Source organism: Syzygium oleosum, unplaced genomic scaffold (assembly GCF_021117445.2).
Source record: "Syzygium oleosum isolate NSW1041296 unplaced genomic scaffold, Sole_v2.1 Sole_v2.26, whole genome shotgun sequence".
Lineage (NCBI taxonomy): Eukaryota > Viridiplantae > Streptophyta > Magnoliopsida > Myrtales > Myrtaceae > Syzygium > Syzygium oleosum.
Genome location: NW_026607510.1, coordinates 2938848 through 3008756, shown reverse-complemented (window position 1 = coordinate 3008756; position 69909 = coordinate 2938848). Strand labels below are relative to the sequence as shown.

The following is a 69909-nucleotide window of genomic DNA, read 5'->3' as shown; positions in this document are numbered from 1 at the left end:
TCAGGTCCTGCAGGCAGTGAACTTTTTTCATATAATTTCTCCCTCATCCTTTGGCATGTTCTAATTGCTACTGAACTTTGAGAGGAACATCACATGTCAGTAAATGTCCAGGTGCATGTCAGTGATATTGAAAATTCTGAAGAAGCATCATTCTTTGAATCATTGGAGAAAGCAACCGCCACGCAGCATTTGACGATCTCCATTGCAAGGGTAATCTCTCTCTCTCTCTCTCTCTCTCTCTCTCTCTCTCTCTCTCTCTCTCTCTCTCTCTCTCTCTCTCCCCAAGATCAAGTGCAGGATGATAATCTTCATTACATCTCTGAGGAGGACTCTCTGTGGCAGAAACTTGGTGTCAAAGCCCCGCCAGTGAGGATGGATAGCCAGGTCAAATACGGGGCTCTTTCCAGAGGTGATGGAGCAATATACATGCGCTTGCATCACAAAAAGTACACTGAGAAAATTTGGGATCATGCTGCTGGGTGCATCATTGTTACTGGTACAAAAGTTTTCTCTCTCTAGTTCTACTTTTTTATTCTTTTTAGAATGATTAGGAAGATTTGAAGTTATCAGAAGGCACGAAAATGCATATTTAATGATATCTCTCACTCTCGGCCCCCGCCCAGCGGCTTCTCTCTCTACTTTTTTATTTAAGATACTTTCGAAACTGTAGTTTGAGTAGCTCTTGTTTAAGGATAGTAGCTACTCTGTAAATCACCATAGATATACCTTACGACTCTACCACTTTTTTTCGCTCGATTAGACCTTCGACGGATCATAATGCGGTTTTAGCAATAATAGCCGGTTGCTTTTCTGCATGCTCACTGACGAAAGTACTAGGGAGCTTTTGTTTTGTCCCTTTGAGAATAGGAGGAGTTTTATGTCTTGGTTCTTGCGTCGAATGAGACCGTCTTTTATGAATAGCAGAGGCCGGAGGAGTGGTAACGGATGCAGCAGGACAACCTCTAGATTTCTCCAAAGGAAGATACCTTGACTTGGACTCCGGGATTATAGCTTCCAATGAGAAGTTGATGCCATCACTCTTGAAGGCGGTAAGAGAATCCTTGGAGGAGAATCCTTCCTCATCGTGATGCTTCTACACTTCCCTTTTATCCCTAAGGCATTCGTGCAACATGTGCAATGCGGCGGGAAGGATGTGGTTTTTACTTTTTTCTGTCAACAACAAAATTTAGCTTTATTTCAAGGGAGCAGCTGAAAGTGTAACAAGAAAATTTGAGATGAAGCAATCATTCATCAAACATCCTAGTTTGATATCCTCTACAAGTTATGATTATGAATGAATTCATTCCGTGTGCTGAAACTGAGAATGGAAGTAACAGTAAAAGTTGCTCTGAAATTTACTTCAGCTGTGAATAGTTCACCTCTTTGATCTTCAGCTTTATTGCACAAGTGAAGGGTGCAAATCTTTCCTGTCCTTGTGGACAAATTACTTCAGAAGAGTTGTTTGACCTTTCATGCTTCCTAGCAGAAACATCACCGTGGATCATGAACTTTGTCGAATGCAAAAATGCTAATTTCAATAGATTTATATCATAATCAAGAAAACAAAATAATGGAACCTACACTACGACTAGACTTGTTAAACGGGTGGGTCGGGTCGGGTTTGGGTCGGGTCATAAATGGTCCGACCCAAATTGACCCATTAACCCGTTTATGACCCATTTATTCATAGTGTAAATATCTCGACCCATACCCGACCCGACCCGACCCATACCCAACCCATACTCGACCCGACCCATATTGCTAAAACACTTTTATATTTAACCTAATCTAGGAATACTTATTTCTTATGATTTTTTTTTAAAATTATACTGCTAAAACATTTTATGCAATACAAAACTAGTGAAAAAATTTTATAATTTTTTTTAAAATTGAGGTTCTGTTTGTTTTACGAAAAATGCTACATTTCTAAAAAATATTTTCCATAAAGTCATTATCCAAGAAAATAAAAAAAAAATTAATATTTTTTTATTTTTTAAATCGAATTTTTAATTATTTTTTATTTTTCTTTTTTTCTTTTTCCTTTATCTTTGGCCGATCGCCGGCCGCCGTGGCCGGCGACCGACCACAGGCGAGGACGAGCTTGCCGGAGGCCGGCGAAGCTCGTTCTCGCCGGAGGCCGACGAAGCTCGTTCTCGCCGATCTGGCGAGGCTCCAGCCTCGCCGATCTGGCGAGGTGGAGCCTCGCCCGAGGCCGGCGAAGCTCGAGCTCGCTAGCCTCGGGCGAGGTCGAGCTCGCCTGATCTCGGTGAGCTCCAGCCTCGCCGGCCTCGGGCGAGGCTCCACCTCGCCAGATCCGGCGAGGTCGAGCTCGCCTGAGGCCGGCGAGCTCGAGTCTCGCCAGATCGGCGAGGCTGGAGCCTCGCCACAGGTCAGCGAGGCTGGAGCCTCACCGGGATCGGGCGAGCCTCGAGGTCCCCGGAATCGGGCGAGCTCGAGGCTCGCCAGATCGGCGAGGCTCGAGCCTCGCTCGAGGCCGGCGAGCTCGAGCTTCGCCGGCCTCCGGCGAGGTCGTCCCGCCCCGGTGGCCGGTCGCCGTGGTCGACCACCAGCCGGATTAAAAAAAAAAAGAAAAAGAAAGAAGAGAAAAGAAAAAATAAAAAATAAAAGAAAAAGAGAAAAAAATAATTAAATTTTGATTTTTTTAAACATTTTTGTAAAGAGGGAGAGAGTGTGTGGATGAGTCTAGTAGGTGGGTTGGACATGGGTTCTAAACTCAACCCATTTAGACCCATTTATCTTTAAGCTTTAAAATTTAAAACCCATTTAAGATTGACTCTTTAAAATTAAAGTGACCCATATATGACCAATTTATTTTTAAACGGGTCATATATGGGTTTAAGACCCATTTTGACACCTCTAACTACGACCTTCGATCACCTTACTTGAAAAGAACGTAGATCAAGAATAACTACGATTGATTTGCTTTTCACTTAGATGATATTGGAGCCGGAGTGCGCTAAAGAGGAACATGAGGTGAGTGAAAAGCTTGGCCTGACACTACTTGACCGCTAAATTAAGTCAGACTCGGCATTTTTGCCGCGTCTTTTGGCACAGTCGGCATCTATTAGCCAGAAAAGATTAATTTGTCTAGAATCTGACACTAGAGAATACTACGAGGATCATGGTCGTATCGAGTAAAAGTACAAGGACTACAAAGTCTATGGGACTTAGGATACTCAGGTTCCATGTGTCGGGGGTGAAGATCCGATTGTTGGTGTTCCAAGTTCCATGAATGGTGAACCATGTTCAGGTTTCAGAGTCTCCAATCCGAGGGCCGAGAACTCGAGTTTGAGGGCTTGGGGACCTGATCTAGGGTCGCGGTTGGATCCCAACACATACATCCTAGATCATGGTCCGACGCCGCAGGTCTCAACCATTGGACAGAGGATCAGACAGAGTCCTTGAGGGGCTCGGGATCCAAACACCCGAACACGTAATTTTTGGAGATCGGTATCCCGTCACCTCAAACACGAGACCTTGGTGACCGAACCCATTGCCCATACTCAAAGACCTCAGCGCCTAAAACTCAAGACCTGGCATGGACATGGGACCTTGAGCGCTGAACTCCAGCATCTTGAATGAGGACCTTGACAGCCAACCCAGGTCCTCAGTGCCCGTTTTCAAGACCTTGGCGCTCAGACTAGGACTCAGCACCAACACCAGATGCCGAGGGCTAGACGCCAAAGCTCATACCTAAAGCCTCAATGGCCAATTCTAGGACCCGGATGATTTGACCTGAAACCTCGACGATTGTCCCAAGGCCTTGAAAATTAAACCTGCGACCTCAAAGACTGGACTAGGGACTTTGGCGCCTGGACCCAAGACCTAGACCAAGTCCTCTCAATCGAATCCGAGAGTTCCGAGTCGAGACTCAACAATCAAACTCGAGATCCTACTGCCCAATAGAAAGTTGGCGAATGCATATAGAGGACTCGAATAGTCGGACTTAGGCTTGAGAACTCGACGTTTAGAACCGAACCTAACTCCAAGACGGTCGGACTGAGTTTAATAACCTTAGGTATACTAAAATTGATTTGTAATAATGGTTTGCTAAGTAATTGCACATATCTTTTGTATTAGATGTTGTTGACTGGTCCATCTTATGTGGGGTCCAGTTGGTATAAAACAAAAACAAAACAAAAAAGAGAAAAAGTCAAAAGCAAACAAAGAAAAAGGGCTGCTGCTTTGTGCGGTGAGACTGCCCAACAGGAGAGAGAGAAAAGGTGAGTTTTTTACCGAGAGCTCACCGAGAGAACAGGGAAGAGCAGAAAGAAAAGGGGCACATCTTCGCGGTCTTGATTCAAGGGCCAAATGTTATCGAAATTAGTTCAAATTTTAGTATATTATTTGTGAGACCAAGGGCTACGAGTTGATCAGTTTCGTTCGTTGAGAATCTCTTCCGAATTCTTTAATTACGGCTAGAGTTTTCTCCTCAATTTATGTAAATTCACCTTTGTGGTGATGAAAATGATGTTGTATTGTTGATGTTGTGTCTCTAGTGTGTGACTAGAGAAGAACTTTGTGTATCATACTATTCTTGATGATTAGCAGAAGTTTTTGGGGCGGTCCGTGATTTTTCCCTTATTGGGTTTTCACATTAAATTTTGGTATCGTTGTTGCATTTGTCTCCTTATTATTACAAGGTTGAATTGTTGGAATATTGTTGGTTGTTGCTAGGATTAAGTTGATTTTGGTCGGTTTAATTGCGGGGGAAATATTGATCCTGGATTGGGCTTGGTTCTTGATGATTTGTTGCCTCGGTTCTCCCCAACAAAGTGGTATCAAAGCTAACGTTGAGATTCTAGTATTGAATGGAGAAAACTAGTGGCACCATATTTAAGTTAAATGTCTCGAATTACAACATTTGGAAGCCTTGGATGGAAGACATGTTATATTGCAAAGATTTGTTTGATCCCGCTCAGGATGACGAGGCTAAAGGAGATAAGGAAAACAAAGAATGGGAGCGCATGAATCGAAAAAAGGTTGGGTTTATTCGACAATGGATTGACAATAGTGTGTTTCATCGTGTTGCTCAAGAAACGAAAGCGGACACTTTGTGAAAGAAATTGCAAGATCTCTTTGAGAGGAAAACCCCACAAAATAAAGCTTTTCTAGTTAAAAGACTTGTGAATTTGAGATATAAGGAGGAAAGTAGTATGTCGGAACACTTCAGTGAATTTCAAGATGTTGTAAATCAATTGACAAATCTTGAGATTGACTTAGATGATGAATTGCAATCGTGTTTATTGCTTGGTACTCTTCCCGATAGTTGGGACACTTTGGTTGTGGCATTAAACAATTCGGCTCCTTTCAATGTACTTTCTATAAGCATGGTCAAAGAAAGCCTATTCAATGAAGAAACAAGGAGAAAATGCTTGAATTATGCTTCTAAATCGGAGGCTCTTGTCATAGAAAACAGTGCGAGAACTCAATCAAGAAAGTTTCAAAGTAATGATAACAGGGGCAAGTCAAAAGGAAGATCGAAGTCAAGGTCAAGGAGGAGTGTAAAGTGCTACAATTGTGGTAAGATGGGACATTATGCCAAAGAGTGTTGGTTGCCAAGGAGAGATAAATTGGTGATCAAAAGAAAGAAGAGAAACAGGTTACAACAGCAGTTGCATCCGATGATGATATTATGTTTGTATGTGATGATGGTTGTGTGAACCTTAAATGCCAAGAATCTAGCTGGATTGTTGATTCCGGAGCTTCATTTCATTTCACCTCACAGCGTGACTATTTTACTTCCTATCACAGCGGTGATTTTGGTTGTGTTAGGATGGGACACAGTATTGTTTTCAAGGTTATCGGCATGGAAGATGTTCATTTAGAGATTGACGTTAGATGTAGTTTGCTTTTGAAAAATGTGAGACATGTTCCGGATATTCGACTTCACTTGATCTCGACAGGTGCCTTAGATGATGATGGTTATTGCAATACCTTCAGTGATAGCAAATGGAAATTGACTAAGGGTTCCATGATAGTGGCTAAGGATAAGAAGACATGCACTTTCTACAACATACAATCTAAGTTGGTCAAGGAAGATGTGAATGTAGTGGATGACTCCTTAGTTGACCTGTGACATATGAGACTCGGTTATCTCAGCGAGAAAGAGCTTAAAACTCTTGCGAGAAAGAATCACCTACCATTGAAGGAGAAAAATCTGAAGGAATGTACTCATTGCCTTACAGGTAAGCAACATAGATTATCATTTCATAGTTTCTCTCCACATACGAAACCAAATGTACTTGATTTAGTTCACACTGATGTTTGTTGCGTGGATGCTAGAACACTTGGTGGTGCATTGTACTTTGTGACATTTATTGATGATTGCTCTAGAAAAGTGTGGGCTGTTGCTTTGAAATCTAAAGACCAGGTACTTGTGGCTTTCCAACAATTTCATGTCAACGTGGAAAGAGAAGCCGGGAAGAAGTTGAAATGTGTTCGAGCTGACAATGGTGGTGAATATAGAGGCCCATTTGAACATTATTCAAGCTTGAGAAGACTATTCCTTAAACACCATAACAAAATGAAGTGGCGGAGAGAATTAACCAGACAATTAATGATCGGATTTGGTGTATGCTCTCTCATGCGAAGTTGCCCAAGTCATTTTGGGGTGAAGCGATGAGAACAGCAGTGGACTTGATAAATCTTTCTCCATCAGTTTCTCTTAAGGGGGATGTTCCACAAAGAGTTTGGAGTGGAAAAGATGTTTCGTATAATGACATGAAAGTATTCGGTTGCCGGACATTCGTGCATGTTCCAAGAGATGAAAGGTTGAAGCTTGATGACAAATCTAAATAGTGTATCTTCTTGGGTTATGGACATGAAGAGTTTGGCTACAGGTTATGGAATCCAATTGCAAAGAAAGTCATTAGAAGCTGAGATGTGGTATTCTTTGAGCATCAAACCATTGAAAACATTGACAAGCCAAGGAGGCCAAAGAATGTAGCTCAACATTATATTAGTTTCAGTCCAAGTCCTCCTACCGCATTGGGTGGAAATCACGGAGAGGAAGTACGTGGAAATCATGAAGATGGTAAATCCTCACAAAATGTTGATTCTTTAGTTGAGACGGGTGAAACAATTAAGCAAGAACAGCTAGTTGAGTCAGTGGAGCCAGTTGAGCAAGAATAGTTGGTCCTACCTCGGGTTAGAAGATTTAAAAGATAACGTAGACCCTCACAGAAATATCAACCGCATGAGTATGTGTTACTCACTGATGCAGGAGAGCCAAAAACTCATGAAGAGGCTATGTCATGTGATCAGAAGAATGAGTGGTATGTAACCATGCAAGAGGAGCTCAAATCATTACATGAGAATCACACATTTGAATTGGTGAAGTTACCTAAGGGCAAGAGAACACTCACAAATAAGTGGGTGTACAAGTTGAACACGGAAGAAAGTAGTTTGCAACCACGATATAATGCTAGGCTTGTTATGAAGGGTTTTCGTCATAAGAAAGGAATTGACTTTTAAGAGATATTTTCACCAGTTATAAAATGCCTTCTATTCGAGTTATTCTTGGGTTGGCCGCCACCTTGAATTTAGAAATTGAACAACTTGATGTAAAGACAACTTTTCTTCATAGAGACTTAGAGGAAGAAATATATATGGAGCAACCAGAGGGTTTTATAGCCGAAGGTAAGGAGCATCTTGTATGTAGGTTGAGAAAAAGTTTATACGGTCTCAAGCAAGCGCCAAGGCGATGGTACATGAAGTTTGAACCATTTATGGAAGATCACGGGTATGCTAAGACCAACTCCGATTATTGTGTCTTTATGAAAAGATTCTTAGATAATTATTTTCTTATCCTTCTACTCTATGTGTATGATATGTTGATTGTTGGGCATGATGCTAAGAAAATCAAGAGCTTAAAAAATGAGTTGAGTAAAGCTTTTGCAATGAAGGATCTAGGTTCGGCTAAACAAATCCTTAGCATGAAAATTACTCGTGACGGATTGAATAAGAAACTTTGGCTATCTCAAGAGAAGTACATCGACAAGGTGTTGGAGAGATTCAACATGAGTACATGTAAACCGGTAAGTACTCCACTTGCTAGTCATTTCAAGTTGAGTAATGATGAGTGTCTTACAAGTGAGAAAGAGAAGGAAGAGATAATGAAAATTCCTTGTGCATCGGTCGTGGGTAGTTTGATGTATGCTATGATTTGTACAAGACCATATATTGCTCATGCAATTAGTGTTGTGAGTAGGTTTCTCTCAAATCTAGGTAAAGAACATTGTGCTGCTGTGAAGTGGACTTTGAGATATCTTAGAGGTATTTCCAGATTCTGCTTGTGTTATGGAAATGGAAAGCCTAAGTTGAGTGGCTATTCAGATGCGGACTATGCCTGTGATGTTGACTCTCGAAAGTCCACATCGAGTTACATGATGATTTTTGCAGGTGCGGTTTCATGGCAGTCAAGATTGCAAAAATGTGTTACTTTGTCTACGACTGAAGCGGAATATATCACTATTACCGAAAGAGGTAAGAAACTTTTGTGGATGCATAAATTCCTATAAGAGTTGGGCTTGAAGCAAGAGAAGACCGTTCTATATTGTGATAGCATGAGTGCTATCTATCTTAGCAAAAATCCGGTGTTGCATTCAAGATCGAAGCATGTTGATGTGAAGTATCATTGGGTTCGAGAGAAATTAGAAGAGAAGCTCTTCCTACTTGAGAAAGTCCATACCAACGACAATGGATCCGACATGATGACCAAAGCCTTACCCATGGTGAAACTTGACTCGTGTAAAAACAAGGCGAGCATGATGAAACTTTCCACATGAGATGGAGGGGGAGATTTGTTGACTGGGTCCACCTTATGTGGGGCCTAGTTAGTATAAACAAAAACAAAACAAAAAAGAGAAAAAGTCAAAAGCAAACAAAGAAAAGGGGCTTCTGTTTTGTGTGGTGAATGTCCAACGGGAGAGAGTAAAAGTGCGAGTTTTTACCGAGAGCTCACCGAGAGAACAGGGAAGAGAAGAAAGAAAGGGGGCGTATCTTTGCGGTCTTGATTCGAGGGCCAAACGTTGTTGGAATTGGCTCAAATTTTAGTATGTTGCTTGTGAGACTGAGGACTACGAGTTGATTGGTTTCGTTCGTTGAAAATCTTCTCCGAATTCTCTAATCGCGGTTAGGGTTTTCTTCTTCATTTATGTAAATCCACCTTTGTGGTGATAGAAATGATGTTGTATTATTGATGTTGTGCCTCTAGTGTGTGACTAGAGAATAACTTTATGTATCATACTATTCTTGGTGATTAGTGGAAGTTTTTGGGGCGGTCCGTGGTTTTTCCTTCATTGGGTTTCACGTTAAATTTCGGTGTCGTTGTTGCATTTGTCTCCTTATTATTGCAAGGTTGAATTGCTAGAATATTGTTAGTTGTTGTTAGGATTAAGTCGATTTCGATCGGTTTAATTGCAGGGGAGATATTGATCCTGGATCGGGCTTGGTTATAAGTGAATTGTTGCCCCGGTTCTCCCTAGTAGATGTTGGATATGATCTCATCTATTTGAATCCTCACTTCCAAAGATTACCACATCACTTCCTAGACCATTTTTATCAACAGGTTTTATTGTACTTTAACATTACTGTTTTTATAATTGTTCTACCTTTAAACATAGAGGAAGAGCATATTTGGAGCACGAGGGGTCGCAAGCAATTTAGTGCTACCTCATATATGATGTGCAATCTTGTCGAAATAGGAATGCCCATCTGGTCGATTGTTATAGGAAATGTGACTCACTTTCACAGTCATTGAGAATGGGTACCCGAAACTGTCTGCGTATTGAAGTAGTGCTAGTGCGAGGGTCCCAGACCCAATCCATGTAGTAATGCCGATTAAAGGTGAGCAACTGGGCGAGTTTCATATGATGAAAATACCTCATATATATTTTGAAGTTAACAAAACTATCCATGATTTATATTGAACTTGATAAATGCGATAAATGTTTATATTTCAGGTAATATTCACATTGAAAGAATTCTCTCTAACTGAATGACCTACTTGAACAAGTCTAGTGGAATAGAAATTTATATCAAGGCAAGGTTTTATGTGTACAAAACCTACATTGCTAACGTTGCTAAACTCCTTTGGTAAGAAGAGTTGATTATATTCAAAAAGCCAGAAGCAAGTGAATTGCGTGAATATCAGCAAGTCAATTACTTCAATACCATCCAACCAAAAAAAATAACTGCTTGAATACCAGCAAGACTACTCAATGAATATCAACTAAATTACTAAGTGGATATTATCAAGGGTTTTATTTGATTATCAGCAATGCAAACTCTGATATTAGCAAGGAAGACGTCGGATATCAGCAAGGCAAATGCTGAATATAATCATAATATATACTTAAATATCATCAGAGGAATGTGATGACTGAATATTAACAAAATACTTGTTTCACCTGCATCGAGATTTTTATCACGATCTTTAAGATCATTATTTTGAGATATTTTATAACACCCCTTGACAGCTTATGATCTTGTATGGATTACCTCTTAAGAAGAATTTGATTGACTTTCTATCCAGAGATTATCTTTGCGGTACGTTTAATCATGCAAGATTCTTTTTGTAGTTGAAGAACACCACATTTGAAAATCAAGATTTGTTTGTATGGGCAACTAAATCGATAGGATTTCTGATTGTTCCGACTCAACGGCTACCCTAATCTTTTTATCAATCGTCCAACGGCTAGCATGTAGATTGATTCTCATAGAAGATTATCCAACAGGAAATTTTGGATGCTGAGTAATATAAAAGAAGATCAAGGCGTTGAAGAGAAAGATAGACCGTGAGAAAATTATTCCAAAACTTGAGAGAACTTCACAAATTCTAGTTTTCTTCTGTAAGCTTACAATTGTAATCAATTGAAAAGTGTGAGCAATGTGATAGTTAGTGCTTTGGTATGAGATAGAGTCTTATTTGCTTGTGTATAAGTATCACCAACTTCGAGGAGAAGTACTTGAGAATAAGTAGCACTTACTACTGTAATTTCTCATTGATTTTCTAGTAGGCTGTTAGCAGGGGAGAGTGGACGTAGACTTACAATAAGACAAACCACTACACGCTCTGTGTGCAAAGTTTTCTATCTCTCTACTTATACTGATTTACTGCTTGATAGAATAATTGCACTCAATAACTTGGATATTACCATCAAACCAAAAAAAGAAAAAACTTGGATATTACCAAAATCTGATCATATTTACTCTCTGTAGATTTCTAGTAGGCTGTTAATAGGGGAGAGTGGACATAGACTTACAACAAGGCAAACCACTACAAGCTCTGTGTGCAAAGTTTTCTATCTCTCTACTTATACTTATTTACTGCTTGATAGAATAACTGCACTCAATAACTTGGATATTACCATCAAACCGAAAAAAGAAAAAAACTTGGATATTACCAAAATCCTATCATATTTACTCTCTGTTTTATTTATGGCTAATCACATTCATCTTGAATTATTTAATTCCTTAATATTTTGTTAAGATCTCATGAAATCACCTATTCAGCCCCCGTGATATAGTTAGCCTCTATCACAATCTGGGAACTGGCCCAAATAGGCCTTACTCGGTCGATTCAAGGCTGGTCCACAAGGAGACTAGTTCGCTTTTCAATTTCAAAAAATGGAAACCGGCTTTGAATGGTTTAGTTGCCGATTCTATACCCTGAGCCAGCTAATTCTACCTGAAAACCAAGAATCGGGAACTTGCCAGATCGGTCTAGGGTTTTGAAGAGGTTTATCATAAGTAGGTTATTTTACTCTTTCTTTAAAACAAAAAATATCTGTTTTAATCGAATTTGTTTGATATATTATCTTCAAGTAGAAAGAGTTGTATTCATGTTTGATGCTACTGGTTTGGTTTCAAGCCGGTTCCTAGATCATCGAGGTCGGTTTCCGATTCAAAAAATGGGAAACCAAATCAGTTCCAGATTCAAAAAGCTAATAATGGGTATCCGTGGATAGCTATTAGGTTACGTTTAGTAGTCAGGATAAAAATCCGGATATGATAAATTTTATCATATCCCGTGTTTGGTGTCTGCTCAAGATAAGATAAAGTCAGATATAGAAGGGATATAACCCGAATAAAATTATCCCATGAAAGAGGTGGGGTAAAGGTGGATATGATTTCTAATATCCATAACATAAAAGTTATTTTTCTCGAATAACAAACTTGTTAAATTAATAAAATTAAAATAATATTTGTATATAAATAATATTTGAATTTTAATATAAAAAATTCGAAATAACAAAAAAATAACAATAAATTCGTTTTTATTTATATATTCAAATTTCTTTCTATCTTATGATATAAATTATATATATTATACTCATTTAGTATTTATATTTATTACATATTTTAGGGATATTTGTATAGTTTACTATTTAATAAAATTTTATTAGAGAATGATGGAAGGCGAAGAAATAAAAAAGAAAAAAAATTAAAAAAGAGATGGAAAAATAACAAAAAATAAACAAAAATGAAATAGGTGAGAGTGTTGTGAGAAATTTTTATCATCTCCATTTGTGCAATTTTAGGTTCATTTACACTGATATAACGTTCATAACAAATAATGAATATGATAATATGTGAAAATATCCGGTTTTATTACTGCGATTAATCAAACAGTAAATAGGATATAGCAAATCTCTTGGATTTTATATTCTATCATATCCAATCCTATCATGGCTAGAAATCCGGACGACCAAATGCAGCTCCATACTATTGCTATCCATAATGGAAGGGAGCATTCGCCTATTTATATAATAGATCATATAATAGGCTATAAATTGGGAGAATTTTCACCTATTATAAATTTCCGTTGTCATGCGAAAAATGATAATAGATCTCTCCTTTAATTGTAAAAGAAAGAAAAAGGAATAAGATATTCTAGATTTACCACTTCTCTCAAATATTATATTCTAAATTTCGAATCTATCTGCTCAAAAACCGATTGCCGAGGATAAGTCCAAGTCAAGAAGCAGGTGGAAGCACAAACATCTGGACTGCGGCTAGCTACTTCGACGACTGTCGGCGAGCTATTGGAGAGCAGTTGACTGTCGAAGACCCGCATTCGTCAACCCCCCCACATCTCCTCTCTCTCTTCGCTCCGTCACCTCCCGGGCTTTTGTCGTCTCCTCCTCCTCCTCCTCCTCCTCCTCCGCTCCCGCCATGTCGTATGATAAGGAGCTCGCCGCCGCCAAGAAGGCCGCCTCTCTCGCCGCTTCTCTCTGCCAGGTCTCGTCTCTCTCTCGGGTTGGATTTGCTTACGAGTAGGCACTGAACTCATGAAGAGCAGTTGAGGCATTCGTGCTTCTTGATCAACCCTGCTTGTGCTCTCCTTCATTCGAATGAATCCGCGAAATTGTTCTTCTTTTTTCAAAAAATTCATATGGGTATCATTCGTTCTTGTAATGGCTTTCCTGCTGATGAAAAGGGTTACTTTTTTTTTTTTGGGTTTCTGAAGTTCATTGCTATCACTTCTTGTTTCTTATACTATTCGTCATCTTCAGTAACTTCTTGATACTTCTCTTTCGAAATGGTCACGTGAAGTCGGTACGATGTTCTGTTTTCGATAGATACTTTCTAGTATTTACTCGCTGTTCTATATATTGTAGAAAGTGCAAAAAGCATTATCGCAATCAGATGTTCAATGGAAATCAGACAAAACTCCTGTCACAGTGGCAGATTATGGTTGGTCTTCAGTACGATATTTTGTTTGTTCCTTGCTGGTTATTTCGATCAATAAAAGTTGCTCCCTATATATATATATACACACATGTATTTTCTTGAAGGCAAGAACCGAGGTGATAACGGATTTCGATATGGACATGGGTGTTTCTGGAACGAGTATATAAGTCAGGTTGTGCTGTGGAATCACCAGCCCCCGGTAGATTATGTCTATTGTATACATAAAGTACTCCTGTGATTGAGACAACTTGACAGGTAGACCAAGATTTTGGTAACATCGGAATTCTAAACAGTTATGGAAGCGAAATCCTAGTGGGTTGGATTTTGTAACTGGATAACCAGTCAGTCCTTTAACCTGTTCCAAAGACTGGGAGAAGCTTGGTGCATCTGATTTGTCTTTTGGAAAGAGCTCTTTAAGCTAGTACTGTTCTTGTAGTTGGATTCTTTTTTAAAAAAATTTCTGATAATTCTATCTTTGGTTTGATGACCTTGAAGACTATCTATGAGAGAAATAATTCTAGATGCGAAATGTTCCATTACTCTAGTGGAGTCAGGACTGAGGAGAATGCAGGCAATTGTCATGCCAATGTTTCTTATGTTCCATTCTGATCGAGATGGTTTACAAAGTTCTCTTTTTGCACAGTTGCCTTGAGAATCTGTGCACTCCAGCCTTATTTTCATTGCTTAATCTTCTTTGGTCCTCTGTCTATTTTTCATAAAAATTCTGGTTAGAAAGAAGATCATGTCCTTCAGAAGGTGCTGATTGCGTCCTAAAGGTCGGAAGATTTTTTCCTTTTCCTATTTGAAAAATGAAAAAAATCATAGGCCAGTTGTTCATCAGTCATGCATGTTTTGTTATGTCTGAAGAGAGTAAATACCTATCCTCCTTCACCCTTTTGGCCTAAATGGAGTGATTCTTCATTTGCTGGATGACAGGTTCACAAGCTATTGTTAGTTTTGTGCTGGAAAGAGAGCTTTCAGATGAACCAGTCTCTTTAGTGGCTGAGGAGGTTAGTATGCAGTAATTTGATGGTTAGTCGTGGTAATCTATTTTCTGATAACATGGACAATTCATCTTCAGGTTCTCTCACTTTTCTCAGGATTCGGGAGATCTTTGCAAGGATAGTGGAAAAGACACCCTCCAGCGCATAACAAAGCTTGTAAATGAAACTATTGCAATTGATGGTTCATATAGTGCTTGTACTTTATCACCAGAAGATATACTTACGGCAATTGACAGTGGGAAGTCAGAAGGTGGCTCTTTTGGTCGACACTGGGTCTTGGATCCTATTGATGGTACTAAAGGGTGAGCAACCTATTCTGGGAGCGTGGGTTTGTCTTTCATTTACAACTTTCCTCTATCGTTTACTTCTCGAAATTTCAGTATCCGAGAGTAATACAGAGCCTTGGTGGGAAAAACTGTTTTGGCAATTTTTATTTGTTACTTAATGGGATACTCTTTGCATAAGGTAATTAAAGCATGAAGGATATGTTTATCAAAATTTTAAAAAGAGAAGATGCTATAAAATGGCTTAGCCCTTGGAACCTTGTGTCATAAACTCAGAGGCATACTCAAATTTTTTCTTTGATTCTTGGATACAAATCTTCCATTTCTCGATGATTTTGGTAAGAATTGTTGGCACAAGAAGTATATTTTCCATACTGCCAATCAGTATTCACATCATCATTCATTTCTTTAAGATTTTGATGTTACTTTATCTCAATTTTTCTCTTTCACACAGGAATCTACTTCTTAAAATCCTTGTTTCTCCACAGCTGCTAGTAGCAGAGAAATTGAAAATACGCAAATTTTTTCTTTGATTCTTGGATACGAGCCTTCCATTTCTTGATGATTTTGGTAAGAATTGCTGGTACAAGAAGTATTTTCCATTCTGCCAATCAGTATTCACATCATCTTTCCTTTCTTTCAGATTTTGATGTTTCTTTTATCTCGAGTTTCTCATTCACAAAGGGAACAACTTCTTAAAATCCTTGTTTCTCCGCAGCTGCTAGCAGCAGAGAAATTGATAATTTCTTCTTGTTTCAATTACTAATGGCTATTGAATAGTTTCATCCTCCTTTCCTCAACATGTGGAGGCAAATCGAGCATGTATTGATTCTTCTCTGTCTCTATCTGCTGTTGTTTCTACGTGCTGAGGTCTTTTGACTTGATTTTAACTGGTGCATGTGAGACAATGTTTTCTGTATTTACTGAACAAATGCTTTAAAAGAATTAATACTACTTATTGGGGACAAGTTTGGTACGAATCTTTTGCCATACTGCAACATTTTGGCGATGAATGGGCTTTATCAGGACTTTTGCTGACCAGATTCGGCCAATACTCATGGGATATATAACTAATAGTTCTTGGCACTCCAGGAAGTCTCTTTAAAAGATACAAGGGCCATTGCACAATTTTACAATTACCTCCCTTAATTATCATTCGTATCCTTCATCGTTGTGGAGGCCTCATCGTAAGGTCAATTTACTTTTGTGCTCTTTTGTAACTGCTATGATGAAGCTTATCACTGCTTTTTGCCAACTCGTTAAGTATCAACTAGTATGGAAGGATTTATGCAATGAGATTACCTTGCAGGTTTGTGAGGGGGGATCAATATGCAGTAGCATTAGCTTTATTAGATAATGGGAAAGTAGTGTTGGGTGTCCTCGCTTGTCCAAATCTTCCATTAGCATCTATCGCTGGGAATGTGCCATCGGAAAATGCCGTTGGCTGTCTGTTCTATGCAAAAGTTGGTTCAGGGACTTTCATGCAGTCATTGGATGGATCATCACCAGTGAAGGTTGTTATAATTTCTTCTTCACTAATCTCTCTCCACCTTTATCATGCATGATTTCGGATTCCATGGTCGAAAAAGGCCCTGTTCTCAGGTCCTGCAAGGTGACCTTTTCTCATATAATTTCTCTCTCATCCTTTGGCATGTTCTGAGCCGTAACTGCTATTGAACTTCGAGAGGAACATCACATGTTGAGTATAAGTGCAGGTTCATGTCAGTGATATTGGAAATTCGGAAGACGCATCATTCTTTGAACCATTTGAGAAAGCACACTCCTTGCAGGACTTGACAAGCTCCATTGCCAGGGTAATCTCTCTCTCTCTCTCTCTCTCTCTCTCTCTCTCCAAGATCAAGTGCAGCATAATGATCTTCAAGAGATCTCTGAGGAAAACTCTCTGTAGCAGAAACTAGGTGTCAAAGCCCCACCAGTGAGGATAGATAGCCAGGCCAAATACGGGGCTATTTCCAGAGGTGATGGAGCGATATACATGCGCTTCCCTCGCAAAGGGTACCGTGAGAGAATTTGGGATCATGCTGCTGGGAGCATTGTTGTTACTGGTACAAAAATTTCTCTCTCTAGTTATACTTTTTTCTTTTTGGAATGATTAGGCAGCTTTGAAAGTATCAAAAGGCAAGAAAATGCATCTCTCTCTCTCTCTCTCTCTCTAGTTTTTTATTTACGGAACTTGCTAAACTGTGGTTTGGGTAGCTCTACCTTCGGACCCTGTTACTTTATTTAGCTCAATTAGACCTTTGACGGATCATAATGCGGCTTTAGCAGGAATAGCTGGTTGCTTATCTGCATGTTCACTAACGAAAGTACTAGGAAGCTTTTGTCTTGTCCCTTCTAGAACGAGAGGAGTTTTATGTCTTGGTTCTTGCGTCAAATGAGACCCTCTTCTTTGAATCACAGAGGCCGGAGGAGTCGTGATCGATGCAGCCGGACGACCTCTAGATTTCTCCAAAGGACGACTCCTTGACTCGGACACTGGGATTATAGCAACCAATCCAAAGTTGATGCCATCAATCTTGAAGGCTGTAAGAGAATCCTTGGAGGAGAAACCTTCCTCACGGTGATGCTACTGCACTACTCTTTTTGCCCCTATGGCATCGATGCAGCCTGTGCAATGCGGCGCGAAGGATGCGGTCCTTTCTGTCTTTTTGTCAACAATTAAATTTAGCTTTACTTCAAGGGAGCAACTGAAGTGCGATGAGAAAATTCGAGTTAAGGGAGCAACTCAGATTGCATTAAATCAGAACTTAAAAGAAACTCGAAAGTTGTCTGTCGACGGCAGATGCACCAATGTTGCCATTTTCTCTTCGTACAGTGACTTGCTGTTTTTGGTGGTTATGATCGGCAAATTAGGCTTGAACTGAAGTTGCAAAGATGTTTGCCTGTATAGTGGTCAAAACAGGGATGTTTGGGTGAAGCTAAGGGGTTTCTTAGTGGCAAGACAATGATATGCAAACTCTTGCTAAATTCTCGCCTCGTCGTACTTGAACAGGCTTCCGGCATGCGACATTGTACTAGTTACCCCAACCCCGGCATGCGAAGTTCATTGAACAACTCCCATGTTACTTGCACGGTGAAGTCCAAAATTGAATTGGAACACAATTGTTTGTTGTTCTTCTTCATCATTGTGATATTTAGAACGCGGTTAAATCATTATAAGGAGCAAAAATTTAAATGAAATTGAAATTTTTTTTTATAAAAGCAAGACCGTTTAAAAGTGATACATGAGTGATTATTGAGAAATTATGAAAAGTGAGACAGAGAGAGAGTCAAGTTATGTGGTAAAAAAAGGAAAGAAGATGTTGCCTTTTAACACCCCCCAAAAAAAAGAAGCTTGAGTTATAAAATTATATGGAAAAATTTGTTTAGTGTCAATTCTATCTCCAATTATTTGAAAAAAAAAATAGAGATTCTTAGGTTTCGTATGTTTCGCAAAAAAAGAATGATTTAAAATTAATTTTTCAAAAAATAATTACTTGTATCGTTTAAAATAATTAATCGATAAAAAATATTTTTATTATCAACAACAATTTATGTCCAAATATTTTGTGAACTATGAAAATATTTTTCATTCATTCTTTTTTATTAGCAATAGAAACGATTATTTTTAAGAAATTTTTTTCCAAACCATTCATTTTTCTCAAAACAAACGGAACCTTAATACTAAAATAATTTAAAAAAGCAGAAAAAATTATTATTACGATAATTCATTTTAATTAGTCAAAGCAATGTTTTTTTATTTTTATTTTCGCGCGACCGGCGGGGCAGTCTCTAGTAAGTATAACAACCGCCGCCGTCCGGCGGTGTCCGCGCAGCGGTCGTTAACGGTATTAACTGTGGCGGAAGGAAGCGCAACCGCCGCTTCGCTTGGTCGCACGCTCGGACCGGGAAACATTCGCTCCGTCGTTGGTCTCTCTGTCTTGTTCTCTTCCCCTGGCAAGCTTTGCTCGCTCTTCTTTCGTCTCTGTCCTCGGAAACCCAAAAGCGGAAATTGTTGGGGGGAAGTCCTCGTTCTCTGCAGCGCGCACTGATCTCTGTTTCTTTCCCGGGATCTATCAGGTTCTTGTGCCAAATGGGTGTTCTCTTGTCGTCGTGCCGGTGCTTCGGACGCGAGGGCTGCTCGGTTCGAAGGAGGAGGAAGATGCTTTCTTGAGTATGTTGTCGAACTTCTTCCGTGAATACGATTCCCGGGTTTAACCGTGAATTGTCTGTCTGGGAATCGTTCGTTACCAGTAATTGCGGTTGATATCATCTGGGTCAGAATGGTGAGGAGATGGGGTTTTTCTGGCTGAAGAAAATATGATTGTTGCACCACACCACACCTGTTTGACGTAATGTCTATGCAAGGACTGGCTTTAGCTTGGCCCGTTTTCATCGTCCATTCTTTAAAGCTTTAAAATTTACTTTTTTGACCTTCTTTGCCAATTTTCTTTCTTGCCCTTTTTGTCTGTGTGTAGAACCGCTCCTTCAAGAATGTGGCATGGGTGTATAGTCTACAAGAGTGATGGCATTACCCTGCTTGCGGGGTGTTTGCAGGAGAAATCTGCTTAAACTTGTTGACTTGCGGAGTGCAAAGTTTGTTGACGTATGCTCGTCATTGAAAATAGCCGGTAAGCTTTTCATACACAAAGAGTTGCTGCAGTAACACAGGCTTCACAGAACTCAGACAACTTTTCAAACTGTACAAGTGACCTCAATCTGTTCTCCACTTCAGAATGTTGAAACCATTTGGCAAATTATCTGTACAAATCAGTGATGAGCTCTGTCTATATGTAAAACGTGGTTTGTTTGTCAGGTGAAGTGGATTGGTATGATCCTATGAAGAGATATCAGTTAATGGGAATCTTGAGTTGATGGATTTTGAGCATGTTTGGATTGACTTTTACTTTTGACTTTGTGATTAATTTTAAATCTTTCAGCACATGCATTTGACTCTGTTTTCTTTTTCTTTTTGTATATTGAAACTATCATGACCTTTAAATGACTTATGGACAGCATAAACAAACACACCCTCTCTCTGGTTCTTTTACTTGTTTTTTTTCTGGTAAAAGCATATCTACAAGATGCTTAGCAAAATGGGGGAATTCTGTAAGCTGTTGAGTCCCTGTGCTCATGGTTTGTTTCTCTAATTGATCCTTAATGAGGTTTGCCACTCATGCTATCACTCAATTTAGAGAATCATTCTGTTCTGCAGGTACACCAGATCAGAGGAAAATAGCTCATGCAATGTATTCCGCCTTTCCAATTTTAAATAACGTAGCCGATGATGTAGGAAAAGCAACACTGGCTCAAGACTTGGCCTGTCTTATCAATGAATCTTCTATTCTGGAAGAGAGAAAGCCTAGAGGCCGCATGGAGCTCAAAAGATTTCTTGAACTCCGTATAAAGAAGAGGGTTAAGAAGCAATATATGAATGGGAAGTTCCATTTTCTCATGGAAAATGTTGTTGCCCACCCAGAAACTCTTGAAGATGCTTACGGTTGCATAATGCTCAACTCGAATGTTGATGTTTCGATGACTAAACCCAACATGTCTTTTGTATCCACAGCTAAGGAGCTCCATTCAGGGAGTTTTGATGTCAAGGCAAATACTTACTCCATCTCGACAAGGGGTGCAAAGAAAGAAGTTCTCATCCTTCCAAATTTGAAGCTGAAAGTTGTTCAAGAAGCTATCAGGATAGTCCTGGAAGTTGTTTATAGGCCTCATTTTTCCAAGATATCACATGGTTGTCGAAGTGGTAGGAGTCACTCCACAGCACTAAAATATATATGCAAGGAGATTTCAAACCCCGACTGGTGGTTTACATTGCATTTGAACAAGAAAATGGATGCTTCAAATTTCACCCAACTTGTATCGATTATGGAGGAGAAGATTGAAGATCCTTGCTTATGTACCTTCATGCTACGCATGTTTGAGGCACATGTGCTGAATTTGGAGTTTGGGGGCTTCCCAAAAGGTCATGGTCTACCACAAGAAGGTATTTTGTCCCCTATATTGATGAATATTTATCTTGACCAATTTGACTGCGAATTTTTTAAATTATCAATGAAATATGAAGCTCTTAGTTCTGGTTCTGATGCTCATCAAAGTGGATCCCCTTCAACATTGCGTCGTTGGTTTCAAAGACAGATGAAAGCAAGTGAAGTAAAGAACATTATCAATGGGAAATCTGAAGCAAGCGAAGCAAAGAACATTATTAATGCGAAATCGGATATAAGAGTTTATTGTTGTCGCGTTATGGATGAAATATTTTGTGCCGTTTCTGGATCCGAAGACATTGCCATTAATCTAATGCATGAGATTATAAGTTATATGCGGAATACTTTGTACCTGGAAGCTAATAGTCTATCTGGAGTCTTACCATGCGATAGACCTCATGGAATTCGCTTTCTTGGTCTTCTCATTACAAGAAGAGTGGAGGAAAGTCCGGCAGTGAGAGCTGTTCACAAGTTAAAAGATAAGGTCAAGCTATTTGCTTTGCAGAAGGAAACTGCTTGGAATGCTGGGACAATTCGAATTGGACAAAAGTGGTTGGCTCATGGCTTAAAAAAGGTTAAAGAGTCTGAAATCAGGAATTTGGCTGATAAAAGTTCAGTTTTAAGCCAGATATCTTGCTACCGGAAAGCTGGTATGGAAACGGATCACTGGTACAAGCTCTTGTTGAAAATATGGATGCTAAATGTGAATGCCAAATCTGCAGAAAGTGAGGAGATAATTTTATCTAGATATGTTGCTGAACCTTCTCTTCCTACAGAATTGATTGACAGTTTCTGTGAATTCCAAAAGCGTGTGGATGAGTATGTGGCTTCTGAGACAGCTTCCACTCTTGCTCTTTTGCCCAAGTCTTCCGATCCTGTCACTAGTACAGAGATTAATGCACCTGTTCATGTCATAGAAAAGCATCTTTTACGATATGAGGTGACAAACTCAAGGGGATATGCTCGTTCAGCAACCCCACTTATATTACAAGACAGTGACAAAATTATTGATTGGTTTTCAGGCATTGTTCGCCGTTGCCTTAGATGGTTTAGTGAGTGCAACAACTTCAATGAGTTAAAGCTGATAGTTTGTGATCATGCAAGAAAATCTTGCATCCGAACTCTGGCATCCAAATACCGGATGCATGAAGACAAGGTAGAAAAACGATTTGATGCAGATTTAGGAAGAATTCCCTCAACCCAAGAGTTGGATCAAGGGGTGGCAAACGTACCATCAGAGTCTCAGGCCTTTGATAATGATGAGGCCCTAATGTATGGACTTCTACATTCTGGCACCTGTTTGCTATCTCTAGCAAGAATAACCAGCCAGTCACGACCTTGCAACTGTTTTGTTATGGGTTGCTCATCTAGCGCACCAAGTGTCTACACCCTTAATGTGATGGAAAGGCAGAAATTCCCAGGATGGAAGACAGGTTTCTCCAGTTGCATCCACCCCAGCTTGAATAAGAGGCGGTTTGGGTTGTGTGATAAACACTTAAGCGACTTATATCTGGGTCATATCTCTCTTCAAGCTATCGATTTTGGAGCATGGAAAGTGGGTTTTCAACGAATTGACAGGGATAATATTGGAGAAGAATAGCTAAGGGTACCACTGAATGATCAAGGAAGCAGGTATTATGCTTTGTATTACTTAAGGTGTCAGCAAAAACTGATTTTTCTCATCTTGTGAGTGCGAGGATTTTCTTTTGACTATTACATAAATTATAGTCTTTGCTCTCGGATATTCACTAGAGTACACATGTTCAAGACATTGCTAGCACTTGTTAAGTGTAACTACCTGTTGCTTGCCCTACACTCACTACCAAATACTTTCTATTTTCGTCAGCCTTTAATGCGTTGGTTGTCTGAGATCAGGATAGAAATGTGATTGCAGCAAGATTCTTTTTTCGCATGTGTTAGAACCTCCCAAGTATGTAGACCATTTCTGTCCAGAGTGAGGATGATTGCCTTGCGGTAATGCTTGTTAAGTCTCTTCCACCGTTAGATTCTTGTATCATTACAAAATTTAGTGGAGGAAGAAAACAATTATACTCATCCATCCGGGTGTTGTTTCCAGCATGCAAGAGACAGCTACAACATCCTAGATGAACCTGACAAACTTTGGAAGGTGATTGTTCTGCCATATAGATTTTCTTGACACTCAGATTTTGCATATTACTCTGGCATATAGATAGTTGAGATGCAACTATAAAATATAAATGTGGCATTTGTAAGGTACAGTAGTGTATTGTACAACAATTTTTTTATAGAACTTTTTCACTTGATTAAGGCAACACGTCTTGACATTGTAAAAAAAACTTTATGACATGTTACAAAGGCTTTTTTATTTATGGAGTCTCATAAAGTTGTATGGTACAGTGAGTGAACTATAGAAGAATGTGTGAACAATCGGTTTATCCTCAATTTTGTGTCGGAGCATTCTAGTTGCATCTCCATTTCAGCATACTGTGCTTATAATCATGTTTACTATCTCGGTTTTTGTTTGAGACTACATCTCTCCCACTTTTAAAAAGTTATGTTCATATGGGGTACAGAAACACAGAGAAGCTGTAGAGAAGGCGCCTTCAAGCTTTCAATCCTCTCTGCATTTCTCTGTGCCTGTGCACGCACATCTTCTGTCAGAGATTCATCCTTTTCCTGTAATCAGTGACAACCATTTACCACTTGATGACATGACTAGCAAAAGCCCCGAGATACTTCACTAGTTGATGGAGCAATCTACATGCACGGGATATTTTGAGGAAGTATTGGATCGTGCGCTTAACATGTTCTACCCTCGCCATATACTCATCGGCGTCATCACACTCGCACTCTATCTAGATTCTCGAGAACTAAATCAATCTGTTGTTATTCACGAGTCTTTCTGATCGTTTCCAGACAATCACAGACGATTGAGGTGCTGTCACACATGCAGCATGGCAAAAATTGAGGTCCTCTAAAGAAGAAATGACGATTGACAAATGATACAAGGATTGTTGTTTAGCCCTCAGAATCGTTCTTCACTATCGGCGAGGGAATTCATGGAATGGAAAGCTGCATAGTTGAGTCATCTCCTCAATCAGTTAGTTTAACAGTTCTCAGTTTCTCCTCTTTTATATCTTCATCCAAGAGCCCAATTGGTCCTAGTTCTTCAAGATAGCTATTTAGACAATTTATCTCTTTGTAATAGATGGAACACTTCACATAATAGGATCTTCGGCATTTTTCAACCGTTTTATCCTTTTTCACCCACTGATTGTATCCTGATCTCTCTCTCTCTCTCTCTCTCTCAAGACAATAAAATAACTTGAAACTGATGTGGAAAGAGTAGTAAATAAAAGGGAGAGCTTATGGTTTATATCATTCACAAGAAACAGAAGAAATAACGTTCATGATTTGTTACATTCAAACCCATCTAAACAGGAACATCCCCTGGATAATCTTGTGGATATCTGTTGATGGTTTCTCTCAGCAACATCTCCTGCTCTAGTAGATTCGAAGTAGGCACGTCATAAACATCTGTGAAAAGGTCAGAAATCGGTGGCTTCTCAACTCTCTCTGCCACTTGAATTGCATGTAATAGCTGCAGCAGAAGAGTAAAAGTGTAGGATTCTGAAAATTAGTATTTTAAAATGAACAAAGAAAAAACATCCTAGGCTGCTAAACAATTGCTAGAAGAAATATGCAGAATGTGGTGATCAAAAGCCGAGACGAGGCTCTCCTTGGCAACTAATCTTTCTACGACCATTAGTAAGATTCATTATGGGCAGACACTAAGTACCTGCTTTCTAACATTGCTTCTGAGCTCTGACTCGGCCTCCTCACTCCACCAACCATTACTTTCAATCCATTTCCTAAGTCTACTTACAGGATCTCTAGCTGTTCGCCACCATTCAATTTCATTGGCAGGACGATATTTGGTGGAGTCATCTGACGTTGAGTGGTGTCCAGCTCGATATGTCAGGGCCTATCAATGGCAAAGATCAGTGAAACTTCCAATTGGTGCAGGGCTGGAAAAAAAAACGAGTAAAACTTTCTTACTTCGATCAAGATGGGTCTCTGTTCGCCAATTGCCATTTCACGAGCGGCTCGAACGGAACCATACATGGCAAGGGCATCATTACCATCTACCCGGATGCTGCGTACTCCATATGCCGGGCCTCTAACAACAATACCATCACCTGCCAATTCATAAAACTCCATGATTGAAAGTTTATCAAGATAAAGAATGGCCTTGCAAAACAAACAGTGGAAGCCCTATATACTTCGGAACTGGTCTGAGGTCGGCGTACTGATGGCCCATCCATTGTTCCTACAGATGAAGATAACTGGGGCCTCCCGAACTGCTGCAAAATTTATAGCAGCATGGAAATCTCCCTGTCATAGCATAGTCAAGTATTAGGCAGCAAATAACAATGATAAATCGGCTTATTTTTGGTGTTCAGAGGAGGTACAATATGATAATTGGGAAACATTCTCTTTTACAGACTTGTCTCAAATAACAACATCCAAGACAGAATGAACGTCACATATATAGAACAGGACAAGTTTATGCAGTTGTATATTCCTAGCTCTACTACCTCAGCAGGAACACCACAAATGTAAAGATATGTATTTACCTCACTAGAACCACCATCTCCAAAATAAGTGACAACGCAAGCATCCTTTTTATCCATCTTCAAAGAATATGCTGCACCAACTGCATGGGGAATTTGTGTACTGTTGCATCAAATGTAGGTGCCTTTAATCTCCAAGGAATAGGGAAAATTAAGTTCTTCAAAAGTAATCTTATATGCAGAAGCTTGTGTCTTACGCTATTGTCGATGAAACAGTAAAGTAGTTTAGCTTGTTAGACCCATAATGAATAGGCATCTGCCTGCCCTTCCCATAGTCAGCTTTGTTTCCAAAACATTGATTTGCAAATTCTTGTAATGTAAATCCACGCCAGAGGAGAACTCCGGGTTCCCTGTACTGTATCAATCAGAAAAAGCTTCAACATCGCCGTGTCTGTCTTAAGTCTTGAATGCCAGATAAACAAGTGAAAGGCAAGTTTGGCATATTTCAATTGTTACACATCAAAAAGAGAAAAAGATGAGCTAAATCCTTTACTTTTTACTATAAATCATCTCATGATTCAGTTTTATCCCATCAAACATTCTGTACTGATTCTTCCAATCATTTATTGAATGCTTTGGGCCATAGTTGATTCCAATCTTCATAGACTCGCATTACTTTATTACTACTTTCTTAACAATTGTACCATAAAGTGACAAGCCACATCAAACAAATGTAAGAGTTGGACATGCGTGTCTATAGGATATAAGTTATAACCTGGGGGAAGACAAGATCATCAAATGTGAGGGCTGCTGCAGATGCAATGTTAATCGCTTCTTCTCCAATTGAGGTCACATAAAACGAGATTCTTCCTTGCCTTTGTGCTTCAAAGAAGATATTATCCATTGTTTGAAGCGTAACCATCTCGTTATACATTCTCACAGCAACTTGCTCGCTGACCTAGTTCATCAACGTCCGTAAGACTAAAACATACACGATGGAAGGGAACAAAGCAAAGTCTAATCCACTAAGAAATGCTAAAGGCAAGACGATCTATTTGTAACCTGGTGATACCTGTATGAAGCTGCTGTGAGCTAGTGGCTGACCATCTTCATCTAGTACCCTGTAGCAATGTGCCCTTTCCTCAGGAGACTCAGATATGAAACTCATCTTAGGTGTGAATGTAACTTTACCACCAGGAAAGTCCATTGTCTGCCCAAACCAAACATCTGGTAAATTGGCTAATCTACACCAAAATGTTAAGTCCAGATTTTTAATGAGAATTGAAAGCTTTTGCAGTCCTCCAAGAGATAAAGCTTCACAGTAGAGTGGCAATGTTACATTCTAGAAACCGGTGATAAAAAGTGCCCTTTGCCACTTCTATCCACATATCAAATTGGATAGCAGAAAATATCAGTTATGCAGACACATTCAAGATCAAATGGAGTCGCTTTGAGAACTACAGAGGTGGATATCGCACGGGCATAAACACCAAATGCCATGGTGGCTGAATACTAGACAAGAAACCAGATCTACTCACCCGTCATACTACATCCATTGAATAAGACAGACCTACATGAGGTGCATAGTTAAGATCTTTGCATTTCTTGGTTGTGCAAATAACATAAATTAATTAAAAAAGTTTTCTTCTCTACTCAATCATCACCAAGTTGGATCGTGTTCCATCAGAAGCTAAATAAAACCACTTCATGAGGGAATTGGACAGATCCAAGCATCACAATGCACAGTAGTGAAGCTGAAGACAAGGCGGTTTTTCCTGTCTTATATAGTTCACGAAATTGAAGAGGATGGGAGTTTCTCTATTGTACACAGTGATGATTCGGGTGCTACTGCAATGTCATCCTTAGTTTGATGGAACAAAGTCACATGCAAAGTCAAAATACATCTTTTAGACAGTATTGCAAAGTCATACTTGTTTAAATTACAATCCATCTAACATGACGCGGACCATACTTCAATTGTATACCAGAAAGCCTTTATAAAGAAATGAATGTCGATGGATCGTGTCAGTCGTTAAGCCAACAATCACAGACCCGAACAAGTTCATACCCAGAAAGAGTAGAGCCTGATAGAACTTTAGAAACAGAACATTACCCACTTTCGTATTTTTTACGCGTTTCGCGCTTCCTTTTCAAAAGACTACAAGTATGCAAATGATCATCCCTTTCGCTCCATGTTCCCAATATCGATCAGTCTAAACTCAGTCACGAATCACTTCACAAGCCCACCATCCCATAATTTCGAATAGCAGTCCAACGCAGTAGCTAGAACCTCGATACGCAAAGCTTAAGTCTAATCCGTCTCCATAAAGCAATCAACTCTTGAGAAGATTACAAGTTCAACGATAAACAAACTCGGCAGTTGCCCTCGAAACCAAACTCCAAACACAAATGCAGCGAAACCCGAGGCCACAAAGAACTCCACTCCACCAAAGCGACCGTCTCTCAAAAGCACGAAAAGCAACCCAAACAAAGCATGCCCATAAACCGCAGTTATCCAAAAAAAAAAAATTTATACCAGATTGCCGGCGACGCCACCGGCGAACCGGGGGAGCTTCTCGGCCACGGTCGACTCGAAACGGCGAGGGGGCCAACCGGCGCGCGGACCGCCGATCAGCTTCGGCGCGCCGATCAGAGGAGACGGCGAGGGCGTCGAGCGGCTCTGCTTCAGGAGCTCGAACTGGGAGGCGATGCGCTCGAGAGCGGCGCGAGGCCTTCGCCTGCACAGAGCCATGAAAAGCCGAAGCCTGCGGGGACGATCGGAGCGTAGAAAGAGAGAGAGAGAGAGAGAGAGAGAGGAGTGTGATGAAGATGGTGAGATTTTTGTCGTCGGGAGGAAAGGAGACGATCCTTTCCGGCCTTCCCGACCTTTAGAGGTAGGAGATGCAGTACACGTCAGCATTTTCCACGTGTCATGGTGCTTATCCAAATCACTCACTACAAGAAAATATTAGGCGATCCGGGATAGCCAAGTAAGCAAGGTCCCCGACCGCTCATGAGTCCACGTGGCGCTTGTCCGCCGGTCGCAGCTGCTGGGTCCCAAGCTTTGCTTTGATGGATTCGACTGGCTTGGCTGGTATGTGAAGTGGGGCGCTTAGGTTATGTGCTGGAAGTTGACTAGCCGGGCTCTGCCGTACGCTGCTGTTTCGTGGGTGTTGTTTTCTCCTTTGTTGTTGTCTCTCTGGATTTTTCCTTCCAACTTGCAATTATGATTCATTAGTTTCCTCGAACTTCTTGAGGGTTGTAGCTCCTCTTTTCGCGTTAGAACGGAGCATTGAGCTGGCGAAGCTTTTGCTTTAGCCCCTGAGTATTTATGTGATTCATAGATGATGAGTTCATAGGGAATTGTATCCACAGGTTACCAAGAGAAGTTCTACTTCAATCCAGGGGACACTGGCTTTAAGGTGTGTACGAGCAATTGTATTAGTCAATCTTCGATCTTCTCACTTCTTAGCTACGGACCGTAACAGTGAGATTAATCAAAGTTACTCATAAGATTGACTTTGATTCTCTGGCTAAACAGGTGTTTGAGACAAAATTTGCCAAGATTGGAGTTTAGTAAGGAGCTCTATGTGTTATACCTGCAGCTTTTTTGTTCTCTGTGTAACCTGCCTGTTGCAATACTATGTTCAAAATCCATGAGAAACCACCCGGAGCAAATAGCAATTGCCTTCTTGCGACATCTTCTTTTTGAAAAAACAGAGAAAATGTGGGGCTTCTCATGAAGAGAAGGGGAGCGCTGACGGAGAAAATATTCAGTGGTTTACACACGCCACGTCACGTGCCTATGTGGCGTGCGTAAACTCACGTAGACCACTGATAATAGGACATGTGGCTGTGACGTGGAATAAAAAAAATAAAGCTATAATTGGTTTCTCTCTCCTCTGACGCCCTAGGATAGAAGACCCTCTCTCCTCTGTGCCTATAGGAGGAGGCGTGAGCAAGGAAGTGAAGCAATAAATACGTGCATTAATTGATGTGTCTCTCTCCCCCTCTACCTCTCTTTTCTCTTTCACGTTAGTTTGAATTCCATTACTTTTTCACTCTGTTTCACCAGAAAATGCTCCCGCGACGAAATATAATTCACCGAAAGTCATTATTCGGTTCTTAATGTGAGGAGACCGGGTTCCGTGGCGACTCTGGACAGGAAATATCCAGGGAGACAAAGAAAAACGGCGAACTTTTACTCCGAACTTCGAACCGGACTATATGTAGAAACCGTGCCGGAATTTAATCGACGACAAAGCTTGAAAATACAGCCGCACACGTACACAAAGATGTAACGCCGGAATTTAATCAACGACGCAACACTCGGGATAGAGATACACGCCGGAATTTAATCGACGACGCGAATCGAAAAGCTACAGTTAAGGAAAGATAAAGTGCGGTACATGAAAGTAAAGATAATTGAAAGATAACATGTTGTTTGATTTTGTCGGGTGTCCTCTCCGGTAGATGGCCGGTGATATTTATAATGATCGTGTGGTAACTGCTCCTTAGCAGTTTTCAACAGTTGTGCCCATATTCTTTCATTCCGAAAATCTTGTCTTCATGTCCATGTGATACCATGATTCTGCTTTCAAGATAACTGCCTCACGATCTTGTCCACAAGTGATAACTTCCTCATAATCATGGTTCCAAGTAACTGTTGTCTCAAGATATGCATGTATGCTCCTTAGTGGTTTCCAACAGTTACGTTGAATCCACTACCTTGACGGTTTTTTTTTTTTACTCCACTACGTTGGCGGTTGCTTTGACTCCACTATGTTGACGGTTACTTCTTTCTGCATCTCCAACCAGTCATAACCGTCGACTTCCTCTTAATGTCGAAAACTCTACAGTGATTTTCTGAGTAAACTCAAAACATAAAAGTTGTAGATCTAGGAGTTTTCGTTCTTTTGGCTTTGGAATCAGGTCAATACGATCTGTCTCGAAGAAGTTATGACCATTTTCCCGAACTAGCGCATAACTGAAATTTCGTCGAGGTCCTCGACAAGATGAAGTCACGACCGTCGACTTCCTTTAACCTCGATGGCTTCTACAGTGATTTTCTAAGAAAACTCAAAACATAAAAGTTGTAGATCCAAGAGTCTTCGTTCTTTTGGCTTTGGAATCAGGTCAATCTGATCTGTCTCGAAGAAGTTATGAGCATTTTCCCGAATTAGCACAGAACTGAAATTTCGTCGAAGTCCTCGACAAGATGAAGTCACGACCGTCGACTTCCTTTAACCTCGATGGCTTCTACAGTGATTTTCTAAGAAAACTCAAAAACATAAAAGTTGTAGATCCAGGAGTCTTCGTTCTTTTGGCTTTGGAATCAGGTCAATCCGATCTGTCTCGAAGAAGTTATGACCATTTTCCCGAGCTAGCGCAGAACTAAAATTTCCTTGATGAAGTCGTGACCAGTCTTGTCAATAATACCCAAAAATTGGTCATTTTTGGGTGTAAATATATACACATGACACATGTCTCTGACATGTGGTAACTTGATGATATTTGCTTCCACGTTACCTCAAGTCTCCGCCACGTGTCCCTTGATGATCTTTGGCACAAACGGACCATGTCGACAAGTTGGTCATTTTTTGGTGTAAACACACTCTTCTCCTTCCCTTCCCATGACGCTTCTTCTCATCTCATCCTTGTTCTTAGCTTTTCTTCTTCACTTTCGTCGTTAGTGGCTCCGGAAACCACCGGTGAAAAGCGGAAAGCCGGTCGTAGTGGCTGGGTCCCCAGACCCCCTCCACCTCCTCCTCCGCCCTCCCGCCTCTCACCTCCGTTCTCCGCCCTCTAGCCTCCGCCTCCCCCCTCTCGCCTCCGCCTCGTCGCCTCAGCCTCGCGGCCTCCGCCCTCTCACCTTCCGCCTTCGTCCTCCCGCCTCTGCCTCCCCCTTGCGGCCTCCGCCTCGTCGCCTCCCCCTTGCGGCCTCCGGCTCAACCTCGTGTCCTCCGCCCTCCCGAGCCCGTCCTCCCACCTCTGCCTCCGCCAGCCTCGCGGCCTCCGCCTCCGCCCTCCCACCTTCCGCCAGTGTCTTTCATCTATCTCTCAAGAACAAGGATGAAGGCAAACTTGGAGATTTTTTCCTCAAAGAGATTGTGAAGTTCCAAGTTTCGATAACAAATCACTGCCACTTCAGATATACCAGATGAAGTTGAACAGGGGCCTTAGGTAACTCGAGTCAGTCAACCTCACTAACAATTAAACTCAACTTAGTCACGACTTGAAATCTTTTTGGCCAAGACCACATTCGAACATGAACGAGTTTCATTAACATTATCAAGCCCAATTTAAACACCTGACAGGCTCAACATTCCACATGAACTATAATCAAATTCAAGTTTGGATTTCAAATCAGTACTGAAATAAAAGATAAAATTGAAAATGATTTATCTTTAGATATGTGATGTGATTTGTGTGTGTGTTTTTTTTAAATGTGCATGAGGGAATTTTCTGCTACGTCTTTCTAGCTGGAGGGTTTGCCGCCAGTAGCATCCTTGATATCTATGAGTCATCGTGTTTTTTTTTATTTTTATTTTTTAAATGTGTAGATTTGGCAAGTTCACCACGGACATTGCAATAGGCTTTTGCTTCCGAGTATGTGATCGTGCTTCAGAAATGCCAACTTTTGTGAATGCAAAGACCTAGAATTACACTCGATAGACTGGAATTAAGACATGCTTCATTACACTCATTTCAAATTATGATTGAAATATGCACACTTCACAATCTTTTACGGTCACTAACTTACATTTGTACAAATTTTGGACAGATTATTCCGAGTACTTTACTGCTAGCTCGATTTGTTCTCGGGACAAATGGGTATAACTCATCTTCTTAGCATTAAAGTTTGTTTTCACTTTATCTGCCTTCTTTAAATGATCAGAATTTTTCTTTTAAAAATTTGTAGAGGCTGCAGGGGATAATATCATTGTGCATAATGTCGATAAAGATTTTGAATTTAGAATTGGCATGATATTTGCTAACGAGGATGAAGCATATAAGACATACAATGCATATGCAATTTCCAAGGGGTTTGGAGTGAGAAGAGGACAAAAGGCAAACAATAGAAAAGGAATATTGCGAACATGCACATTTCTTTGTAATTGTGAATGACACTCTCCACCAATCCTACCTCATGAACAAAGAGATGTTTATAGGACAGTAAAGAGAACTGGATGTCAAGCTTGCATGAGATTCAAAATTGAAAATGGAGTTTGGATGGTTGACAAGTTTAAGGATGATCATAATCATCCTTTCATTGACAATAATCAGAAACACTTAATAAGATCATACAGGCACATGACAGATACTAATAAAAGCATTTTGACTTCTATGGCTAGAGCTGGTATAAGGGCTACGAAAGCGTACTCCTACCTAAGTAGTGAAGCGAGAGGACAAGAGAATATTGGCTTCACTTTACGTGATTGTCAAAATTTCTTACAATCGAAGAGAACGGATTTGATTAGTGCGGGTGATTGTTAAAGTCTCATTAACCATTTTAATTACTTACAATCAAATGGAAGCAATTTTTCATATACATTTCAACTGGATGAGGAACAAAGATTGACCAATTTTTTTTGGTCTGATGGTGTATCCAAGCTAGACTATGAAAGTTTTGGAGATGTGGTGGTATTTGATACAACTTACCGTACAAATAAGTGCAATATGATATGTGCACCTTTCGTTGGCTTGAATCATCATTGGAAGAATGTTCTCTTTGGTTGTGCATTTTTATTGGATGAAACTATTGCTTCTTTTGTTTGGGCATTTCAATCCTTTTTAGAGGCAATGGGTAATAAAGCACCCAAGACTATTTTCATCGATCAAGATCATGCCATGGCGAATGCCATTAAGACTGTTCTTCCGAATACTAATCATCGTTTATGTGTATGGCACATTGCGAAAAATGCTACGCATCATATTGGGCATCTTCTTAGAAATCCGAGTTTTCGTGATAACTATTGGCATAAGCTTTTGTATCGTTGTGAATCTGAATTTGAAATGGAGAATGTTTGGAAAGCTATGTGTCTAGAATGGAGCTTGGGGGATCACAAGTGGTTAAATAACATGTATCAGCTACGTCATAAATGGTGTCCTGCATTTGGCCGAGATAATTTTTCTGCAGGAATTAGATCCACACAAAAAAGTGAGAGCACAAATAACGTCTTTCAAGATATGGCATGCAAGACCATGACTTTGTCTGAATTTGTCAATCATTATGAGAAGCAAGCAGAAAAAATGCGCAACTCTGAAGTTGTCGATGATTTTGAGTGTGCTCGAGGAGAGCTGCGGATTATGGTTGAAAATAGTGGAATTTTGAAACATGCTGCAAATTTATACACTCATGTCATTTATTGGAAATTCCAGGATGAGTTCTTGCATGCTTTGTCTGTGGGTGTTTGTAGATCGGAAATTGATGGGCCAGTGCACACTTATATCGTGGCAACTGAAAGTAGTGAACGGAGGCATGTTGTTTGTTTTAGTTCAAGTGATTTAACCATTACATGTAGTTGCAAGTTATTTGAAATGCGAGGATGGTTGTGTAGGCATACTTTATGCATCTTGAGACATGTAAATGTTACAAGCATTCCTTCACAATACATTCTAAAGAGGTGGACAAAAGCTGCAAAACAAGGGATTTATTGTGATGTTGGACAAAGCTCTCATGCTGTGGTAAAGTCAAAAACATTACGCTTGAAGAGATTGATGCAATTGGCTTTCAATGTTATGAATATTAGTGCAAACGATGATGTTTCGGAGGAGCTCACAACTACAACCTTGCTGCGTCTTCGCTCCCATATCACAAACAAAATGCAATCTTCAACAGGTAATGATCATATTAATTTCTTGGTGGAAAGTGATGAAGCTGAAGATGTAGAAAACTATGAAATTCAAATACTTGATCCCCTTCGGAGAAGACCAAAAGGTGTACCAAACACTCGGTTGAAGGGCGCTAGTGAAAAGCGAAAGAGAAAACCATCTTCATGCGCAGGAGGCACCTCACACAAGTTATGATGCTTGTTTAATTTGTGATTTCATCAATGAAAGCCATGAAGTTATTATGATACTCTTCCTTTTTTGCAGGATTGACCTTCGGCGATTATTCACTACGATGGGTAGATAGCGAATTTGGTGACTGGTTATCCTCCAGTTCTGATTAAAAGCATTAACAACTCTTTAAAACCTCGGATTAGGTTTTTGATTAATATAATGGGGAGACAACTCGATGAAGCTGCTGATTATCCTGACTTCTTTCCCCATAGTTTGAAAATAGACTAGAGCAACGTTACAAATTTTTTAGCCAAAGCAACATCGGTCGTAGCATGAGCGAGATGCTAGATTTTGATCAAAAGAAGTTCTTATTTAAGTTCGGTTTGATCGGAGGATTCACCTGAGTTAATAGTTACATCTTTTGTTCATTCTTACAAATTTTTGTAGAATAGCTTTAGCTGTTATTCTGTATCCCTGAGCTTGAGGTGAAGTCATCTTGTATGTGGTTCTAGTCAAACAATTTAGATGCCGAGTGAAATGATCCTTTTGGCAAATTCAACCCAAAATTTGTGTTGTTTTCTCCATATGTGAGATGAAATGAATGCTCATTTGAATGCACTGGTACACTTTGAAGCTCACAGATCCACTGGCTAGCCAAGCCAAGTGAATGCGATTGCCAAGTCTATAATTCTAGGGTGCCTAGCATCTCTAATTCTTGTTCTGAATCCATCATGGTCTAGTGTGGATGGACTGGGAGAGTTATAGTTGATGAATGATCATTGCAAATGACTTGATGAATGATCATTGTAGATACTCTGAATCGATGCATATGGTTTCAGGTTTAAGATTGGCGGTCTTGATTCCTGTCAAAACTTGTTTCTTCTTTAGAGTTCATTATGTAGCTTGAACATTACATGTCAGGTGTTATTTTTATGCCACCAATGCTGAGTTCTCCTCCCTTGCAGTCTGCTTATAATGGAAAGGGTGACAGAAGTGATCCATGGACTTGGCCAGAAGTGGAAGGGCCATTAACGGTAAGATATTTCTAGACAAAAAGGCAGTAAGATGGTGAGATGATGAACTTGCACTAGTTGAAAAATCGATTGTGTATGTCTTTTCTAACCGACAGAAGGGGCATGGGCTATAGAGATGTTAAAGTCGTAATGACTTGGTAGTATAAATACTGGCAACTACGAGGCAAGCAGAACTGATGGGGTTATCCTTTCTCAGAAGATGCCTGACGAAAGGTTGACTCAGCTGTGGGCATGTCTACTGTCTTTTGTGGATTTGATCACCTCTTGCAGATTCGAATTTCGATTTTCTTTTATTCCATCAATGATGTTATGACTTCCGCTTGTCTTCTAGGCTGTTTTGTTTGAAGGTTGGATGCTTGGATTCAAACCCTTGCCAGCAGATGCAGTCAAAGCTGTTGATCCACAGGTTGGGACTCAAAGAATCTTGCAGATGTTTGGATGACTTTTTTCGTCATGATGTTGTATGATAACTAGACTAATACCTTCTGAGTCTGTTATACAGCTAGAGACTGTAAACAAGAATCTTGAAGCTTATTATGATGCGTGGGACAAATTTGTCAAGGCATGGATAGTCATCAAGATTGAGGACACTAGTTGTGTCTACCAATGGCGCTTGCAGGCTAGCATCTCACCTTCCCTATGACCACATTATGTTCTATCGAAATGTAGAATCTCATCTGCAAATTCACCGTGTTACTTATTTTCTCTATCATGATTTTAACTATGTACAAACCATTTTGGCGAAATCTTTTCAGACAGAAATTGCCATGAGAGAGGCCGGAAATCCTGGGATGTCTGATGAGGAGGTGCTTTCCTATTTATCAGGCTTTGACATGCTCTGGTTTTAGTCGTACATGCAGCAGCCATCTGATTCTTGAATTGTGAGAGTAAAAGTTTTGCATTTTGTAGGTTAAAGATTTTGTCTCCCGTTACCTCCGAGCGTACGAGGCTTATCTCCCAACACTATACTCTGAAGGACCAAAGGGGTCAGACCCTGAGCATCTCCTCGTTATCAAAATTGATGAAGGGAGAAACCCGTTATAGGTAGCTAGGTGATTGAAACTTCCACTGAGATTCTACTGAGGATTTTCTTTTTTTCTTGATTGTTGGGCCTATTGAAAGGTCAGTTTTGTTTTAATAACATGCCATCTTCTGTTGTTAGTCATTGTAAATTGTATATTCTATATGAAATTTTGACATGTAAATAAACTCTGTCATTCAGCTCCAGATGTATTGGCAGCTTATCAGGAATTGCCTTCAATCGCTTATGTGATCATAAACCTAATTCATGGTGCTCGAAAATTGGAACATCTCGATGAATCTGAAACGTGAGAGAAATAACTCTGGGAGGAATATCAAACAAACACGTTCATGTTATTACAAACATCGAATATCACGCACACTTCAATTTGATAGACCCATTAACATGACCAATTATTGGATAATGAAATCTCCAAATGAATGCACAAAGAAGAAATACGGTCTTTCCAAACATTATTGTCTTTCCATAATGAAGGAACAATTCTTGGTTATTGTAGAAGAATTCGAGCAAGTATATATAAACAACCGCAAATCACTTACTGAGGCTTCACTTATTGCTAGTGTTTGAGGTCTATGAATACCCATCTCCCTAAGATAACATTATTGTCCTGTGAAAAAATAACCCATTTGTTAACAACTGGGGAGTTCACTCATAGTCGTATGATTGACGAACCCGGAGGCTCTCTAAGCCAGAAAAAGTAAACTGATATATGGCGGACCAATTTCGACGATCGCCCTTTGTTGTTGAAAATGAGAAATAAGAACCAACGTCTTAACTTTTGTTAAACTGATCATAGTAAAGTAAAGCAAGTTCTACATAACCATCAAGATTAACTCCTATAATTACCTATATAGTAACATAGAAATCACAATTCCAAGAAAGAAAGATACGATGATTCCATATAATATTATCATTGACATAATAAAGCCTATTTTTCTTCTAATTAACTTCAAATCTTCTTTTATGATTGCCAATTCTTCATTTTCGCTTGATGCCTCTCCAGAATTGACTGCGTCCACATTTTTAGGCGAATAGATCCTGCATTTCTCAATATAATCTTCAACTCATTGCACAAACCCCCGACAATTATTTGTCTGAAAAAAAAAATTAGTGTAAAGTAATATCAAGTATTACAAATGTCACTACATGCACGATATGGTAAATTGATACACTTACATTACAAGTCGAAGCATAATATAACCTTCCTCGATTAATAGGATTTTTTTGCACTTTTTTTGCTTTGCATAATTTCCCTTGAGGACATGGACATATCTTGGATAGAAAATCAACCGACCAATTTGAAGATCCTCGAGATGCCATACTAAAGTAATAATATCATTAATCAAAATTAGATTAGATTTAATCAACAAAAGTAATCCAAGAAAATAAATGTAATAGATAACAAAACCTACAACAATCTTTTTCCACTACATGTTCTATTGGATCATTTTCAAAATCTATCAGCTCCACTAATCGTGTTTTAAAAAAGCTTGCCTTATAGAATTAACCACAATGATAGAATTTTTCCCAGTAAAATTTGACTAACAACAAGAAGCATGGTGTAAAAAGTTGCTTACCTCATTTGAGACCCACGAATCAGAGAAAATATTCTCTTTCTAGTTGTCTTATTTTTTCCTCCAAACTTTCTTGGGAATCATTTTCTCAGTTAGTCACTTTGATCTCCACAAATAATGGGTTATATAACTTAAGAGACTTCTAAAAAAAAAGGGATTATGCAGAAAGATCAGTCAAACCTTAACACCAACAAAAAAAAATTTGACTGATTGGGGAGGTGGAAGCGGGAGGGCGAAGGCAACTTTTCTCCGGCGGAGGCCACGAGGCTGAGGCGGAGGCAGAAGGACGGGGGCGAGAGGGCGGAGGCGGAGGCCGCGAGACTGAGGCGACGAGGCGGAGGCCGCGAGGGGGAGGCAACGAGCGGGAGGGTGGAGAAGGAGGCGGAGGCGGGAGGACGAAGGCGGAAGGTGGGAGGGCGGAGGCGGAGGCCGCGAGGCTGGCGGAGGCGAAGGCGAGAGGACAGGCGCGGGAGGGCGAAGGCCACGTGGTTGAGGAGGAGGCCGCAAGGGGGAGGCGACGAGGCGGAGGCGGGAGGACGAAGGCAGAAGGTGAGAGGGCGGAGGCCGCGAGGCTGAGGCGACGAGGCGGAGGCGAGAGGGGGGAGCCGGAGGCTAGAGGGCGGAGAACGGAGGCGAGAGGCGGGAGGGCGGAGGAGGAGGCGGAGGGGGTCTCGGGACCCGGCCGCTGCGACCGGCCTTCCGCTTTTCACCGGTGGTTTCCGGAGCCATTGACGACGAAAGTGAAGAAGAAAAGCTAAGAACAAGGATGAGATGAGAAGAAGCGTTATAGGAAGGGAAGGAGAAGAGTGAAAAAGTAATGGAATTCAAACTAACGTGAAAGAGAAAAGAGAGGGAGAGGGGGAGAGAGACACAGCAATTAATGCATGCATTTATTGCTTCACTTCCTTGCTCACGACTCCTCCTATAGGCACAGAGGAGAGAGGGTCTTCTATCCTAAGGCATCAGAGGAGAGAGAAACCAAATATAGCTTTATTTTTTTTATTCCACGTCATAGCCACATGTCCTATTATCAGTGGTCCACGTGAGTTTACGCACGCCACGTAGGCACGTGTAAACCACTGAATATTTTCTCCGTCAGCGCTCCCCCTCTCTTCATGAGAAGCTCCACATTTTCTCTGTTTTTTCAAAAATCTCTCCCGCCCAAGAGCAAATCCGCATGTCCGTTAGGCTGCGAATGATAACCATTATGTTTCTCTATTTCTATTTCAGAAATAGATTTGGAATAGAAATTCGTTTGGTAACGCAATTCCATTTTTTATTTCTGAAACAAATTTTTATTCCAGAAATAGATTTGAAACAGAAATCAAAAATTAAAATTTTTTGCTTTTCTATTTCTGGAACAGAAATGAGAAGTTAAAATACTTATCATCCCTCGTCCTCGTTACTAGCCGGTCGCCCACCTGCCGCCCACCCGCCGCCCACCCGCCGCCCACTTGTCAGCCGCCGCCGGTGGCCGCCACCTGCCGCCACCCACCGCCGCTGTCCGCCTCCCATCGTCGGCTGTCGTGGGCCGCCGTCCACCAGTCACCGTCTCCCGCCGCCAACCGCCCTCCTCCCATCGCCGGGCACCGTTTCCCGCCGCCGGCCACCATCCACCGTCTCCCGCAGCCGTCCACTAGTTGCCCTCCTCCCGCCGCTGCCTGCCTCCAACCGCCGGCCACCGTCTCCTGCCACTGGCCACCCTCCTCCCACTGTCGCCGCCCGCCTTCTGCCGTCCGCCTTCTGCCGTCCGCCTTCCGTCACCTGCCACCGTCTCTCGCTACTGGCCTCACTCTTCCCATTGCCACTCGCCTTCAGCAGCCGCCCGCCTCCCACCACCGGTTGCCGCCCGCCATCCATCGGCCACCGCTCCCGCCTCCGGCTACCCTCCTCCTGTCGCCGCCTGCCTCCCGCCACTATGGGCTGCCGCCTGTCGTCCACCGGCCACCGTCTCTCGCCGCCGACCTCCTCCTCCAGCCGCCACCCACCTTCGGCCACCGTCCACCTCCCACTGCTGGCCGTTGCCCACTGGCCACAGTCTCCCGCTGCCGATCGCCCTCCTCTCGCCGCTACCCTCCTGAAGTCGCCGACCGCCTCTAGCCGCCATCCTCCGAACTGGCCTCATCGCTATCCGCCGCCACCTCGCCCCGCTATCCATCGCCCGCCGTTCGCTGCCACTGTCTACCGTCCACTGCCACCGTCCGCTACCCGCCATCCATTCTCCGATCACTCGAGAGAGAGAAATTTTGTACCTTTATCAAACAAATTTCTATTTTTGGAACAGAAATTTTGTGTCGTTATCAAACGTGTTTTTTTACTCAGAAACTCCTCTAGGAATAGAAATAGAAAAATCAATTTCTGGCTTCTGAAATAGAATAATTGTCATTCGCAGCATTAGTCGCAGCTGCTGGGTCCCAAGCTTTGATGGATTCAACTGGCTTGGCTGGTATGTGAAGTGGGGAGCTTAGGTTATGTGCTGGAAGTTGACTGGTCGGGCTCTGCCGTACGCTGTTGTTTTGTGGGTGTTGTTTTCTTCTTTGTTGTCTCTCTGAATTTGTTCTTCCAACTTGCAATTATGATTCATTAGTTTCCTCGAACTTCTTGAGGGTTGTAGCTCCTCTTTTCGCGTTAGAACGGAGCATTGAGCTGGCGAAGCTTTTGCTTTAGCCCCTGAGTATTTATGTGCTTCATAGATGATGAGTTCACAGGGAATTGCATCCACAGGTTACCAAGAGAAGTTCTACTTCAATCCAGGGGACACTGGCTTTAAGGTGTGTACGAGCAATTGTATTAGTCAATCTTCGATCTTCTTACTTCTTAGCTACGGACCGTAACAGTGAGATTAATCAAAGTTACTCATAAGATTGACTTTGATTCTCTGGCTAAACAGGTGTTTGAGACAAAATTTGCCAAGATTGGAGTTTATTAAGGAGCTCTATGTGTTATACCTGCAGCTTTTTTGTTCTCTGTGTAACCTGCCTGTTGCAATACTATGTTCAAAATCCATGAGAAACCACCCGGAGGAAATAGCAATTGCCTTCTTGCAACATCTTCTTTTTTGAGCTTGAACTTGCAGTCTTGGTTCACAAGTATTTCTTGCAACTTGTAACATTTTAGGGCTGATTCCATAAGTCAAAGCTGAAGGGTGAGATATGATAGGTTGATCAACTTTGTTTATCTTTGTCAGCAAGTTGTTGGGACCAGTGGCTTCCTGAGGCAGCTCGAGCAATGGTTTTGCGAGGGGCAGAAATATTGTTATACCCAACAATGCTCTAGAGAACACTGGAAGAGAGTTATGCAAGGGCATGCTGGGGCTAATCTGGTACATTCTCTGCTTGATCGAATTGTGAACTAGTGAATAATGTTGGGACATTTAAGTTGCCTGATTAGTGTTCGACACGCAAACTTGTGGAAGTAAATGGGTGTCATCGTTTTCATGAAAATGCTTATCTGGTCTGAGTGATATTTCTTACGTTTTTTTTTCTTTTAGCCAATGAGCAAGTATTAATTACTTAACCTGGAGCAATTTCTTGTTCTATCATGCATCTGCTCCACTGTATCATAGATGCGAGAAAAATCTGCTGTATTGCGATTTGCTCTCCCTAGTCTTCCTCTTTTGAGGTCACGTAGTTATTTATTGTTCGAGTATCGGTTGGGAAACCCTGATAAGGAATAGTCCATAATTGTCCCATGTCATATAGTACTTCTTGTGTAGGAATCTCACTTGACTTCAACAAACATAGGTACCTCTGGTGGCTTTAAATCGCATAGGGAAAGAAGTAATGCAGACAGAGCGTGGAAAGAGTGAGATCACATTCTATGGCAACTCTTTCATCGCGGGTATTAGGTCGACAATTGCAAGTAATTCTAGAATAGAGATATCCTGCCTGTGAACAATATTTTGAATTAGAATTACGTATTGCACAGGACCAGTGGGAGAAATCGTGGCAAGTGCCAATGAAAAAGAGGAAGCTGTTCTTGTGGCGGAATTTGATCTGGCTAATATAAAACGCAAGAGACATAGCTGGGGAATATTTCTAGATCGACGTCCAGACCTATACAAGGTTCTTCTCACCTTGGATGGAAGCAATCCTCAAACATGATCGCCTGGTGCCCCCTTGATTCCTTGTGATTGAGATAAGCCTTCGGCCGTGGGAAGAAAATAACCGAAAAGAGAAGTACGTTACTTTTACGAGGAGAATTGAATAATTGCAGAGCGCTCTCCTGTATGATTTCCAGTAAAGAAAGGCTTGGCATTCTGCTGTATGTCTTTCTTTTAGAGGCTTCACTTGCTAAAGATACTTTATTTACAGTGAAATTGAACGATCAATTATATTGCCCGCCTTTATGTTTAAAGTCGTATTCGTTTCTGAAAGAAATCTGAAAGTGGATCGCATTCGGGTGCCCTCATGCGATATGAGAGAAATCGATATCAGATGGCGTGTTGCTTAGCCTCTAGCTAGTCCTATGGTGGGAATGACTATTGCTGGCTCATCTCAATTTCTTGATCATACTTGAGTAAATTTTTACAATTTTTCCTACAGAGAACCTTCATTAGGTAGAAAAATGCATGTTTACATATCTGGGGCCGCATTGCTTTAGATTCGAGAGCGAATGCACCATCCCTCTGCGAATTGGATGGAGAGTGCCAGTGACAAGAAGTACCGCATGCTATTATATTCCAATTAACATCAACACGACTGTGCCATAAAATTGGGCACTCATCTCATGGACTCGTCCTGTTTTCTATCCAGGATAGTTGAATGTCGGGAAATGCAAGTCTTTATGTAGGTTGGGAAGAGAGAGAGAGAGAGAGAGAGAGAGAGCAGTGCCACAATAAACGGCAGCTCAAGCAATACAAGGTTCAAACGGCAAGCAAAGACGAATGAATCTCCACTTAGTATGATCACAAGTGGAATGTTGTCGCAACATCAAACAGTTTCAAACAATCCTAAAATCTGGCACAGCGAAACAGAACACAAATCTTTCACAAAACCTCCCCCCGACTCCGATTCATACAAACTTACACTCAATGAGGTCATCTGGAAGCTTGTTCCCTAGAAGTGCAGAGATATTTCATCTCCATGCCTCAATCCACTCCGTATATGGCTTAAGCTGCCAATCACCCTACTCTTCTCTACAGGCATTGTCACCTGGAATGCAGGTTGATGCCTCAATCCACTCCGTATACGGCTTAAGCCGCCAATCCTGACTGTTTTCTGCATTTATCCTGAAAATACCTTCTGCCTGCATGAATAAAACACGTTTAATGACTATACTAAATTTACAAACTAAACCGGCTTGAATTTGACTATTGCCAAAAAGGAACTGAACATATGCGATTCAATCAAAACCCTGGTATATATGCGATTCAATCTCTGCTTTCTAGTGCAAAATAAGTGTGAATCTATCTTGAAAATGATCACCGGTTAAGAGAGAAAATCATGATGAACCTGTAAACCTCCTTGAGAATACAGCTTTCGTTGCATAAGCAGCAGTATTGTCGGCACGCTGTTCCTTCTAGAGTCATAAGATAACTGCATGGATGCCGTTGAAACTCCAAAAACATGTGCACTGGTTCAAGAATATTGGATCAGAGTATATACAGGTTTCAAAAGGAATCCTTGTAGTTACAATAGGTGACCATTCTCACAGAAGAGATAGACAACCAAAAACCATTCAGAAAACATTAACTGACTTTGAAGCCTCAACAAAAGCAGAGCATATCATATAATCTGATGTGAGCAGAGTAACCAGGCACAGAATGTCAGTCAAGAATGTCACAAGAAAACACAGGAAAACATAAGCACCTAACCAGAATGTCAGTCGCAACGAGCTTGGAATGGAATTGCTCGACCTCCACAGTATTCCGGCAACTAATTACAAGTCCATCTTAATCTGCATTGCAAACCCAACAACATTAAAAACCATAAACAACTCAAAAATCTGGAAACCCAGAAAACAAAAAAGACGAGAAAAAATAAGAGAGAAGAAATTTGGTGTTTATGAAAGTCAGCAAGCGTGAAAAGAATCAAGCGACGGCGGGGGCGGATGCGGAAGCGGAAGCGGAGGTGGAGTCGGAGGAGGGCCCGTTTGGTTCGACTTTGGGGGAATGCATTTGGGGGAATGCAAATACCTTTGGGCTAAAGGGGTTTTCCGAAATGCAAGTAGCGTTTGGTAAGGTTTTTTTTAAATCAACTTGGGCTAAAAGACTTTTACTATTTTTTTTTTAAAAAAAAAGCTCCGGTGGAGCTACACCGCCGGCCACCGCCTCCGGCCAGATCTGGTCGCCGGCCAACCGCCGACGGCCAGATCTGGTCGCCGGCGACCACCGCCTGGGGTTGCGCGACCCTCCGGCGACCGCCGCTGGGTCGCGCGACCCTCCGGCGGCCGCCGCCCTGGGGTCGCGCGACCCGGCGACCGCCGCCAGGGTCGCGCGACCCGGCGACCGCCGCTGGAGTCGCCAAACCTCGGGCGGTCGCTTGGGTCGCGCGACCCGGGCGAGCGTTGCTGGGTCGCGCGACCCGGCGGCCGCCCGAGGTCAGCAGCCCCAGGCGGCGGTCGCCGGGTCGCGCGACCCCCGGGCGGTGGTCGCCGGAGTCGGGCTAGCCCTCAGGCGGCGGGCCGCCGGACCTCGGTTTAGGGAAGATGAACAGTGTCGATGAATAGTGCAAGTTGCATTCCGAAAATGCAACTTCCCAAAGCACCTTCAGAGGTGCATTGGCCAAAGGTCCCTTGGGGAGCATTCCAAATGCAATTGCATTTCCCCAAAGTGAGTAAAAAAAATTGCCAAATGCCATTTGCATTTGGCCAAGGGACTTTAGAGGCCAAATGAGCATTGGGAATGCTGAACCAAACGGGGCCTCAGTGAGCAGGAACAACAAAGAATGCGGAGGCGGTTAGAGCTTGGGACCCAGTAGCTGCAACCGGCGGGCAGAGGTGAATCTGAGGTCGGGGCCGGCGGGCGGGCGGACTTGCTCTTGGGCGGGAGAGATTTTCGAAAAAACAAAGAGAATGCGGGGCTTCTCACGAAGAGAGGGGGAGCGCTGAGAAGGATAAGAGAAGGAGAGAGAAGGAGGCCGCCATTAATGAAGAGAGAGAGGGGAGAGAGGAAAAGGGGTAGCGTTCTCCGCATGCAGAGGAGGGCGTGCATGGCTAATGGGCTAATGAGAGAGACAAAATACGAGTTTTTTTGTGCAAAAAAACTCGTCCTGGCCCACTGGCCCCACCCGCTCCACGTGGACAACGTGGCGCTTCGTGAGTGGTCCGGGACCACGTGACGTGAAGGTCCCAGACCACCCAATATTTTATCAATCACTACAACTACGAGTCTAATTGAGACATTTCCCGCACGGTGGGATCGGGTCAAAAATGATCCAGCCCAAATTGTATACATACATGCCCGATCCGACCCATGTGACAAGAAGTTGTATTAGTGAAATTTAGGATGTCGTGGTTGAAAAGTTATTAAACTTGATCTGAATTTCATTTGGAAAATAATTTGGGAATAGCGATGCGGCGAGCATCAAAGCTTGGGAATCCCGTCGATCAAAAGACAAGCCCAACTCAAGTCCCATCAATTAATCAAATGCCCAATTGTTAATCATGTAAGCAAAGGCAAAGTTCGACCACAACATGATCCGGTGGGTCCAAGATGCCCCAGGCGAAACTTTTTGAACATGAGTAAATGCAAATTGGAGGACATGGTTTGTGGTTTAATTGCAGGGCCGCGGAGATAAAGTTTGAGTTCCCATGTATATTAATTGCCTCTTTTAATTCCTAAGTCGTTAAGGTTTGGCTGGATAAATATAAGTGAATTCTCAAATATATGTTCAGATCTGAATTTGTTAATACACGAGATTTCCTCCTCAAGTGAATGAAATTCGTTAATATTTCGTTTTTTATCCAATTCACTTCCATTGTGAACCTTGAGTTATTCATCCTTGGCTGGTGGATTAAAACATATTCCATCACACACTTCCTAGCAAACAGTTTTCCATTCACTTATCCATCATACACAATTAACATCATCTAATTCTCACCGCGCATCATGTTGGTATCAAAGTTTCAAAGTTGAACTAGTTTTGAATGATTTCTTCTACACTCCATCTCATATATTTGTTCTAAAAAAAATCAAACTGGTCTCTAGAGGCTTGACTTTGGAACAAGCCCGCAATGACAGTGCCATAGATCATCTCTAGTGAGAAATAGAGTGAGTCCTCAATCTCTTGCAAAATTAAACGAGACAAGAACAACCATAGAGACGTCCGGCTCATAGTCCATGTCATGTTCATCTAGAACCTAGTATAAACTCCAATGATGAATCCAATAATACTAATGGCAATTCTAATAATTCGGATTATCAAGTTAGAAAAAGAACAAGAAGGCATGAAGATAATGACCACGGACTCGGAGTCGAGAACCTTGAATTTGAAGGTAGCCTCAATCCAAATGACTTTGTTGATTAGTTGAATGCTATTGAGCAGTATTTGGCTTCAAGTCATACTCGGATGAAATGAGATGCGGGGCTGTTGTTCTTAAGTTCAAAAAGTATTCTTCACTTTGGTGGGAAAACCTGAAAAATCAAAGAATGATGGAAGGAAAAGGTAGAGTCAATTTTTGGAAAAACTCAAGAAGCTTATGAAGAAGAGTTTTTGTCTGACACCTACAAACAAGACATATTTCTCAAGCTGAATTCTCTCGAGTATTGAAGAATATATCAAGGAGTTTGAATAATTCCTTATGAGTTGCAATGTTCTAGAAATGCAAGAGCAAACCATTGCTCGCTTCCGCGGAGGAATGAACAGGGAAATCGCAGATTTGGTTGAGCATCAACAATTTGGTCCTTTGAAGATGTCTGTAAGCTAACGATGAAAGTGGAGAAACAACTTGTTGAGAAAATCCTTAATGAATTTTGAGGAATGACAAAACTATCTGTTACTGATCAGAATTACACTTAAGTTATTTGATGTAGGTAAATGCTAAGTCATCAGACTTAGTTGATGAAAGGACTTTGTCATCAGACTCAAAATTACTCGTTAGATTCAATGAGTGTTATTTTTGGCAAGTTTATGCAGGATAATCAAATTGATATCTCAGGATATCCAAATTGGCAATCACAAGATCGTTCCTTAAACACGAAGAATTACACTTATGGAAACCTTGATTTGATTGTATAGGCGATCAAATCACTCGGAGATAATGGTTCTTTTTCTAATGGCTATGCATCCTATTTTGGGAAGAATCTCCAACGGGTTGATTTGAAGATCAATCCTCTGAAGACTGTCCAACGGATAGATTGGAAGTAGAGGAGAATAAAAGGAGCGCAAACGTCGTACAAGAAAAAAAAAATTAGAATCGAGAATTTCAAAGTCTGAATAGAGCTTCGATCTTACACACTTGTGATTACTGTATTCCACGTTGTGACTTTAGAAAGAAAATTACTTGAGTGAAGAGTGTATGTGATAGTGCAGTCTATCATCTGTGAAGCACTGCTCTTGTAATCTTCTGGTGATTCAATAGTGAAACACAGCCAATAGGCTGCCAGCGTAGAGAGTGGACGTAGGCATGATAAAACCGAACCACTATAAAAATCTGTGTGCAGTATTCTCTATCCCTAAATTTTCATTTATTATTGCTGACATTATATTGCATACATATTTGTCAAACAAGTTCGTCAGAACATCATCTTAGTCATCAGACGCAATCATCTGACGACAACTTACATGCAAATTTGTAATTCGCATCCATATGATATTGTACATACGAGTTGTTGACCTCGACTATGTTCATTCCGCACGTTTAAATCATCCAATTTGGTAAAATCACCTATTCACCCCCTCTAGGTGATAGCACTAGCCGTAACAATTGGTATCAAAGCCAAGTGCTCATTTTTCCTTGAAGTGTTATTTTACTTCTGAGCTAACGATTCTTGATGACTAGTAATGCTGAATCAGGTCACAACAACAGACCGCCTTACTTCAATAGAACTGAATACAGTGTTTGGGAAAACAAGATGAAGACATTCATCTTGGGAATAGATCAAGATATATGGGACATTGTTGAACATAGAATCATTCCACACATTTCAATTGAAATAAAATTTCAAAAGGGCAAAATGAGACACCTTCTACCGAAGGAATTAGAGAGCAAATCAGACCTCAAGTTCTACCACTCTCGGCCAAAGAAATTTTCAAAAGAATCCATCTGGATGCAAAGATCAAAACGGTCATATACAATGGTCTTGCAAGTGTTGAATACAAATGAATTGCAAATCTCAAAACTGCAAAAGAAATCCGGGACCATCTCAAGCTTGTTCATGAAGGAATAGAGAGAGTCAAGGAGACAAATCTCAACATTCTTCTTGGGCAGTACGAGTCCTTCACTCAAAAACCAAATGAAATAATTTCTGAGATGCAAAGCAGATTCACTGAGATCGTAAATGGACTTGAATTTCAAAACAATCCCATCTCAGAACCTATGAAGGTGAACAAGTTACTGAGAGCTCTTTCAAAAGAATGGAACAACATCAAAGTTTCTATTCGAGAAACTCAGCGGATCAGACCACTCACAGTGGACGAACTCATCGGAACTCTTCAATCCTATGAAACTGAAAAGTTCTTAGAAGTTGATGAACCCAAAGGTAAAAAGTCTATTGCTTTGAAAACTAACATTGATTCTAATGACACAGATACAGATTCAGATGAAGATGAAGATGAAGATGAAGATGAAGAATTGGCTTTAATGGTCAAGAAACTGAGAAAGATGGCAAAGAAGGTGAAGATGAATAAGTCAAAGAAGCAATTCAAGAATTCTGAGTCATCAAAGACCAAGAAGCTAAATTTTCAGAAGGAATCAAGTGCCGAAGATGAAGAAAACAAAGATGTAATATGTTTCCACTGCAAAAAGAACGAACACATAAAGCCAAAATGTCCTCTTCTCAAAAAGAACAAAGGGAAGTATGAACAATATAAGAAGGCTTTCAAAGCTGAAACATGGAGTGATTCAGAGGATGATGAAAGTGAACAAGAATTTGCCAATATTTGTTTGATGGCAAAATTAGACTCAGAATCAAGTTCTGATGAAGAAAATGAGGTAAGTAATTCAAATATTCCTGAAGCAATTGCAATTATATTGATGAGTTAATCTCTGTTAATAAAACTGCCTTCAAAAAGATTTTTGTATTGAAGAAGGAGATTGTGTCCCTAAGAAGTACGACTTAAAACAAAAAAATTGATGATCAATTGAATGTTTAAAAAAGAAAAACAATCTTTTAAAATAGCAAGATATTCCGCAAAAGGATAAGATTGATTTCTTGCAAAAAGAGTTTCATCTTATCAAGAAAAATAACGATTTTCTTGAAAAGGAAAATGATTCATTGAAAAAGGAAATTTCTTATCTGAAAAATATTTCTAAGGAAAGTACTAATCGAATCTCTAATGAAAAAGAACTTTTAAAAAATGATATTTCTAATATAACTAAGAAATTCTCGATGGGTTCGAAAAATCTTCAACATATTTTATCAATTCAAGTTCCTTATTATAATAAATCAGGTCTGGGTTTTGAGAAAAATACTGAATTGAAAAATGCTTTTCCCAATGTCAAAGAAAGACTAAAGAAAAGACCCCCCAGATTTGTGTATCAAAATCACTTTCAAAAGCAGTTTGTGAAATTCAATGGTCAAACTTCCTTTAAGTGCTCAAATTGCGGTGATGCAAATCACTTAAAGAATGACTGTCCTAAGGTTTGGAGACCTGTTTAGAGATACATTCTGGGAATGATCGATCCTAACCAAAATGGACCTAAGAAAATATAGGTACCAAAGAAAAAGTGAGTTACTTATCTTTTGCAGGTACCAAAGAAAAGAAAGAACAAGTGGTACCTTGACAATGGTTGCTCGAGACACATGACCGGAGATCCTTTGAAATTCATCCATTTAGAAAAAATTAAAGGAGGAAGTGTATCCTTTGGAGGCAACAACAAAGGAAAGATAGTTGGCAAGGGAACTGTCAGAATCGAAAATCTCATCATCAATGAAGTCTCACTAGTTGAAGGTTTGAACTTCAATTTAATTAGCATTAGTCAATTATGTGATATTGGTTACAGAATCACTTTCCATGAAGACAAATGCTCTGGGATAAGTAAAGGCAACAAGCAATCATTCACGGGTCGAAGACATGGAAACATCTATCTACTAGACACAAAGTCTAACAATTTGCAAATGTCTCATTTCCATAAAAGAAGAATCTGATAAGTGACACAGAAAGCTCGGACACGTTAGTGTCAAGTTAATATCCACAATAGCTTCAAAGAAACTTGTCAAAGGATTACCAAAACGAAGATTCAAGAGCACAGAGTTATGTTCAGCTTGTTCTAAAGGTAAATAGGTAAGAAGTTCATTTAAATCAATAAAATTATGTCACCACTAACCGAGCTTTGCAATTGCTTCATATGGGCATTTTCGATCCTACTCAAACTCTAAGTCTTGGAGGTAAGAAATACTGCTTAGTTATTGTAGATGATTATTCAAGATTTACTTGGGTATTCTTTTTGGCTCATAAAAGTGAAACATTTGAATATTTCTCAAAATTTACTAAAAAGGTACAAAATGAAAAGGGCTATACTATTTCGAGCATTAAATATGATCATGCAAGAGAATTTGAAAATCAAAATTTTTCTTATTTCTGTGATGAAAATGGTATTCAACATACTTTTTCCTCACCCTATACTCCTAGTTGAAAGAAAGAATAGAACTTTGCAAGAAATGGCTAGAACTCTTCTATTTAAAAACAAAACCCCAGCACATTTTTGGGCTGAAATTGTATCAACAGGTTGTTATATATCAAATAGAATTTTTCTTGGAAAAATTCTTGAAAAGACCCCTTATGAACTGTTCAAAAGTAAAATTCCCAATATCTCGTATTTTCGGATATTTGGATGTAAATGTTTTATTCTCAAAAATCCTAATGATCGTGTTGGTAAGTTTGATGAAAAGTCAGATGAATGAATCTTTATTGGATATTCAACAACAAGCAAGGCTTACAGAGTATTCAATAAAAATACTCAAATAGTCAAAGAATCATTAAATGTTAAGTTTGAAGACTCAATTCAGACTCAACAAGATGATTCTGACACTGAAAATCCAGCATCTGGAGAATCTGACATAGCATCTGATGAAATGACGGTAAGTGAAAATGATCAAAATCAAAGATCTGATGAAGCTTAGGAATCATCAAACCAACAAGACAACGAAGAATAATCAAATCTCAATGATGAAAATGATGAAAGATTCAACAAAAACTGGAAGCAAAAATCCAGTCATCCCAAAGAACTCATCATTGGAAATTTATATGAAGGAATCAAAACCAGAGCAAAGGCGAAGAAAATCATAAATACGATGGCTTTCATTTCAGAAGTTGAACCAAAAAATGTCGAAGATGCCTTGAAAGATGAAAGCTGGATTGAAGCCATGCAAGAGGAACTTTTACAATTCCAGATCGATCAAGTATGGGAGCTTGTTCCTAGATCCAAAAATCATTCAGTTATTGGAATAAAATGGGTATTTCGAAATAAACTGGATGATCAAGGAAAAGTCGTCAGAAACAAAGCAAGACTTGTGGCCAAAGGATATTCACAAGAGGAAGGAATAGATTACAATGAAACGTATGCTCCGGTGGCTAGGGTAGAAGCAATAAGGATTTTATTGGCTTATGCTTGTTTTTGTGATTTTAAACTATTTCAGATGGACGTCAAAAATGCATTCTTGAATGGCTACATCAAAGAGAGTATATGTAGAACAACCTCTAGGTTTTGAAGATCCTCACAAGCATGATCAGGTATATACTCTCAAGAAAGCATTATACGGTCTTAAACAAGCACCACGTGCTTGGTACGAAAGACTGAGTAGCTTTCTGGAACAAAATGATTTCACAAAAGGTAATGTAGACACTACCTTGTTCATCAAAAGGAAAGGTAAAGACATTTTAATAGTTCATATTTATGTAGATGATATTATTTTTTGTTCTACAGACGAAAAATTATGTAAGAATTTTTCTAAAATGATGCAAAGTGAATTCGAAATGAGCGTGCTGGGTGAGTTAACTTTCTTCCTTGGATTACAGGTTAAACAAACCAAAAACGGTACCTTTCTTTGTCAAGAAAAGTATGCCGGGGAAATTACGAAAAAGTTTGGTTTGGTGAATTGCAAAAAGACAGACACTCCAATGTCATATTCTATTAAACTAGACAAAGATGAAAAAGGAAAACCAGTAGATAAAAAATTATATAGAAGCATGATTGGCTCGCTTTTATATTTAACTGTTTCAAGACCGGATATTCTATTCAGTATTTGTTTGTGTGCCAGATTTCAATCAGAACCAAAAGAATCTCATCTTACTGCAGTCAAAAGGATTATCAAATATGTTGGCACCAATCCTACACTTGGATTGTGGTATCCTAAGGGATCAAATTTTACTCTTATTGGATATTCTGATGCTGATCATGCTGGTTGCAAAATAGACAGGAAGAGCACATCTGGAACTTGTCAATTGTTAGGACACATGCTTGTTTCATGGTATTCAAAAAAGCAACAAACTGTAGCTCTTTCAACGGCAGAAGCTGAATACGTCTCACTTGGAAGTTGCTGTGCTCAAATTCTTTAGATGAAATAACAATTGAGAGACTTCAACATCAAAGACTCAACTGTGGAGATCAAGTGTGATAATACCAGCACCATCAATCTGACCAAGAATCCAATTCTGCATTCAAGAGCTAAGCATATCGATATTAAACATCATTTCATTCGTGACCATGTTTTAAAAGGAGATATTTATGTTCAATTCATTAACACTAAACAACCATTAGCTAACATTTTTACAAAACCTTTAGAAAAGAAAAGTTTTGAGCTTATTAGAGATAAACTAAACATCATTAACCCACTTTATTGAGCTGTGCAGTATAAAGTCTCATTGCATCTGATGACTTATTTTATCAAGCATATATTTGAAGTGTTTGATTTTTGCGCGCAACTCATCTTATAAAAGGTATGTATATCTCATATATTTTGAATGTCATGATTGTTTGAAATTAGTTGTCTTAATTGATACCGTTTGAGAATTATAAACCCAAAATTTTCGGAATATAATTTCCGAAATTTCCCATAACTGTCAATTGACAGTTTCCAAAAAGGGTTTTGTAAAAATCAATATATTGTACTCGTCGGTTTAAAACCTTTTCCATCTTCTCTCTCATTCTCACACTCTCTCCTAACACAAATTCTACTCTCTGAAACCCTAAAGATCTCCAAACACACGTTTTATCCTAAAAGATCTTATCTTTCTCTTCGGAAACTCAAAAATCTCTTCAATGGCATCAAAATCGACCACTGAATCAAAGAAAGGAATCAAAGGTTCCAGACAATCGAATCGAATCGTGGGAATGCTCACCAGAGCAGACAAAGATGGAGAAACAGAGAAAATTGATATCTCTGACTCGGGCTCTGAGAAAGAGTCGTCTGCAGGTAATAAATCTTCACGAATCCCTGTTCAAAAACGTGATCGTTTTGTTATGGCAAGACGACTGATAAAACCATTAGAATACTTCGAGAAAATCGGAGTGACCAGAGTACTGTAAATGCCGTGTGTAAAACATTAGGTTTTCTGTCTGAACGTGAAGTTATGGAGGAACATGAGAAGGGTATAAGGCTTGGTAGATCACCTGTTGCTGAAATGGGGATAGTTCTTAAAGAAACCTCTAATGTTCAGGAACCCCCTATGACTGTAAAGAAAGGAGTTTCTCGAAAAGGAAAAGAGAAAGTTGGAGAACATTCGAATGTTGGAGAAGATGAGTTCGTTGGTGAGGAGGAACAGCAGACTTTGGAGAAAAGCAAAAACATTGATAGTAGGAAGGAGAATGATGATGAGAAACTATTTGTTGAGTTTGTGCCCATTTCTGGAATTCTTCCTGATGATAAGAAAAACGACAGTCTGTGTAGAAACAAAACCCATAAGGTTGCTTACAATTCGCTTCTAGCCAAAGGAATAATGAATAATAGAGTTGTAGACTTTAACTTCTTTGAGAATTTCAAAATCAAGATTCAGAGTCTGATTGAAAATCTTGATTTTCAAAGAATGTGCTCTATCTCTCACAAAGTCTACCCTGAACTCACAGCTTACTTTTATTAAAATCTGTCATTCATTTCTCCTGCTGAAATTGAGTTATCTGTTTTTCAACAAGATTATAAGTTATCAGCCTTTAATCTCTCTGCCATTATAGGAGTAAAATATACAGAATTTTCTTTTATTCCTATCACTTCATATTTGGCATATTGATCTCTATCTGGTGACTCATCTTTCATCAGAGGCTTCACATCTCATGTATCTCACACCCTTTTTCCTCTAAATTCCATTGTCCTCCACAAAATCATCATCAATTGTCTCAGACCCAAAGGATCTTCCAAAACTAATGTCTCTCGATATGAGGCCAAGTTGATTTGGGCAATTCAAACCACCTTTCCCATTTCTCTGTCCCATATGATTCTTCTTCAAATGTATAGAACTGTCAAGAAGAGTAAATGTCAATTCCCTTATGGAGCTTTGATCACCGCTATCTTTGAGTATTTGAAAATCTCCATTCCTACAAAACTCAAAGGTAAACCTCTTCAAACTATGACTGTTGGAGAACTCATGATGACTAAGATGGGATACAGATTTGATGGTGAAAATTGGAAGGATAAGAAGGGTAAGATTATTCCTGCCGAAATGATGAGTGCACAGAACAAGGGCTCTGTTAACATTTTTCATGAGTCTAATGAGGAGGAATCAATTGAACCCTTAGTAAGAAAGATGAAAGTGCAGCTGACAGCCTCTAGAATTGACAGACCAGCCAAAAGAACTTAAGCCGTGGCCAGTGATTCTAATGAGATGGAAATATCCGATGAACACTCTGCTGAACAATTTCAAACTGATGATAGGAGCCTTGAGGAGTCAAAATTTATGCAATGGCTAATTATTCAAGATGCCAAGCATCAAGCCCGTGCAGACAGACATGCTGCCACTCAGATTGAAATTCAGAAACTACGAGATGAGGATGAACATTTGATGAACTCACTAAGTGACATCATCAACAAAATAGTCATGGAAAATCAGCAAGAACACATGGCTACTGCAAAAAAAGAAGCTGAGGAAGGACTTTCTAGGAGACAGGGGGAGCCTGAGAATGAACATATCATAGAAGATGATATGCAGGAGGAATTTAAGGAAGAATATGCTCAAGATGTTGAGGATAATGACTTTAATCTGCCTGACATACAGGAGGACCAAAATCAGAATGCACAAGAGGCAGCTCCTTCGACAGCAACTTCTGCAGATTTTCCTCTTGAAGGAAATGATTGTGAAAACAGTCCATCTGAAGCTCAACAGAGAGGCAAAGGGAAGGAAGCAGCATCTATTGACATTTAGACCACTCAAACTCCTTCTGGATACAATATCTCCTCATCCATGTCAGACCATGCAGCCATTACCGATCTAAGATGAAGACAAGCTGCAGTTCAGAATGAAGTCCGGGAACTCCACAATGAACTTAAAGAAGGAATTCAGGAGATCAAGGGCTTGATGGAAACAAGAATCAACAATTTGAAGATTCAAGTTAGAACTGATGTACAAATTGCAGCAATTAACACTGTAGGCCAGATTCATCAGCTCTCATCACATATTGAGCAATGATTGAACCAACTTTCTAGCTTCAATCTTGTCCAAGTGCCTTTCCTATCTGTACCTTTTGGAACTTCTTCATCTAAACCCGCAGGACCCTCAGCCCCTCCAGCAAATAAGCCAAATTGATCATATCTCTTCCCAACTTATCATTTCTGAGCTATTTGTTTCAACTTTCAATATTGATTTTTGTTAAATGTTTGACATGGTGTGAACTTTGACTATTGACATATGATTCGACAATGTTTGTTCGACTTACTTTTACTGCATTTTTATTGATTATGATATCTATCCTTTCTGCTGATATCAAAAAGGGGGAGAAGTATTATAGCGACAGAAGATGTGAATGCAAGTATGGAAGTGGCAAAATATGAATTGATATATATATATATATATATATATATACATATATATATATTGATTTCAGAGCTTAACAATGCTTTATATACTTCGAAAGTTATATCATTTGAATAGACTATTTACATTGCATATAGACAGTTTTGTCATCATCAAAAAGGGGGAGAATGTTGAGAAAAATCCCTAATGAGTTTTGAGGAATGACAAAACTATCTGCTACTGACCAGAATTACACTTAAGTTATTTGATGCAGGTAAATGCTAAGTCATCAGACTTAGTCGATGAAAGGACTTTGTCATCAAACTCAAAATTACTCGTCAGATTCAATGAGTGTTATTTTTGATAAGTTTATGCAGAATAATCAAATTGATATCTCAGGATATCCTAATTGGCAATAACAAAATCGTTCTTTAAACACGAAGAACTACACTTATGGAAACCTTGATTTGATTATATAAGCGGTCAAATCACTCGGAGATAATAGTTCTTTTTCTAATGGCTATGCATCCTATTTTGGGAAGAATCTCCAACGGGTTGATTTGGAGATCAATCCTCTGAAGATTGTCCAACGGATAGATTGAAAGTAGAGGAGTATAAAAGGAGTGCAAACATCGTATAAGAAAAAAAAAACTAGAATCGAGAATTTCAAAGTCTGAATAGAGACACACTTGTGATTACTGTATTCCACGTTGTGACTTTAGAAAGAAAATTACTTGAGTGAAGAGTGTATGTGATAGTACAGTCTATTAACTGTGAAGCACTGCTCTTATAATCTTCTGGTGATTCAATAGTGAAACACAGCCAATAGGCTACCAACATGGAGAGTGGACGTAGGCTTGATAAAGCCGAACCACTATAAAGATCTTTGTGCAGTATTCTCTATCCTTAAACTTTCATTTATTATTGTTGACATTATACTGTATACATATCTGTCAAACAAGTTCGTCAGAACATCATCTTAGTCATCAGACGCAATCATCTGACGACAACTTACATGCAAATTTGTAATTCGCATCCATCTGACATTGTACATACGAGTTGTTGACCTCGACTATATTCATTCCGCACATTTAAATCATCCAATTTGGTAAAATCGCCTATTCACCCCCCTCTAGGTGATAGCACTACCGTAACACAACTAAAGAGTGATAAGAGTTTTTTGGCCAAACCTTCAACAAAGGGGACATCCTTCTTTAAATATGCTTCTTCTAACAAGACCAAGAATACTTCAAAGAAGGAAAAAGGAAAAGAGAAGTCCACGGAATTTGTCAAAGAGCTCCATAAAATATCTGAAAGCGCGAGTAGGAAATGCTTCAAGTACCATGACTATGAACATTTGCGAGCTGATTGTCCTAATTTAAGGGTTATGACCCTTCAAGAAATTGAGAAATTGACTTGGAGCTTCAAGAGGTTGAGCAAGGCCCATACTAGATTGAGTCCGAATCCAAAGAGCAAAATGAGATCGTGGAACAAGCTAACAAAGGTGACTTGCTTGGTGTCCAAAGGGCCTTATGCACAATGATTGCCAAAGGCGGAAGAGAAAAAGGAGAACATCTTTCAAACCCGTTCCACCATTAACAGGAAAGAGTGTAAGTTGATTATCGATAGTGGGAACTATATTAATGTGGCGTCCACACTTAGATAGTTGAAGCTACCCACTTCTAAGCATCCCCAACCGTACAAGCTTCAATGGCTTAGCAAGGGAAGCGACCTCCTAAACAAGCTCTTGTGTCATTTTCAATTGTTAAAAGTTACCAAGATTAGGTTCTATGCAATGTTAATCCTATGGATTTATGTGCCCTTTGTTGTAGGGGAGACCTTCGCAATTTGATAGGAAGAGAATTACATCACCCTTACACTTTTAAGCCCATTTATGATCCACAAAATCGATCCAGGGTTTGAAACACCAATAATGAAAGTCTTTTCTTGAGTAAAACACAGGTTAAGAGAGTCATTTGCAAACAAAACCAAACAAAAGATTGTCTCTGCCTTGCTATGATTGAGAGCCAAAAAAAGTGAAAAGAGAGACCCTTAGACCCTAAAATGTGATCCTTAATGAATGGATTTGAATATGTGTTTCCAGAGGATTTACATGAAGATTACCTCCCTTAAGGAAAATTGAGCATCATATCAACTTACTTCCCAACGCTCTTCTTAAAGCTGTCTATCTTTGCAATCCAAAGGAAGCCAAGGAGTTACAAAGGCAGATTATGTAAGGGAAAACATGAGATCCTGTTTAATTTCACCCCTACCCGTGCCCAAGAAGGATGGTGTTTTTCTAATGTGTGTAGATATCCGAGCTACCAACAACATAACCATTAAGTATAATTACCTCGTACCTAGACTTCATGATATGCTTGATGAATTACATATATCACGCCCCGCACCCTACGAGCGCGCGATCATCCCTCGATGGTCGATCATTGAACGCGACGTCCCAGGCACGTCGCCTACCCAACCCAAACATCAGATATTAGGCACGCGCGGAAACAAATAGAAACAACCCAGACAATTAATAATGACAAGAGGTAGCAGTAGCACGAAACAATAACTGTAATTCCTACTCTTGGCAGATACATACGACGCTCACAAAAAGACAATCCCAAGCTAGGCCACAACAACAGAACCACATTCCTCAAAAGAGACAATAGTTCACAAACTTAACTCCTCTACAAAAAGGGAAACTCAAAATACCGGGTACTTAACCCGTCCTCGATCTCCGAGATACCCTTGCAGCGTCTCCAATCACTCATGATCGCGGATCTGAAATGGTTATATAATAACCGTGAGAACGAGTCTCAATAAGCAACCCTCTATACCCCACATAGGCCAATGCGTACCCAGACAAGTCGTACATGCAATCTACCCCATAACATATAAAATTCGCATCATTGTACTTACCTCGTCATCAAGCCCATGCCAACTCTACACGTTAGTCACAATGTGCTAATACAATAATAGTAATTAAATAACACATCACAATCGCTCAAACACCAACCACACTTGCACTCAATCAATCCAACTAATTCAACCAGCCAATTCAATCACACGCTCAACCAGCCAATTCAATCACACTCAATTCGCATGCGTGGCCGAACATCTTTCTCACGACCCGCGCCACTGCGCCTCAGGTCCATTCTCACTGCCCGCGCCACTGCGCCTCAGGCCCATTTGGCACACCGGCCATTCATGCTTTCACACGGACCGCCGTCAACACGTCCCAAGTCCGTAGCCCTCCGATCAATCCGGGCTCAATTCTAATGACCGACGTAAACACGTCCCGGTCCAACACACCTTTAACGGGCCACCGTCAACACGTCTCAAGCCCGCATCCATTTGGCACACCGACCATTCATGCCTTCACACGGACCGCCGTCAACACGTCCCAAGTCCGTAGCCCTCCGATCAATGCGGGCTTGTCTCATGCACATGCACCACAACACAATTCGAAATTCTCACAAGTCGTACCAATCAAGCTTAAGGCATGCTCACCACAATATTCCACCAACCCGACCTTCAAGTCGGTCACATTCAGCTATCAATTCCACTCACAACCGCCACGATAAGCTAATCATTGACTCACCACAATAGCCACAAATATGCACCCACAATCATCCCAATTTCAAATCACAAGCTCACGATTCCGACATTCAAGTCAACACATTCAATTAATCCAATTCACCCACAAGCGCCACGACAATTCAGTCATGCTATTTATCTCAGTCAATCACTAAATTAGCCACACAATTACCGCCACAATAATTCACAAATTGAGCACAATCAGTCAAATTAGCCCACGCCTAATTTAATTCCTAATCCGGTACCAAACACATCCTAAACAAGTCTAAAAATACCCATAGTTCTAAATAAGGAATAGGAGGTCACTTACTAGGTTTTTGGCCTGGGAAAAATCGACTATGGCCCGGAATGGCCCGGTCGGAATGGTGGTGTCTCGACGCGGCCGAGGGCGCGACGAGCGCGGGGCTCGGCCATGGGCTCGGTCACGGGCAAAATTCCCGGTCACGGCTGGGAGCGGGCAAACGGCCGGGACGCGTGGGCAACGGGCTCGGCCATGGCTCGGGCAGCGGCTGGTCAGTGGCCTCGGCGCCTTGGCCACGGCCGGACCGGGCCGGGTTGGTTGGCGCGGCACGGCACGGCCGGGGCGAAGACGGCGCTGCCTGGGCGACGGCGGCGACGACGAGCTCGGGCGACGGCGATGCGCGGAGGGGGAGAGGGAAGAGGTGAGCCGGGGCGGTGAGGGCGAGAGGGAGAGAGATGGGGCTATGGGGCGGCGACGACGGCGGGCAATGCTAGCACGGCGCTGGCGCGATTTACATGTACAGCGGGTAGCTTTGCACGGCGATCGGCGACACAGCGACGTCAGGCCGTGGCCGCTGGCCGGGCCGAGCCAGCTCCCGGCGAGCCGTAAGCGCAAGCCGCGAGCCGGTGGACAGGGATGCGACTCGTGCGGCTCGGCTGGGAAAAATAGGGAAAGGAGAAGGAGAGGGGGGGCTCGGCGGGGACCGCGCGGCTGCTGGCGGGCGGATCGGCGTCGGCGAGCGGTGGTCAGGCGAGCTCGGGCGGACGGCGATGGGCAGCAAGGAGAAGAAGCAGAAGCAGACGCTGGAGCAGTCGCGGGCCAAGAAGAAGGAAGAGAAGAAGAAAGGAAGAAAGAAGAAAAGAAGAAAAGAAGAAAAAGAGGAGAGAGAGGAGAGAGAGTCTGACAAGGGGGGAAAAACGCGTGCACAGCAGCAACGCGGCAGAGAGGAGAGAGGAGAGAGAGAGAGGGGGGGCCATCGTGCGGGGAGGGGGAGGAGAGAGAGAAAGAAAGAGGGAGGGAGAGAGAGAGAAAGAGAGAGAAAAACAAACGATCATTCAAATAATCATTGCGATCAAACGGCCTATATTTAAAATCGAAAACGATCTAGCGGTTCAAATTAATTCTAGAGTATAATAAAGGACAAAAGCCAAATTAATTAAATCAAACTACCCCGAGGGAGGTCTACTAGTCCAAATTCGCATCCGGTCAAAAATCAACATTTCACATATTCCGGGCAATCTCGAGGCTGGCCACAATAATATCGACACCGTCCAATTAAATTCATCCTGGAACTCCGAGAAATTCGACACCAAAGTTTGGGCTCTAATTAACGGCCAAATTCGATCGAATGCATTTCTAGCGAAATCTCTAATTTAAAAATAAAATAACCGAGAGTGATCAGTTCCCGGGCGAGATTTTACTATATAAGCACACTGACGAATTACATGTTTTATAAATCCCAAAAATGGGCCGAAATTTGGAATGTCACAACATGGCTCTACCATATTCTCTAAGATAGATTTGAGAAGTGGCTATTACTAGATTAGGATGAGAGAAAGGGACAAGTGAAAGACAGCTTTCAAAACTAAAGGAGAAATCTATGAGTAACTAGTTATGTCATTCAAAATTTCTAATGCTATAAGTACATTCGTGAAACTTATGAATAAATTCCTTTGTTCTTCTATTAGTTGCTTTGTGGTTGTCTACTTTGATAATATTCTTCTGTATAGTAGGAGCAAGGAAGATCATTATTCTCACTTAAGATAAGTCTTCAAAGTCTTGAGGAAACAATAACTCTATGCTAAGATGGAAAAGTGATGGTTCTTCCTGTATTCCTTGGCTATGCGGTTTGCAAAGATAGGATCTTCGTAGATCAATCCAAGGTGGAAGCAATGAAAATGTGGCCAATCGCTAAGTCCATTTTTTTTATGTAAAGAGCTTTCATGGTCTTGCCTCTTTCTACTAGCAATTTATGAAGAACTTTAGAATCATCATGGCTCCCATTACTAAATGCATGAAGCTGGGATCTTTCGAATGGTCCAAGGCTGCCTCAATGCCTTTGAAATCATCAAACAAAAGGTTTATCAGTCTCCTGTTCTTGGCCTTCCAAGTTTTGATAAAGTATTTAACGTAGAATGTGATGCGAGTAGAGTTGACATTGGTGTTGTCCTTGTCCAAGCTCAAAACCTTTGGTGTATTTCAGTAAGAAGTTAACGGGGTTAAGGAAGAATTGTTCCTCTTTTGACAAAGAGTTTTATGCCCTTGTGAGAGCACTTAATCATTAAAGTCACTACTTAAGACGTAAACAGTTTATTCTTCATTCAAATCGTGAGGCTCTCAAATATATTGGCGACCAACACAAGCTCAATTCGAGACATGTTAAATGAGTAGAATTTCTTCAATCATTTTCTTTTGTTTCAAAATGTAAACCTAACAAAACTAATGTTGTAGTATATGCGCTATCAAGATGATGTTCGATGCTCTGTGTTCTTGACTCTTGGGTTTTTTGCTTCAATTTGATGAAAGAATTCTATCTTGAAGATCTTGAGTTCTCGTCCATCATCCTTAATTGCAAACATAGAGCTCATGGTGCTTATTTAAACTAAGACAGATTTCGCTTTAAATGTAACAAGCTCAATGTGACAAAGAGTTCTTCGGGGAGTTGTTAAATCGAGAAGTACATGGTAGAAAATTGGCTGGTCACTTCAACATTAACAAAACTCAAGAGTCCTTCAAGATTTTATTAGCCAAAGATGAATGTGGATGTCCATTCTATCATTTCAAGGTGTTCGATGTCAAAGGGTAAAGAGTTATTTCCATCAAGATCTATATACTCCACTTCCAATTCCATTGCAAACCTAGGAAATGTGAGTATGGATTTTATCATGGCTCTTCCAAGAACTCAAAGGAAAAAGGTTGCTATGATGGTGATGGTTGATTGATTTTCTAAAATGGCTCATTTTATTCCGTGTCATAAGACGAATGATGCTTTTCACATGGTCGAGATGAATTTCAAATAGATCATCTACCTTCATAGGGTCTTAAAGACCATTATATAGGATCACAATTCCCAATTCTTTAGTTATTTTTGGAAGACCTTATGGAAGAAGCTTGGTACCAAATTCCAATTCAACACCACTTATTATCCCCAAACAAATGATCAAATGGAGCTAACCAATCGCACCCTCACCACTCTCCTTCAAAGAATGGTGACTAAGACTTTCAGGGATTTGGATTAAAAACTTTCTCATGTCGAAATTGCTTATAATCGTTCTCCAAGTTTCATAATAGGCCATTCTCCATTTAAAGTTGCGTATGAGATCAATCCTCTTACTCCTAGCGATTTGATTCACATCCCATTCAACTCATAAGCAACTATGAAGCAAAAGAAGAGCCAAGGTGATGAAAAAGCTTCATGAGAAGATTCACTCCAAGTTTTAAAAATCAAACGAGTCTTACAAGAAGAAAGCTAACAAGCACAAAGAAAAAAAGGCTCAATTCCGACCAAATGATGCTAACAAGCACCAGAAAAAAAAGACTTCATTTTAACTAGGTGATCTCATGTGGATACTGTTGAGCAAAATCCCTAATGAGTTTTGAGAAATGACAAAACAATCTATTACTGACCAGAATTACACTTAAGTTATTTGATGCAGGTAAATGCTGAGTCATAAGACTTAGTCGATGAAAGGACTTTGTCATCAGACTCAAAATTACTCGTCAGATTTAATGAGTGTTATTTTTGGCATGTTTATGTAGAATAATCAAATTGATATTTTAAGATATTCTAATTGGTAATCACAAGATCGTTCCTCAAATACGAAGAACTACACTTATGGAAACCTTGATTTGATTGTATGGGCGATCAAATCACTCGGAGATAATGGTCTTATTCTAACGGCTATGCATCCTATTTTGGGAAGAATCTCCAACGGGTTGATTTGGAGATCAATACTCTGAAAATCGTCCAACGGATAGATTGGAAGTAGAGGAGTATAAAAGGAGTGCAAACGTCGTACAAGAAAGAAGAGAACTAGAATCGAGAATTCCAAAGTTTGAATAGAGTTTCGATCTTACACACTTGTGATTACTGTTTTCCACGTTGTGTTTTTTCAGAAAGAAAATTACTTGAGTGAAGAGTGTGCGTGATAGTGTTATCTATCATCTGAGAAGCACAGCTCTTGTAATCTTCTAGTGATTCAATAGTGAAATACAGCCAATAGGCTGCCAGCATGGAGAGTGGACGTAGGCTCAATAAAGCCGAACCACTATAAAGATCTGTGTGCAGTATTCTCTATCCCTAAACTTTTATTTATTATTGCTGACATTATACTATATACATATCTGTCAAACAAGTTCGTCAGAACATGGTCTTAGTCATCAGATGCAATTATCTGACAACAATTTATATACAAGTTTGTTATACGAATCCATCTGATATTAATCATATGAGTTGTTGACCTAGACTATATTCATTCCGCATGTTTAAATCATACAATTTTGGTAAAATCACCTATTCACCCCCTCTAGGTGATAGCACTAGCCCTAACAATTGGTATTAGAGCCTAGTGCTCATTTTTCTTTGAAGTGTTATTTTACTTCTAAGCTAACGATTCTTGATGGCTAATAATGCTGAGTTAGGTCACAACAACAGACCCCCTTACTTCAATGAAACTGAATACAGTGTCTGGGAAAACAAAATGAAGACATTCATCTTGGGAATAGACCAAGACATATGGGATATCGTTGAACATGGAATCATTCCAAACGAAATAAAATCCCCAGAAACTTCAAAAGGGCAAAATGAGACACCTTCTTCTGAAGGAGTTAGAGAGTAAATTAGACCTCAAGCTTTACCTCTCTTGGCCAAGGAAATTTCCAGAAGAATCCATCTAGATGCAAAGATCAGAACGGCTATATACAATGATCTAGCAAGTGTTGAATATAAACGAATTGCAAATCTCAAAACTGCCAAAGAAATTTGGGATCGTCTCAAGCTTGTCCATGAAGGAACAGAAAGAGTCAAGGAGACAAATCTCAACATTCTCCTTGGGCAGTACGAGTCCTTCACTCATAAATCAAATGAAACAATCTCTGAGATGCAAAGCAGATTCACTGAGATAGTAAATGGGCTTGAATTCCAAAACAATCCCATCTGAGAACCTATGAAGGTGAACAAGCTGCTGAGAGCTCTTTCAAAAGAATGGAACAACATTAAAGGTTCTATTCGAGAAACTCAGGGGATTAGACCACTCACGGTGGACGAACTTATCGGAACTCTTCAATCCTATAAAACTGAAAAGTTCTTATAAATTGAAAAACCCAAAGGTAAAAAGTCCATTGCTTTAAAAACTAACATTGATTCTGATGACACAGATATAGATTCGGATGAAGATGAAGATGAAGAGTTAGCTTTAATGATCAAGAAACTGAGAAAGATGGCAAAGAAGGTGAAGTTGAATAAATCAAAGAAGCAATTCAAGAATTCTGAGCCATCAAAAGCCAAGAAGCTAAATTTTCAGAAGAGATCCAGTGTCGAAAACGAAGAAAACAAAGATGTGATATGTTTCCACTGCAAAAGGAACGAACACATAAAGCCCAAATGTCCCTTTCTCAAGAAGAACAAAGAAAAATATGAAAGATATAAGAAGGCTTTCAAAGCTGAAACATGGAGTGATTCAGAGGATGAAGAAAGCGAACAAGAGTTTGCCAATATTTGTCTGATGGCAAAATCAGACTCAGAATCAAGTTGTGATGAAGAAAATGAGGTAGCAAAGAAAAGAAAGAACAAGTGGTACCTTGACAGTGGTTGCTCAAGACAAATGACCGGAGATCCTCTAAAATTTATTAAGTTAGAAAGAATTAAAGGAGAAAGCGTATCCTTTTGAGGCAACAACAAAGGAAAAATAATTGGCAAAGGAACTGTCAGAATCGACAATCTCATCATCAATGAAGTCTCACTTGTTAAAGGTTTGAATTTCAATTTAATTAGCATTAGTCAATTATGTGATATTGGTTACAAAATTACTTTCCAAGAAAACAAAAGCTCTGGGATAAGTAAAGGCAACAAGCAATCATTTACGGGTCGAAGACATGGAAACATCTACCTATTAGACACAAAGTCTGATGACCTGTAATGTATCGTTTCCATAAAAGAAGAATCTGATCAATGGCATAGGAAGCTCGGACACATCAGTGTCAAATTAATTTCCAAAATAGCTTCCAAGAAACTTGTAAAAGGATTGCCAGAACGAAATTTTAAAAGCACAGACTTATGTTCAGCTTGCTCCAAAGGTAAGTAGGTAAGAAGTTCATTTAAATCAATAAATTATGTAAGCATTAACCGAGCCTTGCAGTTGCTTCATATGGACATTTTCGGACCTACTCAAATTCTAAGTCTTGGAGGTAAGAAATACTGTTTAGTTATTGTAGACGATTATTCAAGATATACTTGGGTATTCTTTTTGGCTCACAAAAGTGAAACATTTGAATATTTCTCAAAATTTGCCAAAAAGGTACAAAATGAAAAGGGTTGTACTATTTCGAGCATTAAATCTGATCATGGAAGAGAATTTGAAAATCAAAATTTTACTTACTTCTGTGATGAAAATGGTATTCAACATATTTTTTCCTCACCTTATACTCCTAAACAAAATGAAGTAGTTGAAAGAAAGAATAGAACTTTGCAAGAAATGGCTAGATCTCTTCTATTTGAAAACAAAACTCCAGCACATTTTTGGGCTAAAGTTGTTTCAACAGCTTGTTATATTTCAAATAGAATTTTTCCAAGACAAATTCTTGAAAAGACTCCTTATGAATTGTTCAAAGGTAAAATTCCCAATGTTTTTTCGGATTTTTGGATGTAAATTTTTTATTCTCAAAAATCCTAATGATCGTACTAGTAAGTTTGATGAAAAGTCAGATGAAAGAATATTTCTTGGATACTCAACAACAAGCAAGGCCTACAGAGTATATAATAAAAATACTCAAACAGTGGAAGAATCATTAAATGTCAAGTTGACTCAACAAGATGATTCTGACAGTGAAAACTCAGCATCTGACGAACAAAACATAGCATATGATGAATTGACGCCAAGTGAAAATCATCAGAATCAAAGATCTGACGAAGTTTAGAAATCATCAAACCAACAAGACAATGAAGAATCATCAAATCTCCATGATGAAAACGAGGAAAGACTCAACAGAAACTGGAAACAAAAATCCAGTCATCCCAAGGACCTTATCATTGGAAATTTAGATGATGAAATTAAAACCAGAGCAAAAGCAAAAGAAGTCATAAATACAATGGCTCTTATCTCTGAAGTTGAACCAAAGAATGTTGAAGATGTATTGAAAGATGAAAGCTGGATTGAAGCTATGCAAGAGGAATTTTTACAATTCCAGATCAATCAAGTATAGGAACTTGTTCCTACACCCAAAAATCATTCAGTTATTGGAACAAAATGGGTATTTCGAAATAAACTTAATGATTAAGGAAAAGTCATCAGAAACAAAACAAGACTTGTGGCCAAAGGATATTCACAAGAGGAAGGAATAGATTACAATGAAACCTATGCTCCCGTGGTCAGGTTAGAAGCAATAAGAATTTTACTGGCTTATGCTTGTTTTTGTGATTTTAAACTGTTTCAGATGGACGTAAAAAGCGCATTCTTAAATGGCTACATCAAAGAGGAGGTATATATAGAACAACCTCCAGGTTTTGAAGATCCTCAAAAGTCTGATCAGGTATGTACTCTCAAGAAAGCATTATATGGTCTCAAACAAGCACCACGTGCTTGGTACGAAAGACTGAGCAGCTTTCTAGAACAAAATGATTTCACAAAAGGTAATGTAGACACTACCCTATTCATCAAAAGAAAAGGTAAAGATATTTTAATTGTTCAAATCTATGTAGATGATATCATTTTTTGTTCTACAGATGAAAAATTGTGAAAGAATTTCTCTAAAATGATGCAAAGTGAATTTCAAATGAGTATGATGGGAGAATTAACTTTCTTCCTTGGATCACAAATTAAACAAACCAAAAATGACACCTTTCTTTGTCAAGAAAAGTATGCTAGAGAAATTATAAAAAAGTTTGGCTTGTTAAATTGCAAAAAGACTGATACTCTAATGTCATATTCCATTAAATTGGACAAGAATGAAAAAGGAAAATCAGTAGATAAAAAATTATATAGAAGCATGATTGGTTCTCTCTTATATTTAACTGCCTCACGACCAGATATTCTGTTCAATGTTTGTTTGTGTGCAAGATTTCAATCAGAACCAAAAGAATCTCATCTTACTGCACTCAAAAGAATTATCAAATATGTTAGCACCAATCCTACACTTGGGTTGTGGTATTCTAAAGGATCAAACTTTACTCTTATTGAATATTCTAATGCTGATTATGCTGGTTGCAAAATAGACAGGAAAAGCACCTCAGGAACGTATCAATTATTAGGACACATGCTTATTTCATGGTATTCAAAGAAGCAACAAACTGTAGCTCTTTCAACAGCAGAAGCAGAATATGTCTCACTTAGTAGTTGCTGTGCTCAAATTCTTTGGATGAAACAACAATTGAAAGACTTCAATGCCAATGACTCAACTGTGGAGATCAAGTGTGACAATATCAGTGCCATCAATCTAACCAAAAATCCTATTCTACATTCCAGAGCTAAGCATATTGATATTAAGTACCATTTTATCCGTGATCATGTTTTAAAAGGAGATATAATTGTTCAATTTATAGACACTAAACAGCAATTAACTGACATTTTTACAAAACCTTTAGAGAAGAAAAGTTTTGAGCTTATTAGAGATAAATTAAACATCATTAACCCACTTTATTGAGATATGCAGAATAAACTATCATTGCATCTGATGACTTATTTGATCAAGCATATATTTGAAGTGTCTGATTTTGGCACGCAACCCATCTTATAAAAGGTATGTATATCTTATATATTTTAAATATCGTGATTGCTTGAAATTAGTTGCTTTGATTGATACCGTTTGAGAATTATAATCCCAAAATTTTCGGAATATAATTTCCAAAATTTTCCATAACTGTCAAGTGACAGTTTCCAAAAAAGGTTTTATAAAAACCGATATATTGTACTCCTCGGAAACCTTTTTCATCTTCTCTCTCACTCTCACACTCTCTCTCTCTCTCCGAACACTCATTCTACTCTCTGAAACCCTAAAAATCTCTAAAAACACGATTTACCCTAAAAGATCTCATCTTTCACTTCGGAAACTTAAAAATATCTTCAATGGCACCGAAATCGACCACCGAATCAAAGAAAAGAGTCAAAGGTTCCAGACGATCGGACAGAATCGCGGGAATGTTCACCAGAGCAGACAAAGGTGGAGAAGTAGAGAAAATCAAGACTTTCAATCAGAAATTGAGTTCATTTCTAAAATTGAGCTCACAAAGTCTACCCAGAACTTACAGCTTACTTTTATTCAAATCTGTCATTCATTTCTCCATCTGAAATTGAGTTCTCTGTTTTTCAACAAGATTACAAGTTATCAGCCTCTAATCTCGCTGCCATTCTGGGAGTAAAACATACAGAATTCTCTCTTATTCCTATTACTTCAGATTTGGCATATCAATCTATGTCTGGTGACTCTTCTTTCATCAGAGGCTCCATATCTCATGTATCTCACTCTCTTTTTCCTCTAAATTCAATTGTCCTGCACAAAATCATCATCAATTGTCTCAGACACAAAGGTTCTTTCAAAACTGATGTCTCTCGCTATGAGGCCAAGTTGATTTGGGCAATTCAAACTTCCTTTCC

The 69909-nt window shown here is 40.0% G+C and overlaps 5 protein-coding genes, 2 long non-coding RNA genes and 2 pseudogenes across 16 annotated transcripts; 6 read left to right on the top strand and 3 right to left on the bottom strand.

Annotated features, from left to right (window-relative positions):
* The window catches only part of LOC115682447 (SAL1 phosphatase-like), a 4814-nt pseudogene extending 3497 nt beyond the window's left edge, over positions 1-1317 (top strand).
* An 11678-nt stretch (positions 1318-12995) lies between these two features.
* On the top strand, positions 12996-18181 carry LOC115682446 (SAL1 phosphatase-like). Of its 3 annotated transcripts, none has more exons than XM_030606676.2 (8): positions 12996-13266; positions 13647-13722; positions 14656-14729; positions 14820-15025; positions 16317-16521; positions 16723-16821; positions 16920-17073; positions 17429-18181. In XM_030606676.2, exons 1-8 carry the CDS (start codon positions 13201-13203, stop codon positions 17590-17592), a joined length of 1044 nt encoding a protein of 347 aa, XP_030462536.1. In that variant the 5' UTR covers positions 12996-13200; the 3' UTR covers positions 17593-18181. The 3 variants fall into 3 exon arrangements, with proteins under 3 accessions (XP_030462536.1, XP_030462535.1, XP_056159145.1); XM_030606675.2 differs by lacking the exon at positions 12996-13266 and adding an exon at positions 13308-13424; XM_056303170.1 differs by lacking the exons at positions 12996-13266; positions 13647-13722 and adding an exon at positions 13406-13424.
* Positions 18182-18813: 632 nt separating this feature from the next.
* LOC115682473 (nuclear intron maturase 4, mitochondrial) lies at positions 18814-23938 on the top strand. Of its 7 annotated transcripts, XR_004005891.2 has the most exons (5): positions 18814-19293; positions 19486-19638; positions 20223-22638; positions 23084-23134; positions 23562-23938. XR_004005891.2 is itself a non-coding variant. In XM_056303196.1 (4 exons), the coding sequence occupies exons 2-3, from the start codon at positions 19533-19535 to the stop codon at positions 22604-22606; spliced, it is 2490 nt and encodes an 829-aa protein (XP_056159171.1). In that variant the 5' UTR covers positions 18814-19293; positions 19486-19532; the 3' UTR covers positions 22607-22638; positions 23084-23938. The 7 variants fall into 7 exon arrangements, 6 of the variants coding, with proteins under 6 accessions (XP_056159171.1, XP_030462559.1, XP_056159170.1 ...); XM_056303196.1 differs by having other exon boundaries at positions 23084-23938; XM_030606699.2 differs by having other exon boundaries at positions 22853-23938.
* Positions 23939-24325: 387 nt separating this feature from the next.
* LOC115682475 (2-oxoisovalerate dehydrogenase subunit alpha 2, mitochondrial-like) lies at positions 24326-28389 on the bottom strand. Its single transcript, XM_030606702.2, has 9 exons — positions 28099-28389; positions 26635-26772; positions 26338-26520; positions 25820-25977; positions 25626-25725; positions 25272-25383; positions 25048-25187; positions 24788-24973; positions 24326-24589 (listed from the first exon to the last, which is right to left on the bottom strand). The coding sequence occupies exons 1-9, from the start codon at positions 28312-28314 to the stop codon at positions 24422-24424; spliced, it is 1401 nt and encodes a 466-aa protein (XP_030462562.1). The 5' UTR covers positions 28315-28389; the 3' UTR covers positions 24326-24421.
* Positions 28390-31490: 3101 nt separating this feature from the next.
* LOC130135019 (protein FAR1-RELATED SEQUENCE 5-like) lies at positions 31491-34882 on the top strand. The gene is made up of 2 exons (XM_056303247.1): positions 31491-31745; positions 32347-34882. The coding sequence occupies exon 2, from the start codon at positions 33243-33245 to the stop codon at positions 34590-34592; it is 1350 nt and encodes a 449-aa protein (XP_056159222.1). The 5' UTR covers positions 31491-31745; positions 32347-33242; the 3' UTR covers positions 34593-34882.
* A 348-nt stretch (positions 34883-35230) lies between these two features.
* Positions 35231-36882, top strand: LOC130135022 (uncharacterized). Its single transcript, XR_008814516.1, has 5 exons — positions 35231-35602; positions 35934-36008; positions 36105-36267; positions 36358-36408; positions 36512-36882. It is a non-coding gene; the product is annotated as an uncharacterized LOC130135022 (long non-coding RNA).
* A 704-nt stretch (positions 36883-37586) lies between these two features.
* LOC130134989 (extensin-like) lies at positions 37587-39733 on the bottom strand. Its single transcript, XM_056303131.1, has 3 exons — positions 39640-39733; positions 38399-38972; positions 37587-37738 (listed from the first exon to the last, which is right to left on the bottom strand). The coding sequence occupies exons 1-3, from the start codon at positions 39731-39733 to the stop codon at positions 37606-37608; spliced, it is 801 nt and encodes a 266-aa protein (XP_056159106.1). The 3' UTR covers positions 37587-37605.
* A 403-nt stretch (positions 39734-40136) lies between these two features.
* On the top strand, positions 40137-42434 carry LOC115668185 (N-carbamoylputrescine amidase-like; annotated as a pseudogene).
* Positions 42435-43080: 646 nt separating this feature from the next.
* On the bottom strand, positions 43081-44295 carry LOC115668184 (uncharacterized). Of its 2 annotated transcripts, XR_008814517.1 has the most exons (3): positions 44029-44295; positions 43672-43792; positions 43081-43465 (listed from the first exon to the last, which is right to left on the bottom strand). It is a non-coding gene; the product is annotated as an uncharacterized LOC115668184 (long non-coding RNA). The 2 variants fall into 2 exon arrangements; XR_004004158.2 differs by having other exon boundaries at positions 43672-44295.
* Positions 44296-69909: the final 25614 nt, after the last annotated feature.

Bases quoted from the DNA above. Each gene is read 5' to 3' on its own strand.
- LOC130135019 (XM_056303247.1), top strand. From the start codon at position 33,243: ATGATATGTGCACCTTTCGTTGGCTTGAATCATCATTGGAAGAATGTT.
- LOC115682446 (XM_030606676.2), top strand. From the start codon at position 13,201: ATGTCGTATGATAAGGAGCTCGCCGCCGCCAAGAAGGCCGCCTCTCTC. The intron at 13,267-13,646 runs GTCTCGTCTCTC...TATATATTGTAG, and splicing joins TCGCCGCTTCTCTCTGCCAG to AAAGTGCAAAAAGCATTATC. The intron at 17,074-17,428 runs GTACAAAAATTT...TTTGAATCACAG, and splicing joins TGGGAGCATTGTTGTTACTG to AGGCCGGAGGAGTCGTGATC.
- LOC130134989 (XM_056303131.1), bottom strand. From the start codon at position 39,733: ATGGGAGGCGGACAGCGGCGGTGGGTGGCGGCAGGTGGCGGCCACCGG. The intron at 38,973-39,639 runs GTGGGCGACCGG...CCTTGTTCTTAG, and splicing joins GGGCGGCGGGTGGGCGGCAG to CTTTTCTTCTTCACTTTCGT. The intron at 37,739-38,398 runs GTTTGACTGATC...TTTTTTTTTCAG, and splicing joins TTTTTTTTGTTGGTGTTAAG to ACAAATAATTGTCGGGGGTT.
- LOC115682473 (XM_056303195.1), top strand. From the start codon at position 19,533: ATGGCATTACCCTGCTTGCGGGGTGTTTGCAGGAGAAATCTGCTTAAA. The intron at 19,639-20,222 runs GTAAGCTTTTCA...TCTGTTCTGCAG, and splicing joins CTCGTCATTGAAAATAGCCG to GTACACCAGATCAGAGGAAA.
- LOC115682475 (XM_030606702.2), bottom strand. From the start codon at position 28,314: ATGGCTCTGTGCAGGCGAAGGCCTCGCGCCGCTCTCGAGCGCATCGCC. The intron at 26,773-28,098 runs GTATAAATTTTT...TGGTTTGGGCAG, and splicing joins GTGGCGTCGCCGGCAATCTG to ACAATGGACTTTCCTGGTGG. The intron at 24,974-25,047 runs GTAAGAAAGTTT...TGCCATTGATAG, and splicing joins AGAGACCCATCTTGATCGAA to GCCCTGACATATCGAGCTGG.